Genomic DNA, 69,443 nt, shown 5'->3' with positions numbered 1-69,443 from the left:
AGCGATTCTGAGAAGCAATGTGAACAGGCACAGAGAAGGTGCTAGCAGGGATTTCTCTGCCTGCCTTTCCCCAGTGCTCTGCAAGCTCTCCAGGACAACATAAAATCTGGGGCTCTGTGCTTCCTTTCGTTCTGAACAAGTGTTACTGTTTTCTGCACAAAAGCGATTCTGAGAAGCAATGTGAACAGGCACAGAGAAGTTGCTAGCAGGGAATTCTCTGCCTGCCTTTCCAAAGTGCTCTGCAAGCTCTCCAGGACAACAGCAAATCTGGGGCTCTGTGCTTCCTTTCGTTCTGAACAAGTGTTACTGTTTTCTGCACAAAAGCGATTCTGCGAAGCAATGTGAACAGGCACAGAGAAGGTGCTAGCAGGGATTTCTCTGCCTGCCTTTCCCCAGTGCTCTGCAAGCTCTCCAGGACAACATAAAATCTGGGGCTCTGTGCTTCCTTTCGTTCTGAACAAGTGTTAGTGTTTTCTGCACAAAAGCGATTCTGCGAAGCAATGTGAATACTTCTGCTTCCCAGGCACAGAGAAGGTGCTAGCAGGGAATTCTCTGCCTGCCTTTCCCCAGTGCTCTGCAAGCTCTCCAGGACAACAGCAAATCTGGGGCTCTGTGCTTTCTTTCGTTCTGAACAAGTGTTACTGTTTTCTGCACAAAAGCGATTCTGCGAAGCAATGTGAACAGGCACAGAGAAGTTGCTAGCAGGGAATTCTCTGCCTGCCTTTCCCCAGTGCTCTGCAAGCTCTCCAGGACAACATAAAATCTGGGGCTCTGTGCTTCCTTTCGTTCTGAACAAGTGTTAGTGTTTTCTGCACAAAAGCGATTCTGCGAAGCAATGTGAACACTTCTCCTTCCCAGGGACAGAGAAGGTGCTAGCAGGGAATTCTCTGCCTGCCTTTCCCCAGTGCTCTGCAAGCTCTCCAGGACAACAGCAAATCTGGGGCTCTGTGCTTCCTTTCGTTCTGAACAAGTGTTAGTGTTTTCTGCACAAAAGCGATTCTGAGAAGCAATGTGAACAGGCACAGAGAAGTTGCTAGCAGGGAAATCTCTGCCTGCCTTTCCCCAGTGCTCTGCAAGCTCTCCAGGACAACAGCAAATCTGGGGCTCTGTGCTTCCTTTCGTTCTGAACAAGTCTTACTGTTTTCTGCACAAAAGCGATTCTGAGAAGCAATGTGAACAGGCACAGAGAAGTTGCTAGCAGGGAATTCTCTGCCTGCCTTTCCCCAGTGCTCTGCAAGCTCTCCAGGACAACATAAAATCTGGGGCTCTGTGCTTCCTTTCGTTCTGAACAGGTGTTAGTGCTTTCTGCACAAAAGCGATTCTGAGAAGCAATGTGAACACTTCTGCTTCCCAGGCACAGAGAAGGTGCTAGCAGGGAATTCTCTGCCTGCCTTTCCCCAGTGCTCTGCAAGCTCTCCAGGACAACATAAAATCTGGGGCTCTGTGCTTCCTTTCGTTCTGAACAAGTGTTAGTGTTTTCTGCACAAAAGCGATTCTGCGAAGCAATGTGAACACTGCTGCTACCCAGGCACAGAGAAGGTGCTAGCAGGGAATTCTCTGCCTGCCTTTCCCCAGTGCTCTGCAAGCTCTCCAGGACAACAGCAAATCTGGGGCTCTGTGCTTTCTTTCGTTCTGAACAAGTATTACTGTTTTCTGCACAAAAGCGATTCTGCGAAGCAATCTGAACAAGCACAGAGAAGTTGCTAGCAGGGAATTCTCTGCCTGCCTTTCCCCAGTGCTCTGCAAGCTCTCCAGGACAACAGCAAATCTGGGGCTCTGTGCTTCCTTTCGTTCTGAACAAGTCTTACTGTTTTCTGCACAAAAGCGATTCTGCGAAGCAATGTGAACAGGCACAGAGAAGGTGCTAGCAGGGAATTCTCTGCCTGCCTTTCCCCAGTGCTCTGCAAGCTCTCCAGGACAACATAAAATCTGGGGCTCTGTGCTTCCTTTCGTTCTGAACAAGTGTTAGTGCTTTCTGCACAAAAGCGATTCTGTGAAGCAATGTGAACACTTCTGCTTCCCAGGCACAGAGAAGGTGCTAGCAGGGAATTCTCTGCCTGCCTTTCCCCAGTGCTCTGCAAGCTCTCCAGGACAACAACAAATCTGGGGCTCTGTGCTTCCTTTCGTTCTGAACAAGTGTTAGTGTTTTCTGCACAAAAGCGATTCTGCCAAGCAATGTGAACAGGCACAGAGAAGTTGCTAGCAGGGAATTCTCTGCCTGCCTTTCCCCAGTGCTCTGCAAGCTCTCCAGGACAACATAAAATCTGGGGCTCTGTGCTTCCTTTCGTTCTGAACAAGTGTTAGTGTTTTCTGCACAAAAGCGATTCTGCGAAGCAATGTGAACAGGCACAGAGAAGGTGCTAGCAGGGAATTCTCTGCCTGCCTTTCCCCAGTGCTCTGCAAGCTCTCCAGGACAACATAAAATCTGGGGCTCTGTGCTTCCTTTCGTTCTGAACAAGTGTTACTGTTTTCTGCACAAAAGCGATTCTGCGAAGCAATGTGAACAGGCACAGAGAAGGTGCTAGCAGGGATTTCTCTGCCTGCCTTTCCCCAGTGCTCTGCAAGCTCTCCAGGACAACATAAAATCTGGGGCTCTGTGCTTCCTTTCGTTCTGAACAAGTGTTAGTGTTTTCTGCACAAAAGCGATTCTGCGAAGCAATGTGAACACTTCTGCTTCCCAGGCACAGAGAAGGTGCTAGCAGGGAATTCTCTGCCTGCCTTTCCCCAGTGCTCTGCAAGCTCTCCAGGACAACAGCAAATCTGGGGCTCTGTGCTTTCTTTCGTTCTGAACAAGTGTTAATGTTTTCTGCACAAAAGCGATTCTGCGAAGGAATGTGAACACTTCTGCTTCCCAGGCACAGAGAAGTTGCTAGCAGGGAATTCTCTGCCTGCCTTTCCCCAGTGCTCTGCAAGCTCTCCAGGACAACATAAAATCTGGGGCTCTGTGCTTCCTTTCGTTCTGAACAAGTGTTAGTGCTTTCTGCACAAAAGCGATTCTGCGAAGCAATGTGAACACTTCTGCTTCCCAGGCACAGAGAAGGTGCTAGCAGGGAATTCTCTGCCTGCCTTTCCCCAGTGCTCTGCAAGCTCTCCAGGACAACAGCAAATCTGGGGCTCTGTGCTTCCTTTCGTTCTGAACAAGTGTTACTGTTTTCTGCACAAAAGCGATTCTGCGAAGCAATGTGAACACTTCTCCTTCCCAGGCACAGAGAAGGTGCTAGCAGGGAATTCTCTGCCTGCCTTTCCCCAGTGCTCTGCAAGCTCTCCATGACAACAGCAAATCTGGGGCTCTGTGCTTCCTTTCGTTCTGAACAAGTCTTACTGTTTTCTGCACAAAAGCGATTCTGCGAAGCAATGTGAACACTTCTGCTTCCCAGGCACAGAGAAGGTGCTAGCAGGGAATTCTCTGCCTGCCTTTCCCCAGTGCTCTGCAAGCTCTCCAGGACAACATAAAATCTGGGGCTCTGTGCTTCCTTTCGTTCTGAACAAGTGTTAGTGTTTTCTGCACAAAAGCGATTCTGCGAAGCAATGTGAACACTTCTGCTTCCCAGGCACAGAGAAGGTGCTAGCAGGGAATTCTCTGCCTGCCTTTCCCCAGTGCTCTGCAAGCTCTCCAGGACAACATAAAATCTGGGGCTCTGTGCTTCCTTTCGTTCTGAACAAGTGTTACTGTTTTCTGCACAAAAGCGATTCTGCGAAGCAATGTGAACAGGCACAGAGAAGTTGCTAGCAGGGAATTCTCTGCCTGCCTTACCCAGTGCTCTGCAAGCTCTCCAGGACAACATAAAATCTGGGGCTCTGTGCTTCCTTTCGTTCTGAACAAGTGTTACTGTTTTCTGCACAAAAGCGATTCTGCGAAGCAATGTGAACAGGCACAGAGAAGGTGCTAGCAGGGATTTCTCTGCCTGCCTTTCCCCAGTGCTCTGCAAGCTCTCCAGGACAACATAAAATCTGGGGCTCTGTGCTTCCTTTCGTTCTGAACAAGTGTTAGTGTTTTCTGCACAAAAGCGATTCTGCGAAGCAATGTGAACACTTCTGCTTCCCAGGCACAGAGAAGGTGCTAGCAGGGAATTCTCTGCCTGCCTTTCCCCAGTGCTCTGCAAGCTCTCCAGGACAGCAGCAAATCTGGGGCTCTGTGCTTCCTTTCGTTCTGAACAAGTGTTAGTGTTTTCTGCACAAAAGCGATTCTGAGAAGCAATGTGAACAGGCACAGAGAAGGTGCTAGCAGGGAATTCTCTGCCTGCCTTTCCCCAGTGCTCTGCAAGCTCTCCAGGACAACAGCAAATCTGGGGCTCTGTGCTTTCTTTCGTTCTGAACAAGTGTTACTGTTTTCTGCACAAAAGCGATTCTGCGAAGCAATGTGAACACTTCTGCTTCCCAGGCACAGAGAAGGTGCTAGCAGGGAATTCTCTGCCTGCCTTTCCCCAGTGCTCTGCAAGCTCTCCAGGACAACATAAAATCTGGGGCTCTGTGCTTCCTTTCGTTCTGAACAAGTGTTACTGTTTTCTGCACAAAAGCGATTCTGAGAAGCAATGTGAACAGGCACAGAGAAGGTGCTAGCAGGGATTTCTCTGCCTGCCTTTCCCCAGTGCTCTGCAAGCTCTCCAGGACAACATAAAATCTGGGGCTCTGTGCTTCCTTTCGTTCTGAACAAGTGTTACTGTTTTCTGCACAAAAGCGATTCTGAGAAGCAATGTGAACAGGCACAGAGAAGTTGCTAGCAGGGAATTCTCTGCCTGCCTTTCCAAAGTGCTCTGCAAGCTCTCCAGGACAACAGCAAATCTGGGGCTCTGTGCTTTCTTTCGTTCTGAACAAGTATTATTGTTTTCTGCACAAAAGCGATTCTGCGAAGCAATGTGAACAAGCACAGAGAAGTTGCTAGCAGGGAATTCTCTGCCTGCCTTTCCCCAGTGCTCTGCAAGCTCTCCAGGACAACATAAAATCTGGGGCTCTGTGCTTCCTTTCGTTCTGAACAAGTGTTAGTGCTTTCTGCACAAAAGCGATTCTGCGAAGCAATGTGAACACTTCTGCTTCCCAGGCACAGAGAAGGTGCTAGCAGGGAATTCTCTGCCTGCCTTTCCCCAGTGCTCTGCAAGCTCTCCAGGACAACAGCAAATCTGGGGCTCTGTGCTTCCTTTCGTTCTGAACAAGTGTTAGTGTTTTCTGCACAAAAGCGATTCAGAGAAGCAATGTGAACAGGCACAGAGAAGGTGCTAGCAGGGATTTCTCTGCCTGCCTTTCCCCAGTGCTCTGCAAGCTCTCCAGGACAACATAAAATCTGGGGCTCTGTGCTTCCTTTCGTTCTGAACAAGTGTTAGTGTTTTCTGCACAAAAGCGATTCTGCGAAGCAATGTGAACATGCACAGAGAAGGTGCTAGCAGGGAATTCTCTGCCTGCCTTTCCCCAGTGCTCTGCAAGCTCTCCAGGACAACATAAAATCTGGGGCTCTGTGCTTCCTTTCGTTCTGAAAAAGTGTTACGGTTTTCTGCACAAAAGCGATTCTGCGAAGCAATGTGAACACTTCTCCTTCCCAGGCACAGAGAAGGTGCTAGCAGGGAATTCTCTGCCTGCCTTTCCCCAGTGCTCTGCAAGCTCTCCAGGACAACAGCAAATCTGGGGCTCTGTGCTTCCTTTCGTTCTGAACAAGTGTTACTGTTTTCTGCACAAAAGCGATTCTGAGAAGCAATGTGAACAGGCACAGAGAAGTTGCTAGCAGGGAATTCTCTGCCTGCCTTTCCCCAGTGCTCTGCAAGCTCTCCAGGACAACATAAAATCTGGGGCTCTGTGCTTCCTTTCGTTCTGAACAAGTGTTACTGTTTTCTGCACAAAAGCGATTCTGAGAAGCAATGTGAACAGGCTCAGAGAAGGTTCTAGAAGGGATTTCTCTGCCTGCCTTTCCCCAGTGCTCTGCAAGCTCTCCAGGACAACAGGAGATCTGGGGCTCTGTGCTTCCTTTCGTTCTGAACAAGTGTTACTGTTTTCTGCACAAAAGCGATTCAGAGAAGCAATGTGAACAGGCACAGAGAAGGTGCTAGCAGGGATTTCTCTGCCTGCCTTTCCCCAGTGCTCTGCAAGCTCTCCAGGACAACATAAAATCTGGGGCTCTGTGCTTCCTTTCGTTCTGAACAAGTGTTAGTGTTTTCTGCACAAAAGCGATTCTGCGAAGCAATGTGAACACTTCTCCTTCCCAGGCTCAGAGAAGGTGCTAGAAGGGATTTCTGTGCCTGCCTTTCCCCAGTGCTCTGCAAGCTCTCCAGGACAACAGCAAATGTGGGGCTCTGTGCTTCCTTTCGTTCTGAACAAGTGTTACTGTTTTCTGCACAAAAGCGATTCTGAGAAGCAATGTGAACAGGCACAGAGAAGTTGCTAGCAGGGAATTCTCTGCCTGCCTTTCCCCAGTGCTCTGCAAGCTCTCCAGGACAACATAAAATCTGGGGCTCTGTGCTTCCTTTCGTCATGAACAAGTGTTAGTGTTTTCTGCACAAAAGCGATTCTGAGAAGCAATGTGAACAGGCACAGAGAAGTTGCTAGCAGGGAATTCTCTGCCTGCCTTTCCCCAGTGCTCTGCAAGCTCTCCAGGACAACAGCAAATCTGGGGCTCTGTGCTTTCTTTCGTTCTGAACAAGTGTTACTGTTTTCTGCACAAAAGCGATTCTGCGAAGCAATGTGAACAGGCACAGAGAAGTTGCTAGCAGGGAATTCTCTGCCTGCCTTTCCCCAGTGCTCTGCAAGCTCTCCAGGACAACAGCAAATCTGGGGCTCTGTGCTTTCTTTCGTTCTGAACAAGTGTTACTGTTTTCTGCACAAAAGCGAATCAGCGAAGCAATGTGAACACTTCTGCTTCCCAGGCACAGAGAAGGTGCTAGCAGGGAATTCTCTGCCTGCCTTTCCCCAGTGCTCTGCAAGCTCTCCAGGACAACAACAAATCTGGGGCTCTGTGCTTCCTTTCGTTCTGAACAAGTGTTAGTGTTTTCTGCACAAAAGCGATTCTGAGAAGCAATGTGAACAGGCACAGAGAAGTTGCTAGCAGGGAATTCTCTGCCTGCCTTTCCCCAGTGCTCTGCAAGCTCTCCAGGACAACATAAAATCTGGGGCTCTGTGCTTCCTTTCGTTCTGAACAAGTGTTAGTGCTTTCTGCACAAAAGCGATTCTGTGAAGCAATGTGAACACTTCTGCTTCCCAGGCACAGAGAAGGTGCTAGCAGGGAATTCTCTGCCTGCCTTTCCCCAGTGCTCTGCAAGCTCTCCAGGACAACAACAAATCTGGGGCTCTGTGCTTCCTTTCGTTCTGAACAAGTGTTAGTGTTTTCTGCACAAAAGCGATTCTGCCAAGCAATGTGAACAGGCACAGAGAAGGTGCTAGCAGGGAATTCTCTGCCTGCCTTTCCCCAGTGCTCTGCAAGCTCTCCAGGACAACATAAAATCTGGGGCTCTGTGCTTCCTTTCGTTCTGAACAAGTGTTAGTGTTTTCTGCACAAAAGCGATTCTGCGAAGCAATGTGAACAGGCACAGAGAAGGTGCTAGCAGGGAATTCTCTGCCTGCCTTTCCCCAGTGCTCTGCAAGCTCTCCAGGACAACAGCAAATCTGGGGCTCTGTGCTTCCTTTCGTTCTGAACAAGTGTTAGTGTTTTCTGCACAAAAGCGATTCTGAGAAGCAATGTGAACAGGCACAGAGAAGGTGCTAGCAGGGAATTCTCTGCCTGCCTTTCCCCAGTGCTCTGCAAGCTCTCCAGGACAGCAGCAAATCTGGGGCTCTGTGCTTTCTTTCGTTCTGTACAAGTTTTAGTGTTTTCTGCACAAAAGCGATTCTGAGAAGCAATGTGAACAGGCACAGAGAAGGTGCTAGCAGGGAATTCTCTGCCTGCCTTTCCCCAGTGCTCTGCAAGCTCTCCAGGACAACAGCAAATGTGGGGCTCTGTGCTTTCTTTAGTTCTGAACAAGTGTTACTGTTTTCTGCACAAAAGCGATTCTGCGAAGCAATGTGAACAGGCACAGAGAAGGTGCTAGCAGGGAATTCTCTGCCTGCCTTTCCCCAGTGCTCTGCAAGCTCTCCAGGACAACAGCAAATCTGGGGCTCTGTGCTTCCTTTCGTTCTGAACAAGTGTTAGTGTTTTCTGCACAAAAGCGATTCAGAGAAGCAATGTGAACAGGCACAGAGAAGGTGCTAGCAGGGAATTCTCTGCCTGCCTTTCCCCAGCGCTCTGCAAGCTCTCCAGGACAACATAAAATCTGGGGCTCTGTGCTTCCTTTCGTTCTGAACAAGTGTTACTGTTTTCTGCACAAAAGCGATTCTGAGAAGCAATGTGAACAGGCACAGAGAAGGTGGTAGCAGGGATTTCTCTGCCTGCCTTTCCCCAGTGCTCTGCAAGCTCTCCAGGACAACATAAAATCTGGGGCTCTGTGCTTCCTTTCGTTCTGAACAAGTGTTAGTGTTTTCTGCACAAAAGCGATTCTGAGAAGCAATGTGAACAGGCACAGAGAAGTTGCTAGCAGGGAATTCTCTGCCTGCCTTTCCCCAGTGCTCTGCAAGCTCTCCAGGAGAACAGCAACTCTGGGGCCCTGTGCTTTCTTTCGTTCTGAACAAGTGTTAGTGTTTTCTGCACAAAAGCGATTCTGCCAAGCAATGTGAACAGGCACAGAGAAGGTGCTAGCAGGGAATTCTCTGCCTGCCTTTCCCCAGTGCTCTGCAAGCTCTCCAGGACAACAGCAAATCTGGGGCTCTGTGCTTCCTTTCGTTCTGAACAAGTGTTAGTGTTTTCTGCACAAAAGCGATTCTGAGAAGCAATGTGAACAGGCACAGAGAAGGTGCTAGCAGGGATTTCTCTGCCTGCCTTTCCCCAGTGCTCTGCAAGCTCTCCAGGACAACATAAAATCTGGGGCTCTGTGCTTCCTTTCGTTCTGAACAAGTGTTAGTGTTTTCTGCACAAAAGCGATTCTGCGAAGCAATGTGAACACTTCTCCTTCCCAGGCACAGAGAAGGTGCTAGCAGGGAATTCTCTGCCTGCCTTTCCCCAGTGCTCTGCAAGCTCTCCAGGACAACAACAAATCTGGGGCCCTGTGCTTCCTTTCGTTCTGAACAAGTGTTAGTGTTTTCTGCACAAAAGCGATTCTGAGAAGCAATGTGAACAGGCACAGAGAAGGTGCTAGCAGGGAATTCTCTGCCTGCCTTTCCCCAGTGCTCTGCAAGCTCTCCAGGACAGCAGCAAATCTGGGGCTCTGTGCTTTCTTTCGTTCTGAACAAGTGTTAGTGTTTTCTGCACAAAAGCGATTCTGAGAAGCAATGTGAACAGGCACAGAGAAGGTGCTAGCAGGGAATTCTCTGCCTGCCTTTCCCCAGTGCTCTGCAAGCTCTCCAGGACAACAGCAAATCTGGGGCTCTGTGCTTCCTTTCGTTCTGAACAAGTGTTACTGTTTTCTGCACAAAAGCGATTCTGCGAAGCAATGTGAACACTTCTGCTTCCCAGGCACAGAGAAGGTGCTAGCAGGGAATTCTCTGCCTGCCTTTCCCCAGTGCTCTGCAAGCTCTCCAGGACAACATAAAATCTGGGGCTCTGTGCTTCCTTTCGTTCTGAACAAGTGTTAGTGCTTTCTGCACAAAAGCGATTCTGCGAAGCAATGTGAACAGGCACAGAGAAGTTGCTAGCAGGGAATTCTCTGCCTGCCTTTCCCCAGTGCTCTGCAAGCTCTCCAGGACAACAACAAATCTGGGGCCCTGTGCTTCCTTTCGTTCTGAACAAGTGTTAGTGTTTTCTGCACAAAAGCGATTCTGAGAAGCAATGTGAACATGCACAGAGAAGGTGCTAGCAGGGAATTCTCTGCCTGCCTTTCCCCAGTGCTCTGCAAGCTCTCCAGGACAACATAAAATCTGGGGCTCTGTGCTTCCTTTCGTTCTGAACAAGTGTTAGTGTTTTCTGCACAAAAGCGATTCTGCGAAGCAATGTGAACAGGCACAGAGAAGGTGCTAGCAGGGAATTCTCTGCCTGCCTTTCCCCAGTGCTCTGCAAGCTCTCCAGGACAACATAAAATCTGGGGCTCTGTGCTTCCATTCGTTCTGAACAAGTGTTACTGTTTTCTGCACAAAAGCGATTCTGCGAAGCAATGTGAACACTTCTCCTTCCCAGGCACAGAGAAGGTGCTAGCAGGGAATTCTCTGCCTGCCTTTCCCCAGTGCTCTGCAAGCTCTCCAGGACAACATAAAATCTGGGGCTCTGTGCTTCCATTCGTTCTGAACAAGTGTTACTGTTTTCTGCACAAAAGCGATTCTGAGAAGCAATGTGAACAGGCACAGAGAAGTTGCTAGCAGGGATTTCTCTGCCTGCCTTTCCCCAGTGCTCTGCAAGCTCTCCAGGACAACATAAAATCTGGGGCTCTGTGCTTCCTTTCGTTCTGAACAAGTGTTACTGTTTTCTGCACAAAAGCGATTCTGCCAAGCAATGTGAACATGCACAGAGAAGGTGCTAGCAGGGAATTCTCTGCCTGCCTTTCCCCAGTGCTCTGCAAGCTCTCCAGGACAACAGGAAATCTGGGGCTCTGTGCTTCCTTTCGTTCTGAACAAGTGTTACTGTTTTCTGCACAAAAGCGATTCTGCGAAGCAATGTGAACAGGCACAGAGAAGTTGCTAGCAGGGAATTCTCTGCCTGCCTTTCCCCAGTGCTCTGCAAGCTCTCCAGGACAACAGGAGATCTGGGGCTCTGTGCTTCCTTTCGTTCTGAACAAGTGTTACTGTTTTCTGCACAAAAGCGATTCTGCGAAGCAATGTGAACAGGCTCAGAGAAGGTGCTAGAAGGGATTTCTCTGCCTGCCTTTCCCCAGTGCTCTGCAAGCTCTCCAGGACAACAGCAAATCTGGGGCTCTGTGCTTCCTTTCGTTCTGAACAAGTGTTAGTGTTTTCTGCACAAAAGCGATTCTGAGAAGCAATGTGAACAGGCACAGAGAAGGTGCTAGCAGGGATTTCTCTGCCTGCCTTTCCCCAGTGCTCTGCAAGCTCTCCAGGACAACATAAAATCTGGGGCTCTGTGCTTTCTTTCGTTCTGAACAAGTGTTACTGTTTTCTGCACAAAAGCGATTCTGCGAAGCAATGTGAACACTTCTCCTTCCCAGGCACAGAGAAGGTGCTAGCAGGGAATTCTCTGCCTGCCTTTCCCCAGTGCTCTGCAAGCTCTCCAGGACAACAGCAAATCTGGGGCTCTGTGCTTCCTTTCGTTCTGAACAAGTGTTACTGTTTTCTGCACAAAAGCGATTCTGAGAAGCAATGTGAACAGGCACAGAGAAGGTGCTAGCAGGGATTTCTCTGCCTGCCTTTCCCCAGTGCTCTGCAAGCTCTCCAGGACAACAGCAAATCTGGGGCTCTGTGCTTCCTTTCGTTCTGAACAAGTGTTAGTGTTTTCTGCACAAAAGCGATTCTGAGAAGCAATGTGAACAGGCACAGAGAAGGTGCTAGCAGGGAATTCTCTGCCTGCCTTTCCCCAGTGCTCTGCAAGCTCTCCAGGACAACATAAAATCTGGGGCTCTGTGCTTCCTTTCGTTCTGAACAAGTGTTAGTGTTTTCTGCACAAAAGCGATTCTGCGAAGCAATGTGAACATGCACAGAGAAGGTGCTAGCAGGGAATTCTCTGCCTGCCTTTCCCCAGTGCTCTGCAAGCTCTCCAGGACAACAGCAAATCTGGGGCTCTGTGCTTCCTTTCGTTCTGAACAAGTGTTACGGTTTTCTGCACAAAAGCGATTCTGCGAAGCAATGTGAACAGGCACAGAGAAGTTGCTAGCAGGGAATTCTCTGCCTGCCTTTCCCCAGTGCTCTGCAAGCTCTCCAGGACAACATAAAATCTGGGGCTCTGTGCTTCCTTTCGTTCTGAACAAGTGTTACTGTTTTCTGCACAAAAGCGATTCTGAGAAGCAATGTGAACAGGCACAGAGAAGGTGGTAGCAGGGATTTCTCTGCCTGCCTTTCCCCAGTGCTCTGCAAGCTCTCCAGGACAACATAAAATCTGGGGCTCTGTGCTTCCTTTCGTTCTGAACAAGTGTTACTGTTTTCTGCACAAAAGCGATTCTGCGAAGCAATGTGAACACTTCTGCTTCCCAGGCACAGAGAAGGTGCTAGCAGGGAATTCTCTGCCTGCCTTTCCCCAGTGCTCTGCAAGCTCTCCAGGACAACAGCAAATCTGGGGCTCTGTGCTTCCTTTCGTTCTGAACAAGTGTTAGTGTTTTCTGCACAAAAGCGATTCTGAGAAGCAATGTGAACAGGCACAGAGAAGTTGCTAGCAGGGAATTCTCTGCCTGCCTTTCCCCAGTGCTCTGCAAGCTCTCCAGGACAACATAAAATCTGGGGCTCTGTGCTTCCTTTCGTTCTGAACAAGTGTTACTGTTTTCTGCACAAAAGCGATTCTGCGAAGCAATGTGAACAGTTCTGCTTCCCAGGCACAGAGAAGGTGCTAGCAGGGAATTCTCTGCCTGCCTTTCCCCAGTGCTCTGCAAGCTCTCCAGGACAACAACAAATCTGGGGCCCTGTGCTTCCTTTCGTTCTGAACAAGTGTTAGTGTTTTCTGCACAAAAGCGATTCTGAGAAGCAATGTGAACAGGCACAGAGAAGTTGCTAGCAGGGAATTCTCTGCCTGCCTTTCCCCAGTGCTCTGCAAGCTCTCCAGGACAGCAGCAAATCTGGGGCTCTGTGCTTTCTTTCGTTCTGAACAAGTGTTAGTGTTTTCTGCACAAAATCGATTCTGAGAAGCAATGTGAACAGGCACAGAGAAGGTGCTAGCAGGGAATTCTCTGCCTGCCTTTCCCCAGTGCTCTGCAAGCTCTCCAGGACAACATAAAATCTGGGGCTCTGTGCTTCCTTTCGTTCTGAACAAGTGTTAGTGCTTTCTGCACAAAAGCGATTCTGCGAAGCAATGTGAACAGGCACAGAGAAGTTGCTAGCAGGGAATTCTCTGCCTGCCTTTCCCCAGTGCTCTGCAAGCTCTCCAGGACAACAACAAATCTGGGGCCCTGTGCTTCCTTTCGTTCTGAACAAGTGTTAGTGTTTTCTGCACAAAAGCGATTCTGAGAAGCAATGTGAACATGCACAGAGAAGGTGCTAGCAGGGAATTCTCTGCCTGCCTTTCCCCAGTGCTCTGCAAGCTCTCCAGGACAACATAAAATCTGGGGCTCTGTGCTTCCTTTCGTTCTGAACAAGTGTTAGTGTTTTCTGCACAAAAGCGATTCTGCGAAGCAATGTGAACAGGCACAGAGAAGGTGCTAGCAGGGAATTCTCTGCCTGCCTTTCCCCAGTGCTCTGCAAGCTCTCCAGGACAACATAAAATCTGGGGCTCTGTGCTTCCATTCGTTCTGAACAAGTGTTACTGTTTTCTGCACAAAAGCGATTCTGCGAAGCAATGTGAACACTTCTGCTTCCCAGGCACAGAGAAGGTGCTAGCAGGGAATTCTCTGCCTGCCTTTCCCCAGTGCTCTGCAAGCTCTCCAGGACAACATAAAATCTGGGGCTCTGTGCTTCCTTTCGTTCTGAACAAGTGTTACTGTTTTCTGCACAAAAGCGATTCTGCGAAGCAATGTGAACAGGCACAGAGAAGTGGCTAGCAGGGAATTCTCTGCCTGCCTTTCCCCAGTGCTCTGCAAGCTCTCCAGGACAACAGGAGATCTGGGGCTCTGTGCTTCCTTTCGTTCTGAACAAGTGTTACTGTTTTCTGCACAAAAGCGATTCTGCGAAGCAATGTGAACAGGCTCAGAGAAGGTGCTAGAAGGGATTTCTCTGCCTGCCTTTCCCCAGTGCTCTGCAAGCTCTCCAGGACAACAGCAAATCTGGGGCTCTGTGCTTCCTTTCGTTCTGAACAAGTGTTAGTGTTTTCTGCACAAAAGCGATTCTGAGAAGCAATGTGAACAGGCACAGAGAAGGTGCTAGCAGGGATTTCTCTGCCTGCCTTTCCCCAGTGCTCTGCAAGCTCTCCAGGACAACATAAAATCTGGGGCTCTGTGCTTTCTTTCGTTCTGAACAAGTGTTACTGTTTTCTGCACAAAAGCGATTCTGCGAAGCAATGTGAACACTTCTCCTTCCCAGGCACAGAGAAGGTGCTAGCAGGGAATTCTCTGCCTGCCTTTCCCCAGTGCTCTGCAAGCTCTCCAGGACAACAGCAAATCTGGGGCTCTGTGCTTCCTTTCGTTCTGAACAAGTGTTACTGTTTTCTGCACAAAAGCGATTCTGAGAAGCAATGTGAACAGGCACAGAGAAGGTGCTAGCAGGGATTTCTCTGCCTGCCTTTCCCCAGTGCTCTGCAAGCTCTCCAGGACAACAGGAAATCTGGGGCTCTGTGCTTCCTTTCGTTCTGAACAAGTGTTAGTGTTTTCTGCACAAAAGCGATTCTGAGAAGCAATGTGAACAGGCACAGAGAAGGTGCTAGCAGGGAATTCTCTGCCTGCCTTTCCCCAGTGCTCTGCAAGCTCTCCAGGACAACATAAAATCTGGGGCTCTGTGCTTTCTTTCGTTCTGGACAAGTGTTACTGTTTTCTGCACAAAAGCGATTCTGCGAAGCAATGTGAACAGGCACAGAGAAGTTGCTAGCAGGGAATTCTCTGCCTGCCTTTCCCCAGTGCTCTGCAAGCTCTCCAGGACAACATAAAATCTGGGGCTCTGTGCTTCCTTTCGTTCTGAACAAGTGTTAGTGTTTTCTGCACAAAAGCGATTCTGCGAAGCAATGTGAACATGCACAGAGAAGGTGCTAGCAGGGAATTCTCTGCCTGCCTTTCCCCAGTGCTCTGCAAGCTCTCCAGGACAACAGCAAATCTGGGGCTCTGTGCTTCCTTTCGTTCTGAACAAGTGTTAGTGTTTTCTGCACAAAAGCGATTCTGCGAAGCAATGTGAACAGGCACAGAGAAGTTGCTAGCAGGGAATTCTCTGCCTGCCTTTCCCCAGTGCTCTGCAAGCTCTCCAGGACAACATAAAATCTGGGGCTCTGTGCTTCCTTTCGTTCTGAACAAGTGTTACTGTTTTCTGCACAAAAGCGATTCTGAGAAGCAATGTGAACAGGCACAGAGAAGGTGGTAGCAGGGATTTCTCTGCCTGCCTTTCCCCAGTGCTCTGCAAGCTCTCCAGGACAACAGGAGATCTGGGGCTCTGTGCTTTCTTTCGTTCTGAACAAGTGTTACTGTTTTCTGCACAAAAGCGATTCTGCGAAGCAATGTGAACACTTCTGCTTCCCAGGCACAGAGAAGGTGCTAGCAGGGAATTCTCTGCCTGCCTTTCCCCAGTGCTCTGCAAGCTCTCCAGGACAACATAAAATCTGGGGCTCTGTGCTTCCTTTCGTTCTGAACAAGTGTTAGTGTTTTCTGCACAAAAGCGATTCTGCGAAGCAATGTGAACAGGCACAGAGAAGTTGCTAGCAGGGAATTCTCTGCCTGCCTTTCCCCAGTGCTCTGCAAGCTCTCCAGGACAACAACAAATCTGGGGCCCTGTGCTTCCTTTCGTTCTGAACAAGTGTTACTGTTTTCTGCACAAAAGCGATTCTGCGAAGCAATGTGAACAGGCACAGAGAAGTTGCTAGCAGGGAATTCTCTGCCTGCCTTTCCCCAGTGCTCTGCAAGCTCTCCAGGACAACATAAAATCTGGGGCTCTGTGCTTCCTTTCGTTCTGAACAAGTGTTACTGTTTTCTGCACAAAAGCGATTCTGCGAAGCAATGGGAACACTTCTGCTTCCCAGGCACAGAGAAGGTGCTAGCAGGGAATTCTCTGCCTGCCTTTCCCCAGTGCTCTGCAAGCTCTCCAGGACAACATAAAATCTGGGGCTCTGTGCTTTCTTTCGTTCTGAACAAGTGTTACTGTTTTCTGCACAAAAGCGATTCTGCCAAGCAATGTGAACAGTTCTGCTTCCCAGGCACAGAGAAGGTGCTAGCAGGGAATTCTCTGCCTGCCTTTCCCCAGTGCTCTGCAAGCTCTCCAGGACAACATAAAATCTGGGGCTCTGTGCTTCCTTTCGTTCTGAACAAGTGTTACTGTTTTCTGCACAAAAGCGATTCTGCCAAGCAATGTGAACATGCACAGAGAAGGTGCTAGCAGGGAATTCTCTGCCTGCCTTTCCCCAGTGCTCTGCAAGCTCTCCAGGACAACAGGAAATCTGGGGCTCTGTGCTTCCTTTCGTTCTGAACAAGTGTTACTGTTTTCTGCACAAAAGCGATTCTGCGAAGCAATGTGAACAGGCACAGAGAAGTTGCTAGCAGGGAATTCTCTGCCTGCCTTTCCCCAGTGCTCTGCAAGCTCTCCAGGACAACAGGAGATCTGGGGCTCTGTGCTTCCTTTCGTTCTGAACAAGTGTTACTGTTTTCTGCACAAAAGCGATTCTGCGAAGCAATGTGAACAGGCTCAGAGAAGGTGCTAGAAGGGATTTCTCTGCCTGCCTTTCCCCAGTGCTCTGCAAGCTCTCCAGGACAACAGCAAATCTGGGGCTCTGTGCTTCCTTTCGTTCTGAACAAGTGTTAGTGTTTTCTGCACAAAAGCGATTCTGCGAAGCAATGTGAACAGGCACAGAGAAGGTGCTAGCAGGGATTTCTCTGCCTGCCTTTCCCCAGTGCTCTGCAAGCTCTCCAGGACAACATAAAATCTGGGGCTCTGTGCTTTCTTTCGTTCTGAACAAGTGTTACTGTTTTCTGCACAAAAGCGATTCTGCGAAGCAATGTGAACACTTCTCCTTCCCAGGCACAGAGAAGGTGCTAGCAGGGAATTCTCTGCCTGCCTTTCCCCAGTGCTCTGCAAGCTCTCCAGGACAACAGCAAATCTGGGGCTCTGTGCTTCCTTTCGTTCTGAACAAGTGTTAGTGTTTTCTGCACAAAAGCGATTCTGAGAAGCAATGTGAACAGGCACAGAGAAGGTGCTAGCAGGGAATTCTCTGCCTGCCTTTCCCCAGTGCTCTGCAAGCTCTCCAGGACAACATAAAATCTGGGGCTCTGTGCTTCCTTTCGTTCTGAACAAGTGTTACTGTTTTCTGCACAAAAGCGATTCTGAGAAGCAATGTGAACAGGCACAGAGAAGGTGGTAGCAGGGATTTCTCTGCCTGCCTTTCCCCAGTGCTCTGCAAGCTCTCCAGGACAACATAAAATCTGGGGCTCTGTGCTTCCTTTCGTTCTGAACAAGTGTTACTGTTTTCTGCACAAAAGCGATTCTGCGAAGCAATGTGAACAGGCACAGAGAAGTTGCTAGCAGGGAATTCTCTGCTTGCCTTTCCCCAGTGCTCTGCAAGCTCTCCAGGACAACAGCAAATCTGGGGCTCTGTGCTTTCTTTCGTTCTGAACAAGTGTTACTGTTTTCTGCACAAAAGCGATTCTGCGAAGCAATGTGAACACTTCTGCTTCCCAGGCACAGAGAAGGTGCTAGCAGGGAATTCTCTGCCTGCCTTTCCCCAGTGCTCTGCAAGCTCTCCAGGACAACATAAAATCTGGGGCTCTGTGCTTCCTTTCGTTCTGAACAAGTGTTACTGTTTTCTGCACAAAAGCGATTCTGCGAAGCAATGTGAACAGGCTCAGAGAAGGTGCTAGAAGGGATTTCTCTGCCTGCCTTTCCCCAGTGCTCTGCAAGCTCTCCAGGACAACATAAAATCTGGGGCTCTGTGCTTCCTTTCGTTCTGAACAAGTGTTACTGTTTTCTGCACAAAAGCGATTCTGAGAAGCAATGTGAACAGGCACAGAGAAGGTGCTAGCAGGGAATTCTCTGCCTGCCTTTCCCCAGTGCTCTGCAAGCTCTCCAGGACAACAGCAAATCTGGGGCTCTGTGCTTTCTTTCGTTCTGAACAAGTGTTACTGTTTTCTGCACAAAAGCGATTCTGCGAAGCAATGTGAACACTTCTGCTTCCCAGGCACAGAGAAGGTGCTAGCAGGGAATTCTCTGCCTGCCTTTCCCCAGTGCTCTGCAAGCTCTCCAGGACAACATAAAATCTGGGGCTCTGTGCTTCCTTTCGTTCTGAACAAGTGTTAGTGTTTTCTGCACAAAAGCGATTCTGCGAAGCAATGTGAACAGGCACAGAGAAGGTGCTAGCAGGGAATTCTCTGCCTGCCTTTCCCCAGTGCTCTGCAAGCTCTCCAGGACAACAACAAATCTGGGGCCCTGTGCTTCCTTTCGTTCTGAACAAGTGTTACTGTTTTCTGCACAAAAGCGATTCTGCGAAGCAATGTGAACAGGCACAGAGAAGTTGCTAGCAGGGAATTCTCTGCCTGCCTTTCCCCAGTGCTCTGCAAGCTCTCCAGGACAACATAAAATCTGGGGCTCTGTGCTTCCTTTCGTTCTGAACAAGTGTTACTGTTTTCTGCACAAAAGCGATTCTGCGAAGCAATGGGAACACTTCTGCTTCCCAGGCACAGAGAATGTGCTAGCAGGGAATTCTCTGCCTGCCTTTCCCCAGTGCTCTGCAAGCTCTCCAGGACAACATAAAATCTGGGGCTCTGTGCTTTCTTTCGTTCTGAACAAGTGTTACTGTTTTCTGCACAAAAGCGATTCTGAGAAGCAATGTGAACAGGCACAGAGAAGGTGCTAGCAGGGATTTCTCTGCCTGCCTTTCCCCAGTGCTCTGCAAGCTCTCCAGGACAACAGCAAATCTGGGGCTCTGTGCTTCCTTTCGTTCTGAACAAGTGTTAGTGTTTTCTGCACAAAAGCGATTCTGAGAAGCAATGTGAACAGGCACAGAGAAGGTGCTAGCAGGGAATTCTCTGCCTGCCTTTCCCCAGTGCTCTGCAAGCTCTCCAGGACAACATAAAATCTGGGGCTCTGTGCTTCCTTTCGTTCTGAACAAGTGTTACTGTTTTCTGCACAAAAGCGATTCTGAGAAGCAATGTGAACAGGCACAGAGAAGGTGGTAGCAGGGATTTCTCTGCCTGCCTTTCCCCAGTGCTCTGCAAGCTCTCCAGGACAACATAAAATCTGGGGCTCTGTGCTTCCTTTCGTTCTGAACAAGTGTTACTGTTTTCTGCACAAAAGCGATTCTGCGAAGCAATGTGAACAGGCACAGAGAAGTTGCTAGCAGGGAATTCTCTGCTTGCCTTTCCCCAGTGCTCTGCAAGCTCTCCAGGACAACAGCAAATCTGGGGCTCTGTGCTTTCTTTCGTTCTGAACAAGTGTTACTGTTTTCTGCACAAAAGCGATTCTGCGAAGCAATGTGAACACTTCTGCTTCCCAGGCACAGAGAAGGTGCTAGCAGGGAATTCTCTGCCTGCCTTTCCCCAGTGCTCTGCAAGCTCTCCAGGACAACATAAAATCTGGGGCTCTGTGCTTCCTTTCGTTCTGAACAAGTGTTACTGTTTTCTGCACAAAAGCGATTCTGAGAAGCAATGTGAACAGGCACAGAGAAGGTGCTAGCAGGGAATTCTCTGCCTGCCTTTCCCCAGTGCTCTGCAAGCTCTCCAGGACAACATAAAATCTGGGGCTCTGTGCTTCCTTTCGTTCTGAACAAGTGTTACTGTTTTCTGCACAAAAGCGATTCTGAGAAGCAATGTGAACAGGCACAGAGAAGGTGCTAGCAGGGAATTCTCTGCCTGCCTTTCCCCAGTGCTCTGCAAGCTCTCCAGGACAACAGCAAATCTGGGGCTCTGTGCTTTCTTTCGTTCTGAACAAGTGTTACTGTTTTCTGCACAAAAGCGATTCTGCGAAGCAATGTGAACACTTCTGCTTCCCAGGCACAGAGAAGGTGCTAGCAGGGAATTCTCTGCCTGCCTTTCCCCAGTGCTCTGCAAGCTCTCCAGGACAACATAAAATCTGGGGCTCTGTGCTTCCTTTCGTTCTGAACAAGTGTTAGTGTTTTCTGCACAAAAGCGATTCTGCGAAGCAATGTGAACAGGCACAGAGAAGTTGCTAGCAGGGAATTCTCTGCCTGCCTTTCCCCAGTGCTCTGCAAGCTCTCCAGGACAACAACAAATCTGGGGCCCTGTGCTTTCTTTCGTTCTGAACAAGTGTTACTGTTTTCTGCACAAAAGCGATTCTGCGAAGCAATGTGAACAGGCACAGAGAAGTTGCTAGCAGGGAATTCTCTGCCTGCCTTTCCCCAGTGCTCTGCAAGCTCTCCAGGACAACATAAAATCTGGGGCTCTGTGCTTCCTTTCGTTCTGAACAAGTGTTACTGTTTTCTGCACAAAAGCGATTCTGCGAAGCAATGGGAACACTTCTGCTTCCCAGGCACAGAGAATGTGCTAGCAGGGAATTCTCTGCCTGCCTTTCCCCAGTGCTCTGCAAGCTCTCCAGGACAACATAAAATCTGGGGCTCTGTGCTTTCTTTCGTTCTGAACAAGTGTTACTGTTTTCTGCACAAAAGCGATTCTGAGAAGCAATGTGAACAGGCACAGAGAAGGTGCTAGCAGGGAATTCTCTGCCTGCCTTTCCCCAGTGCTCTGCAAGCTCTCCAGGACAACAGCAAATCTGGGGCTCTGTGCTTTCTTTCGTTCTGAACAAGTGTTACTGTTTTCTGCACAAAAGCGATTCTGCGAAGCAATGTGAACACTTCTGCTTCCCAGGCACAGAGAAGGTGCTAGCAGGGAATTCTCTGCCTGCCTTTCCCCAGTGCTCTGCAAGCTCTCCAGGACAACAACAAATCTGGGGCCCTGTGCTTCCTTTCGTTCTGAACAAGTGTTACTGTTTTCTGCACAAAAGCGATTCTGCGAAGCAATGTGAACAGGCACAGAGAAGGTGCTAGCAGGGAATTCTCTGCCTGCCTTTCCCCAGTGCTCTGCAAGCTCTCCAGGACAACATAAAATCTGGGGCTCTGTGCTTCCTTTCGTTCTGAACAAGTGTTACTGTTTTCTGCACAAAAGCGATTCTGCGAAGCAATGGGAACACTTCTGCTTCCCAGGCACAGAGAAGGTGCTAGCAGGGAATTCTCTGCCTGCCTTTCCCCAGTGCTCTGCAAGCTCTCCAGGACAACAGCAAATCTGGGGCTCTGTGCTTTCTTTCGTTCTGAACAAGTGTTACTGTTTTCTGCACAAAAGCGATTCTGCGAAGCAATGTGAACAGGCACAGAGAAGGTGCTAGCAGGGAATTCTCTGCCTGCTTTTCCCCAGTGCTCTGCAAGCTCTCCAGGACAACATAAAATCTGGGGCTCTGTGCTTTCTTTCGTTCTGAACAAGTGTTACTGTTTTCTGCACAAAAGCGATTCTGCGAAGCAATGTGAACACTTCTGCTTCCCAGGCACAGAGAAGGTGCTAGCAGGGAATTCTCTGCCTGCCTTTCCCCAGTGCTCTGCAAGCTCTCCAGGACAACATAAAATCTGGGGCTCTGTGCTTTCTTTCGTTCTGAACAAGTGTTACTGTTTTCTGCACAAAAGCGATTCTGCCAAGCAATGTGAACAGTTCTGCTTCCCAGGCACAGAGAAGGTGCTAGCAGGGAATTCTCTGCCTGCCTTTCCCCAGTGCTCTGCAAGCTCTCCAGGACAACATAAAATCTGGGGCTCTGTGCTTCCTTTCGTTCTGAACAAGTGTTACTGTTTTCTGCACAAAAGCGATTCTGCCAAGCAATGTGAACATGCACAGAGAAGGTGCTAGCAGGGAATTCTCTGCCTGCCTTTCCCCAGTGCTCTGCAAGCTCTCCAGGACAACAGGAAATCTGGGGCTCTGTGCTTCCTTTCGTTCTGAACAAGTGTTACTGTTTTCTGCACAAAAGCGATTCTGCGAAGCAATGTGAACAGGCACAGAGAAGTTGCTAGCAGGGAATTCTCTGCCTGCCTTTCCCCAGTGCTCTGCAAGCTCTCCAGGACAACAGGAGATCTGGGGCTCTGTGCTTCCTTTCGTTCTGAACAAGTGTTACTGTTTTCTGCACAAAAGCGATTCTGCGAAGCAATGTGAACAGGCTCAGAGAAGGTGCTAGAAGGGATTTCTCTGCCTGCCTTTCCCCAGTGCTCTGCAAGCTCTCCAGGACAACAGCAAATCTGGGGCTCTGTGCTTCCTTTCGTTCTGAACAAGTGTTAGTGTTTTCTGCACAAAAGCGATTCTGCGAAGCAATGTGAACAGGCACAGAGAAGGTGCTAGCAGGGATTTCTCTGCCTGCCTTTCCCCAGTGCTCTGCAAGCTCTCCAGGACAACATAAAATCTGGGGCTCTGTGCTTTCTTTCGTTCTGAACAAGTGTTACTGTTTTCTGCACAAAAGCGATTCTGCGAAGCAATGTGAACACTTCTCCTTCCCAGGCACAGAGAAGGTGCTAGCAGGGAATTCTCTGCCTGCCTTTCCCCAGTGCTCTGCAAGCTCTCCAGGACAACAGCAAATCTGGGGCTCTGTGCTTCCTTTCGTTCTGAACAAGTGTTAGTGTTTTCTGCACAAAAGCGATTCTGAGAAGCAATGTGAACAGGCACAGAGAAGGTGCTAGCAGGGAATTCTCTGCCTGCCTTTCCCCAGTGCTCTGCAAGCTCTCCAGGACAACATAAAATCTGGGGCTCTGTGCTTCCTTTCGTTCTGAACAAGTGTTACTGTTTTCTGCACAAAAGCGATTCTGAGAAGCAATGTGAACAGGCACAGAGAAGGTGGTAGCAGGGATTTCTCTGCCTGCCTTTCCCCAGTGCTCTGCAAGCTCTCCAGGACAACATAAAATCTGGGGCTCTGTGCTTCCTTTCGTTCTGAACAAGTGTTACTGTTTTCTGCACAAAAGCGATTCTGCGAAGCAATGTGAACAGGCACAGAGAAGTTGCTAGCAGGGAATTCTCTGCTTGCCTTTCCCCAGTGCTCTGCAAGCTCTCCAGGACAACAGCAAATCTGGGGCTCTGTGCTTTCTTTCGTTCTGAACAAGTGTTACTGTTTTCTGCACAAAAGCGATTCTGCGAAGCAATGTGAACACTTCTGCTTCCCAGGCACAGAGAAGGTGCTAGCAGGGAATTCTCTGCCTGCCTTTCCCCAGTGCTCTGCAAGCTCTCCAGGACAACATAAAATCTGGGGCTCTGTGCTTCCTTTCGTTCTGAACAAGTGTTACTGTTTTCTGCACAAAAGCGATTCTGCGAAGCAATGTGAACAGGCTCAGAGAAGGTGCTAGAAGGGATTTCTCTGCCTGCCTTTCCCCAGTGCTCTGCAAGCTCTCCAGGACAACATAAAATCTGGGGCTCTGTGCTTCCTTTCGTTCTGAACAAGTGTTACTGTTTTCTGCACAAAAGCGATTCTGAGAAGCAATGTGAACAGGCACAGAGAAGGTGCTAGCAGGGAATTCTCTGCCTGCCTTTCCCCAGTGCTCTGCAAGCTCTCCAGGACAACAGCAAATCTGGGGCTCTGTGCTTTCTTTCGTTCTGAACAAGTGTTACTGTTTTCTGCACAAAAGCGATTCTGCGAAGCAATGTGAACACTTCTGCTTCCCAGGCACAGAGAAGGTGCTAGCAGGGAATTCTCTGCCTGCCTTTCCCCAGTGCTCTGCAAGCTCTCCAGGACAACATAAAATCTGGGGCTCTGTGCTTCCTTTCGTTCTGAACAAGTGTTAGTGTTTTCTGCACAAAAGCGATTCTGCGAAGCAATGTGAACAGGCACAGAGAAGGTGCTAGCAGGGAATTCTCTGCCTGCCTTTCCCCAGTGCTCTGCAAGCTCTCCAGGACAACAACAAATCTGGGGCCCTGTGCTTCCTTTCGTTCTGAACAAGTGTTACTGTTTTCTGCACAAAAGCGATTCTGCGAAGCAATGTGAACAGGCACAGAGAAGTTGCTAGCAGGGAATTCTCTGCCTGCCTTTCCCCAGTGCTCTGCAAGCTCTCCAGGACAACATAAAATCTGGGGCTCTGTGCTTCCTTTCGTTCTGAACAAGTGTTACTGTTTTCTGCACAAAAGCGATTCTGCGAAGCAATGGGAACACTTCTGCTTCCCAGGCACAGAGAATGTGCTAGCAGGGAATTCTCTGCCTGCCTTTCCCCAGTGCTCTGCAAGCTCTCCAGGACAACATAAAATCTGGGGCTCTGTGCTTTCTTTCGTTCTGAACAAGTGTTACTGTTTTCTGCACAAAAGCGATTCTGAGAAGCAATGTGAACAGGCACAGAGAAGGTGCTAGCAGGGATTTCTCTGCCTGCCTTTCCCCAGTGCTCTGCAAGCTCTCCAGGACAACAGCAAATCTGGGGCTCTGTGCTTCCTTTCGTTCTGAACAAGTGTTAGTGTTTTCTGCACAAAAGCGATTCTGAGAAGCAATGTGAACAGGCACAGAGAAGGTGCTAGCAGGGAATTCTCTGCCTGCCTTTCCCCAGTGCTCTGCAAGCTCTCCAGGACAACATAAAATCTGGGGCTCTGTGCTTCCTTTCGTTCTGAACAAGTGTTACTGTTTTCTGCACAAAAGCGATTCTGAGAAGCAATGTGAACAGGCACAGAGAAGGTGGTAGCAGGGATTTCTCTGCCTGCCTTTCCCCAGTGCTCTGCAAGCTCTCCAGGACAACATAAAATCTGGGGCTCTGTGCTTCCTTTCGTTCTGAACAAGTGTTACTGTTTTCTGCACAAAAGCGATTCTGCGAAGCAATGTGAACAGGCACAGAGAAGTTGCTAGCAGGGAATTCTCTGCTTGCCTTTCCCCAGTGCTCTGCAAGCTCTCCAGGACAACAGCAAATCTGGGGCTCTGTGCTTTCTTTCGTTCTGAACAAGTGTTACTGTTTTCTGCACAAAAGCGATTCTGCGAAGCAATGTGAACACTTCTGCTTCCCAGGCACAGAGAAGGTGCTAGCAGGGAATTCTCTGCCTGCCTTTCCCCAGTGCTCTGCAAGCTCTCCAGGACAACATAAAATCTGGGGCTCTGTGCTTCCTTTCGTTCTGAACAAGTGTTACTGTTTTCTGCACAAAAGCGATTCTGAGAAGCAATGTGAACAGGCACAGAGAAGGTGCTAGCAGGGAATTCTCTGCCTGCCTTTCCCCAGTGCTCTGCAAGCTCTCCAGGACAACATAAAATCTGGGGCTCTGTGCTTCCTTTCGTTCTGAACAAGTGTTACTGTTTTCTGCACAAAAGCGATTCTGAGAAGCAATGTGAACAGGCACAGAGAAGGTGCTAGCAGGGAATTCTCTGCCTGCCTTTCCCCAGTGCTCTGCAAGCTCTCCAGGACAACAGCAAATCTGGGGCTCTGTGCTTTCTTTCGTTCTGAACAAGTGTTACTGTTTTCTGCACAAAAGCGATTCTGCGAAGCAATGTGAACACTTCTGCTTCCCAGGCACAGAGAAGGTGCTAGCAGGGAATTCTCTGCCTGCCTTTCCCCAGTGCTCTGCAAGCTCTCCAGGACAACATAAAATCTGGGGCTCTGTGCTTCCTTTCGTTCTGAACAAGTGTTAGTGTTTTCTGCACAAAAGCGATTCTGCGAAGCAATGTGAACAGGCACAGAGAAGTTGCTAGCAGGGAATTCTCTGCCTGCCTTTCCCCAGTGCTCTGCAAGCTCTCCAGGACAACATAAAATCTGGGGCTCTGTGCTTCCTTTCGTTCTGAACAAGTGTTACTGTTTTCTGCACAAAAGCGATTCTGCGAAGCAATGGGAACACTTCTGCTTCCCAGGCACAGAGAATGTGCTAGCAGGGAATTCTCTGCCTGCCTTTCCCCAGTGCTCTGCAAGCTCTCCAGGACAACATAAAATCTGGGGCTCTGTGCTTTCTTTCGTTCTGAACAAGTGTTACTGTTTTCTGCACAAAAGCGATTCTGAGAAGCAATGTGAACAGGCACAGAGAAGGTGCTAGCAGGGAATTCTCTGCCTGCCTTTCCCCAGTGCTCTGCAAGCTCTCCAGGACAACAGCAAATCTGGGGCTCTGTGCTTTCTTTCGTTCTGAACAAGTGTTACTGTTTTCTGCACAAAAGCGATTCTGCGAAGCAATGTGAACACTTCTGCTTCCCAGGCACAGAGAAGGTGCTAGCAGGGAATTCTCTGCCTGCCTTTCCCCAGTGCTCTGCAAGCTCTCCAGGACAACAACAAATCTGGGGCCCTGTGCTTCCTTTCGTTCTGAACAAGTGTTACTGTTTTCTGCACAAAAGCGATTCTGCGAAGCAATGTGAACAGGCACAGAGAAGGTGCTAGCAGGGAATTCTCTGCCTGCCTTTCCCCAGTGCTCTGCAAGCTCTCCAGGACAACATAAAATCTGGGGCTCTGTGCTTCCTTTCGTTCTGAACAAGTGTTACTGTTTTCTGCACAAAAGCGATTCTGCGAAGCAATGGGAACACTTCTGCTTCCCAGGCACAGAGAAGGTGCTAGCAGGGAATTCTCTGCCTGCCTTTCCCCAGTGCTCTGCAAGCTCTCCAGGACAACAGCAAATCTGGGGCTCTGTGCTTTCTTTCGTTCTGAACAAGTGTTACTGTTTTCTGCACAAAAGCGATTCTGCGAAGCAATGTGAACAGGCACAGAGAAGGTGCTAGCAGGGAATTCTCTGCCTGCTTTTCCCCAGTGCTCTGCAAGCTCTCCAGGACAACATAAAATCTGGGGCTCTGTGCTTTCTTTCGTTCTGAACAAGTGTTACTGTTTTCTGCACAAAAGCGATTCTGCGAAGCAATGTGAACACTTCTGCTTCCCAGGCACAGAGAAGGTGCTAGCAGGGAATTCTCTGCCTGCCTTTCCCCAGTGCTCTGCAAGCTCTCCTGGACAACAGCAAATCTGGGGCTCTGTGCTTTCTTTCGTTCTGAACAAGTGTTACTGTTTTCTGCACAAAAGCGATTCTGCGAAGCAATGTGAACAGGCACAGAGAAGGTGCTAGCAGGGAATTCTCTGCCTGCTTTTCCCCAGTGCTCTGCAAGCTCTCCAGGACAACATAAAATCTGGGGCTCTGTGCTTTCTTTCGTTCTGAACAAGTGTTACTGTTTTCTGCACAAAAGCGATTCTGCCAAGCAATGAGAACACTTCTGCCTCCCAGGCACAGAGAAGTTGCTAGCAGGGAATTCTCTGCCTGCCTTTCCCCAGTGCTCTGCAAGCTCTCCAGGACAACATAAAATCTGGGGCTCTGTGCTTTCTTTCGTTCTGAACAAGTGTTACTGTTTTCTGCACAAAAGCGATTCTGCGAAGCAATGTGAACACTTCTCCTTCCCAGGCACAGAGAAGGTGCTAGCAGGGAATTCTCTGCCTGCCTTTCCCCAGTGCTCTGCAAGCTCTCCAGGACAACATAAAATCTGGGGCTCTGTGCTTCCTTTCGTTCTGAACAAGTGTTACTGTTTTCTGCACAAAAGCGATTCTGCGAAGCAATGTGAACAGGCTCAGAGAAGGTGCTAGCAGGGATTTCTCTGCCTGCCTTTCCCCAGTGCTCTGCAAGCTCTCCAGGACAACAGCAAATCTGGGGCTCTGTGCTTCCTTTCGTTCTGAACAAGTGTTACTGTTTTATGCACAAAAGCGATTCTGAGAAGCAATGTGAACAGGCACAGAGAAGTTGCTAGCAGGGAATTCTCTGCCTGCCTTTCCCCAGTGCTCTGCAAGCTCTCCAGGACAACATAAAATCAGGGGCTCTGTGCTTCCTTTCGTTCTGAACAAGTGTTAGTGTTTTCTGCACAAAAGCGATTCTGCGAAGAAATGTGAACAGGCACAGAGAAGTTGCTAGCAGGGAATTCTCTGCCTGCCTTTCCCCAGTGCTCTGCAAGCTCTCCAGGACAACAACAAATCTGGGGCCCTGTGCTTCCTTTCGTTCTGAACAAGTGTTACTGTTTTCTGCACAAAAGCGATTCTGCGAAGCAATGTCAACAGGCACAGAGAAGTTGCTAGCAGGGAATTCTCTGCCTGCCTTTCCCCAGTGCTCTGCAAGCTCTCCAGGACAACATAAAATCTGGGGCTCTGTGCTTCCTTTCGTTCTGAACAAGTGTTACTGTTTTCTGCACAAAAGCGATTCTGCGAAGCAATGTGAACACTTCTGCTTCCTAGGCACAGAGAAGGTGCTAGCAGGGAATTCTCTGCCTGCCTTTCCCCAGTGCTCTGCAAGCTCTCCAGGACAACATAAAATCTGGGGCTCTGTGCTTCCTTTCGTTCTGAACAAGTGTTACGGTTTTCTGCACAAAAGCGATTCTGCCAAGCAATGTGAACAGTTCTGCTTCCCAGGCACAGAGAAGGTGCTAGCAGGGAATTCTCTGCCTGCCTTTCCCCAGTGCTCTGCAAGCTCTCCAGGACAACATAAAATCTGGGGCTCTGTGCTTTCTTTCGTTCTGAACAAGTGTTACTGTTTTCTGCACAAAAGCGATTCTGCCAAGCAATGAGAACACTTCTGCCTCCCAGGCACAGAGAAGGTGCTAGCAGGGAATTCTCTGCCTGCCTTTCCCCAGTGCTCTGCAAGCTCTCCAGGACAACATAAAATCTGGGGCTCTGTGCTTTCTTTCGTTCTGAACAAGTGTTACTGTTTTCTGCACAAAAGCGATTCTGCCAAGCAATGTGAACACTTCTGCTTCCCAGGCACAGAGAAGGTGCTAGCAGGGAATTCTCTGCCTGCCTTTCCCCAGTGCTCTGCAAGCTCTCCAGGACAACATAAAATCTGGGGCTCTGTGCTTTCTTTCGTTCTGAACAAGTGTTACTGTTTTCTGCACAAAAGCGATTCTGCCAAGCAATGTGAACACTTCTGCTTCCCAGGCACAGAGAAGGTGCTAGCAGGGAATTCTCTGCCTGCCTTTCCCCAGTGCTCTGCAAGCTCTCCAGGACAACATAAAATCTGGGGCTCTGTGCTTTCTTTCGTTCTGAACAAGTGTTACTGTTTTCTGCACAAAAGCGATTCTGCCAAGCAATGTAAACAGGCACAGAGAAGGTGCTAGCAGGGAATTCTCTGCCTGCTTTTCCCCAGTGCTCTGCAAGCTCTCCGGGACAACATAAAATCTGGGGCTCTGTGCTTTCTTTCGTTCTGAACAAGTGTTACTGTTTTCTGCACAAAAGCGATTCTGCCAAGCAATGTGAACAGTTCTGCTTCCTAGTCACAGAGAAGGTGCTACCAGGGAATTCTCTGCCTGCCTTTCCCCAGTGCTCTGCAAGCTCTCCAGGACAACATAAAATCTGGGGCTCTGTGCTTTCTTTCGTTCTGAACAAGTGTTACTATTTTCTGCACAAAAGCGATTATGCGAAGCAATGTGAACAGGCACAGAGAAGGTGCTATCAGGGAATTCTCTGCCTGCTTTTCCCCAGTGTTCTGCAAGCTCTCCAGGACAACAGCAAATCTGGGGCTCTGTGCTTTCTTTCGTTCTGAACAAGTGTTACTGTTTTCTGCACAAAAGCGATTCTGCGAAGCAATGTGAACTCTTCTGCTTCGCAGGCACAGAGAAGGTGCTAGCAGGGAATTCTCTGCCTGCCTTTCCCCAGTGCTCTGCAAGCTCTCCGGGACAACATAAAATCTGGGGCTCTGTGCTTTCTTTCGTTCTGAACAAGTGTTACTGTTTTCTGCACAAAAGCGATTCTGCGAAGCAATGTGAACACTTCTGCTTCCCAGGCACAGAGAAGGTGCTAGCAGGGAATTCTCTGCCTGCCTTTCCCCAGTGCTCTGCAAGCTCTCCAGGACAACATAAAATCTGGGGCTCTGTGCTTTCTTTCGTTCTGAACAAGTGTTACTGTTTTCTGCACAAAAGCGATTCTGCCAAGCAATGTGAACAGGCACAGAGAAGGTGCTAGCAGGGAATTCTCTGCCTGCTTTTCCCCAGTGCTCTGCAAGCTCTCCGGGACAACATAAAATCTGGGGCTCTGTGCTTCCTTTCGTTCTGAACAAGTGTTACTGTTTTCTGCACAAAAGCGATTCTGAGAAGCAATGTGAACAGGCACAGAGAAGTTGCTAGCAGGGAATTCTCTGCCTGCCTTTCCCCAGTGCTCTGCAAGCTCTCCAGGACAACAGCAAATCTGGGGCTCTGTGCTTCCTTTCGTTCTGAACAAGTGTTACTGTTTTCTGCACAAAAGCGATTCTGCGAAGCAATGTGAACAGGCACAGAGAAGTTGCTAGCAGGGAATTCTCTGCCTGCCTTTCCCCAGTGCTCTGCAAGCTCTCCAGGACAACATAAAATCTGGGGCTCTGTGCTTTCTTTCGTTCTGAACAAGTGTTACTGTTTTCTGCACAAAAGCGATTCTGCGAAGCAATGTGAACACTTCTCCTTCCCAGGCACAGAGAAGGTGCTAGCAGGGAATTCTCTGCCTGCCTTTCCCCAGTGCTCTGCAAGCTCTCCAGGACAACATAAAATCTGGGGCTCTGTGCTTCCTTTCGTTCTGAACAAGTGTTACTGTTTTCTGCACAAAAGCGATTCTGCGAAGCAATGTGAACAGGCTCAGAGAAGGTGCTAGAAGGGATTTCTCTGCCTGCCTTTCCCCAGTGCTCTGCAAGCTCTCCAGGACAACAGCAAATCTGGGGCTCTGTGCTTCCTTTCGTTCTGAACAAGTGTTACTGTTTTATGCACAAAAGCGATTCTGAGAAGCAATGTGAACAGGCACAGAGAAGTTGCTAGCAGGGAATTCTCTGCCTGCCTTTCCCCAGTGCTCTGCAAGCTCTCCAGGACAACATAAAATCAGGGGCTCTGTGCTTCCTTTCGTTCTGAACAAGTGTTAGTGTTTTCTGCACAAAAGCGATTCTGCGAAGAAATGTGAACAGGCACAGAGAAGTTGCTAGCAGGGAATTCTCTGCCTGCCTTTCCCCAGTGCTCTGCAAGCTCTCCAGGACAACAACAAATCTGGGGCCCTGTGCTTCCTTTCGTTCTGAACAAGTGTTACTGTTTTCTGCACAAAAGCGATTCTGCGAAGCAATGTGAACAGGCACAGAGAAGTTGCTAGCAGGGAATTCTCTGCCTGCCTTTCCCCAGTGCTCTGCAAGCTCTCCAGGACAACATAAAATCTGGGGCTCTGTGCTTCCTTTCGTTCTGAACAAGTGTTATTGTTTTCTGCACAAAAGCGATTCTGCGAAGCAATGTGAACACTTCTGCTTCCCAGGCACAGAGAAGGTGCTAGCAGGGAATTCTCTGCCTGCCTTTCCCCAGTGCTCTGCAAGCTCTCCAGGACAACATAAAATCTGGGGCTCTGTGCTTCCTTTCGTTCTGAACAAGTGTTACGGTTTTCTGCACAAAAGCGATTCTGCCAAGCAATGTGAACAGTTCTGCTTCCCAGGCACAGAGAAGGTGCTAGCAGGGAATTCTCTGCCTGCCTTTCCCCAGTGCTCTGCAAGCTCTCCAGGACAACATAAAATCTGGGGCTCTGTGCTTTCTTTCGTTCTGAACAAGTGTTACGGTTTTCTGCACAAAAGCGATTCTGCCAAGCAATGTGAACACTTCTGCTTCCCAGGCACAGAGAAGGTGCTAGCAGGGAATTCTCTGCCTGCCTTTCCCCAGTGCTCTGCAAGCTCTCCAGGACAACATAAAATCTGGGGCTCTGTGCTTTCTTTCGTTCTGAACAAGTGTTACTGTTTTCTGCACAAAAGCGATTCTGCGAAGCAATGTGAACACTTCTGCTTCGCAGGCACAGAGAAGGTGCTAACAGGGAATTCTCTGCCTGCCTTTCCCCAGTGCTCTGCAAGCTCTCCAGGACAACATAAAATCTGGGGCTCTGTGCTTTCTTTCGTTCTGAACAAGTGTTACTGTTTTCTGCACAAAAGCGATTCTGCGAAGCAATGTGAACAGGCACAGAGAAGGTGCTAGCAGGGAATTCTCTGCCTGCCTTTCCCCAGTGCTCTGCAAGCTCTCCAGGACAACATAAAATCTGGGGCTCTGTGCTTTCTTTCGTTCTGAACAAGTGTTACTGTTTTCTGAACAAAAGCGATTCTGCCAAGCAATGTGAACAGTTCTGCTTCCCAGGCACAGAGAAGGTGCTAGCAGGGAATTCTCTGCCTGCCTTTCCCCAGTGCTCTGCAAGCTCTCCAGGACAACATAAAATCTGGGGCTCTGTGCTTTCTTTCGTTCTGAACAAGTGTTACTGTTTTCTGCACAAAAGCGATTCTGCGAAGCAATGTGAACACTTCTGCTTCCCAGGCACAGAGAAGGTGCTAGCAGGGAATTCTCTGCCTGCCTTTCCCCAGTGCTCTGCAAGCTCTCCAGGACAACAGCAAATCTGGGGCTCTGTGCTTTCTTTCGTTCTGAACAAGTGTTACTGTTTTCTGCACAAAAGCGATTCTGCGAAGCAATGTGAACAGGCACAGAGAAGGTGCTAGCAGGGAATTCTCTGCCTGCCTTTCCCCAGTGCTCTGCAAGCTCTCCAGGATAACATAAAATCTGGGGCTCTGTGCTTTCTTTCGTTCTGAACAAGTGTTACTGTTTTCTGCACAAAAGCGATTCTGCGAAGCAATGTGAACAGGCACAGAGAAGGTGCTAGCAGGGAATTCTCTGCCTGCCTTTCCCCAGTGCTCTGCAAGCTCTCCAGGACAACATAAAATCTGGGGCTCTGTGCTTCCTTTCGTTCTGAACAAGTGTTACTGTTTTCTGCACAAAAGCGATTCTGCGAAGCAATGTGAACACTTCTGCTTCCCAGGCACAGAGAAGGTGCTAGCAGGGAATTCTCTGCCTGCCTTTCCCCAGTGCTCTGCAAGCTCTCCAGGACAACATAAAATCTGGGGCTCTGTGCTTCCTTTCGTTCTGAACAAGTGTTACGGTTTTCTGCACAAAAGCGATTCTGCCAAGCAATGTGAACAGTTCTGCTTCCCAGGCACAGAGAAGGTGCTAGCAGGGAATTCTCTGCCTGCCTTTCCCCAGTGCTCTGCAAGCTCTCCAGGACAACATAAAATCTGGGGCTCTGTGCTTTCTTTCGTTCTGAACAAGTGTTACGGTTTTCTGCACAAAAGCGATTCTGCCAAGCAATGTGAACACTTCTGCTTCCCAGGCACAGAGAAGGTGCTAGCAGGGAATTCTCTGCCTGCCTTTCCCCAGTGCTCTGCAAGCTCTCCAGGACAACATAAAATCTGGGGCTCTGTGCTTTCTTTCGTTCTGAACAAGTGTTACTGTTTTCTGCACAAAAGCGATTCTGCCAAGCAATGTGAACAGTTCTGCTTCCCAGGCACAGAGAAGGTGCTAGCAGGGAATTCTCTGCCTGCCTTTCCCCAGTGCTCTGCAAGCTCTCCAGGACAACATAAAATCTGGGGCTCTGTGCTTTCTTTCGTTCTGAACAAGTGTTACTGTTTTCTGCACAAAAGCGATTATGCGAAGCAATGTGAACAGGCACAGAAAAGGTGCTAGCAGGGAATTCTCTGCGTGCTTTTCCCCAGTGTTCTGCAAGCTCTCCAGGACAACATAAAATCTGGGGCTCTGTGCTTTCTTTCGTTCTGAACAAGTGTTACTGTTTTCTGCACAAAAGCGATTCTGCCAAGCAATGTAAACAGGCACAGAGAAGGTGCTAGCAGGGAATTCTCTGCCTGCTTTTCCCCAGTGCTCTGCAAGCTCTCCGGGACAACATAAAATCTGGGGCTCTGTGCTTTCTTTCGTTCTGAACAAGTGTTACTGTTTTCTGCACAAAAGCGATTCTGCCAAGCAATGTGAACAGTTCTGCTTCCCAGGCACAGAGAAGGTGCTAGCAGGGAATTCTCTGCCTGCCTTTCCCCAGTGCTCTGCAAGCTCTCCAGGACAACATAAAATCTGGGGCTCTGTGCTTTCTTTCGTTCTGAACAAGTGTTACTGTTTTCTGCACAAAAGCGATTCTGCCAAGCAATGTGAACACTTCTGCTTCCCAGGCACAGAGAAGGTGCTAGCAGGGAATTCTCTGCCTGCCTTTCCCCAGTGCTCTGCAAGCTCTCCAGGACAACATAAAATCTGGGGCTCTGTGCTTTCTTTCGTTCTGAACAAGTGTTACTGTTTTCTGCACAAAAGCGATTCTGCGAAGCAATGTGAACAGGCACAGAAAAGGTGCTATCAGGGAATTCTCTGCCTGCCTTTCCCCAGTGCTCTGCAATCTCTCCAGGACAAGATAAAATCTGGGGCTCTGTGCTTTCTTTCGTTCTGAACAAGTGTTACTGTTTTCTGCACAAAAGCGATTATGCGAAGCAATGTGAACAGGCACAGAGAAGGTGCTAGCAGGGAATTCTCTGCCTGCCTTTCCCCAGTGCTCTGCAAGCTCTCCAGGACAACATAAAATCTGGGGCTCTGTGCTTTCTTTCGTTCTGAACAAGTGTTACTGTTTTCTGCACAAAAGCGATTCTGCCAAGCAATGTGAACAGGCACAGAAAAGGTGCTATCAGGGAATTCTCTGCCTGCTTTTCCCCAGTGCTCTGCAATCTCTCCAGGACAACATAAAATCTGGGGCTCTGTGCTTTCTTTCGTTCTGAACAAGTGTTACTGTTTTCTGCACAAAAGCGATTATGCGAAGCAATGTGAACTCTTCTGCTTCGCAGGCACAGAGAAGGTGCTAGCAGGGAATTCTCTGCCTGCCTTTCCCCAGTGCTCTGCAAGCTCTCCAGGACAACATAAAATCTGGGGCTCTGTGCTTTCTTTCGTTCTGAACAAGTGTTACTGTTTTCTGCACAAAAGCGATTCTGCGAAGCAATGTGAACAGGCACAGAGAAGGTGCTAGCAGGGAATTCTCTGCCTGCCTTTCCCCAGTGCTCTGCAAGCTCTCCAGGACAACATAAAATCTGGGGCTCTGTGCTTTCTTTCGTTCTGAACAAGTGTTACTGTTTTCTGCACAAAAGCGATTCTGCCAAGCAATGTGAACAGGCACAGAGAAGGTGCTAGCAGGGAATTCTCTGCCTGCTTTTCCCCAGTGCTCTGCAAGCTCTCCGGGACAACATAAAATCTGGGGCTCTGTGCTTTCTTTCGTTCTGAACAAGTGTTACTGTTTTCTGCACAAAAGCGATTCTGCCAAGCAATGTGAACAGGCACAGAGAAGGTGCTAGCAGGGAATTCTCTGCCTGCTTTTCCCCAGTGCTCTGCAAGCTCTCCGGGACAACATAAAATCTGGGGCTCTGTGCTTTCTTTCGTTCTGAACAAGTGTTACTGTTTTCTGCACAAAAGCGATTCTGCGAAGCAATGTGAACAGGCACAGAGAAGGTGCTAGCAGGGAATTCTCTGCCTGCTTTTCCCCAGTGCTCTGCAAGCTCTCCAGGACAACATAAAATCTGGGGCTCTGTGCTTTCTTTCGTTCTGAACAAGTGTTACTGTTTTCTGCACAAAAGCGATTCTGCCAAGCAATGTGAACACTTCTGCTTCCCAGGCACAGAGAAGGTGCTAGCAGGGAATTCTCTGCCTGCCTTTCCCCAGTGCTCTGCAAGCTCTCCAGGACAACATAAAATCTGGGGCTCTGTGCTTTCTTTCGTTCTGAACAAGTGTTACTGTTTTCTGCACAAAAGCGATTCTGCCAAGCAATGTGAACAGGCACAGAGAAGGTGCTAGCAGGGAATTCTCTGCCTGCTTTTCCCCAGTGCTCTGCAAGCTCTCCGGGACAACATAAAATCTGGGGCTCTGTGCTTTCTTTCGTTCTGAACAAGTGTTACTGTTTTCTGCACAAAAGCGATTCTGCGAAGCAATGTGAACAGGCACAGAGAAGGTGCTAGCAGGGAATTCTCTGCCTGCTTTTCCCCAGTGCTCTGCAAGCTCTCCGGGACAACATAAAATCTGGGGCTCTGTGCTTTCTTTCGTTCTGAACAAGTGTTACTGTTTTCTGCACAAAAGCGATTCTGAGAAGCAATGTGAACAGGCACAGAAAAGGTGCTATCAGGGAATTCTCTGCCTGCCTTTCCCCAGTGCTCTGCAAGCTCTCCAGGACAACATAAAATCTGGGGCTCTGTGCTTTCTTTCGTTCTGAACAAGTGTTACTGTTTTCTGCACAAAAGCGATTCTGCCAAGCAATGTGAACACTTCTGCTTCCCAGGCACAGAGAAGGTGCTAGCAGGGAATTCTCTGCCTGCCTTTCCCCAGTGCTCTGCAAGCTCTCCAGGACAACATAAAATCTGGGGCTCTGTGCTTTCTTTCGTTCTGAACAAGTGTTACTGTTTTCTGCACAAAAGCGATTATGCGAAGCAATGTGAACAGGCACAGAAAAGGTGCTAGCAGGGAATTCTCTGCCTGCTTTTCCCCAGTGTTCTGCAAGCTCTCCAGGACAACAGCAAATCTGGGGCTCTGTGCTTTCTTTCGTTCTGAACAAGTGTTACTGTTTTCTGCACAAAAGCGATTATGCGAAGCAATGTGAACAGGCACAGAAAAGGTGCTATCAGGGAATTCTCTGCCTGCTTTTCCCCAGTGCTCTGCAATCTCTCCAGGACAACATAAAATCTGGGGCTCTGTGCTTTCTTTCGTTCTGAACAAGTGTTACTGTTTTCTGCACAAAAGCGATTCTGCGAAGCAATGTGAACTCTTCTGCTTCGCAGGCACAGAGAAGGTGCTAGCAGGGAATTCTCTGCCTGCCTTTCCCCAGTGCTCTGCAAGCTCTCCAGGACAACATAAAATCTGGGGCTCTGTGCTTTCTTTCGTTCTGAACAAGTGTTACTGTTTTCTGCACAAAAGCGATTCTGCGAAGCAATGTGAACAGGCACAGAGAAGGTGCTAGCAGGGAATTCTCTGCCTGCCTTTCCCCAGTGCTCTGCAAGCTCTCCAGGACAACATAAAATCTGGGGCTCTGTGCTTTCTTTCGTTCTGAACAAGTGTTACTGTTTTCTGCACAAAAGCGATTCTGCCAAGCAATGTGAACAGTTCTGCTTCCCAGGCACAGAGAAGGTGCTAGCAGGGAATTCTCTGCCTGCCTTTCCCCAGTGCTCTGCAAGCTCTCCAGGACAACATAAAATCTGGGGCTCTGTGCTTTCTTTCGTTCTGAACAAGTGTTACTGTTTTCTGCACAAAAGCGATTCTGCCAAGCAATGTGAACAGGCACAGAGAAGGTGCTAGCAGGGAATTCTCTGCCTGCCTTTCCCCAGTGCTCTGCAAGCTCTCCGGGACAACATAAAATCTGGGGCTCTGTGCTTTCTTTCGTTCTGAACAAGTGTTACTGTTTTCTGCACAAAAGCGATTCTGAGAAGCAATGTGAACAGGCACAGAGAAGGTGCTAGCAGGGAATTCTCTGCCTGCTTTTCCCCAGTGCTCTGCAAGCTCTCCAGGACAACATAAAATCTGGGGCTCTGTGCTTTCTTTCGTTCTGAACAAGTGTTACTGTTTTCTGCACAAAAGCGATTCTGCGAAGCAATGTGAACAGGCACAGAGAAGGTGCTAGCAGGGAATTCTCTGCCTGCCTTTCCCCAGTGCTCTGCAAGCTCTCCAGGACAACATAAAATCTGGGGCTCTGTGCTTTCTTTCGTTCTGAACAAGTGTTACTGTTTTCTGCACAAAAGCGATTCTGCGAAGCAATGTGAACACTTCTGCTTCCCAGGCACAGAGAAGGTGCTAGCAGGGAATTCTCTGCCTGCCTTTCCCCAGTGCGCTGCAAGCTCTCCAGGACAACATAAAATCTGGGGCTCTGTGCTTTCTTTCGTTCTGAACAAGTGTTACTGTTTTCTGCACAAAAGCGATTCTGCGAAGCAATGTGAACAGGCACAGAGAAGGTGCTAGCAGGGAATTCTCTGCCTGCCTTTCCCCAGTGCTCTGCAAGCTCTCCAGGACAGCAGCAAATCTGGGGCTCTGTGCTTCCTTTCGTTCTGAACAAGTGTTACGGTTTTCTGCACAAAAGCGATTCAGAGAAGCAATGTGAACAGGCACAGAGAAGGTGCTAGCAGGGAATTCTCTGCCTGCCTTTCCCCAGTGCTCTGCAAGCTCTCCAGGACAACATAAAATCTGGGGCTCTGTGCTTTCTTTCGTTCTGAACAAGTGTTACTGTTTTCTGCACAAAAGCGATTCTGCGAAGCAATGTGAACAGGCACAGAGAAGTTGCTAGCAGGGAATTCTCTGCCTGCCTTTCCCCAGTGCTCTGCAAGCTCTCCAGGACAACATAAAATCTGGGGCTCTGTGCTTCCTTTCGTTCTGAACAAGTGTTACTGTTTTCTGCACAAAAGCGATTCTGCGAAGCAATGTGAACACTTCTGCTTCCCAGGCACAGAGAAGGTGCTAGCAGGGAATTCTCTGCCTGCCTTTCCCCAGTGCTCTGCAAGCTCTCCAGGACAACATAAAATCTGGGGCTCTGTGCTTCCTTTCGTTCTGAACAAGTGTTACGGTTTTCTGCACAAAAGCGATTCTGCGAAGCAATGTGAACAGGCACAGAGAAGGTGCTAGCAGGGAATTCTCTGCCTGCCTTTCCCCAGTGCTCTGCAAGCTCTCCAGGACAACATAAAATCTGGGGCTCTGTGCTTTCTTTCGTTCTGAACAAGTGTTACGGTTTTCTGCACAAAAGCGATTCTGCCAAGCAATGTGAACAGGCACAGAGAAGTTGCTAGCAGGGAATTCTCTGCCTGCCTTTCCCCAGTGCTCTGCAAGCTCTCCAGGACAACATAAAATCTGGGGCTCTGTGCTTTCTTTCGTTCTGAACAAGTGTTAGTGTTTTCTGCACAAAAGCGATTCTGCCAAGCAATGTGAACACTTCTGCTTCCCAGGCACAGAGAAGGTGCTAGCAGGGAATTCTCTGCCTGCCTTTCCCCAGTGCTCTGCAAGCTCTCCAGGACAACATAAAATCTGGGGCTCTGTGCTTTCTTTCGTTCTGAACAAGTGTTAGTGTTTTCTGCACAAAAGCGATTCTGCCAAGCAATGTGAACACTTCTGCTTCCCAGGCACAGAGAAGGTGCTAGCAGGGAATTCTCTGCCTGCCTTTCCCCAGTGCTCTGCAAGCTCTCCAGGACAACATAAAATCTGGGGCTCTGTGCTTTCTTTCGTTCTGAACAAGTGTTACTGTTTTCTGCACAAAAGCGATTCTGCGAAGCAATGTGAACAGGCACAGAGAAGGTGCTAGCAGGGAATTCTCTGCCTGCCTTTCCCCAGTGCTCTGCAAGCTCTCCAGGACAACATAAAATCTGGGGCTCTGTGCTTTCTTTCGTTCTGAACAAGTGTTACTGTTTTCTGAACAAAAGCGATTCTGCCAAGCAATGTGAACAGTTCTGCTTCCCAGGCACAGAGAAGGTGCTAGCAGGGAATTCTCTGCCTGCCTTTCCCCAGTGCTCTGCAAGCTCTCCAGGACAACATAAAATCTGGGGCTCTGTGCTTTCTTTCGTTCTGAACAAGTGTTACTGTTTTCTGCACAAAAGCGATTCTGCGAAGCAATGTGAACACTTCTGCTTCCCAGGCACAGAGAAGGTGCTAGCAGGGAATTCTCTGCCTGCCTTTCCCCAGTGCTCTGCAAGCTCTCCAGGACAACATAAAATCTGGGGCTCTGTGCTTTCTTTCGTTCTGAACAAGTGTTACTGTTTTCTGCACAAAAGCGATTCTGCGAAGCAATGTGAACACTTCTGCTTCCCAGGCACAGAGAAGGTGCTAGCAGGGAATTCTCTGCCTGCCTTTCCCCAGTGCTCTGCAAGCTCTCCAGGACAACAGCAAATCTGGGGCTCTGTGCTTTCTTTCGTTCTGAACAAGTGTTACTGTTTTCTGCACAAAAGCGATTCTGCGATGGAATGTGAACAGGCACAGAGAAGGTGCTAGCAGGGAATTCTCTGCCTGCCTTTCCCCAGTGCTCTGCAAGCTCTCCAGGACAACATACAATCTGGGGCTCTGTGCTTTCTTTCGTTCTGAACAAGTGTTACTGTTTTCTGCACAAAAGCGATTATGCGAAGCAATGTGAACAGGCACAGAAAAGGTGCTAGCAGGGAATTCTCTGCCTGCTTTTCCCCAGTGCTCTGCAAGCTCTCCAGGACAACAGCAAATCTGGGGCTCTGTGCTTTCCTTCGTTCTGAACAAGTGTTACTGTTTTCTGCACAAAAGCGATTCTGCGACGGAATGTGAACACTTCTGCTTCGCAGGCACAGAGAAGGTGCTAGCAGGGAATTCTCTGCCTGCCTTTCCCCAGTGCTCTGCAAGCTCTCCAGGACAACATAAAATCTGGGGCTCTGTGCTTTCTTTCGTTCTGAACAAGTGTTACTGTTTTCTGCACAAAAGCGATTCTGCCAAGCAATGTAAACAGGCACAGAGAAGGTGCTAGCAGGGAATTCTCTGCCTGCTTTTCCCCAGTGCTCTGCAAGCTCTCCGGGACAACATAAAATCTGGGGCTCTGTGCTTTCTTTCGTTCTGAACAAGTGTTACTGTTTTCTGCACAAAAGCGATTCTGCCAAGCAATGTGAACAGTTCTGCTTCCCAGGCACAGAGAAGGTGCTAGCAGGGAATTCTCTGCCTGCCTTTCCCCAGTGCTCTGCAAGCTCTCCAGGACAACATAAAATCTGGGGCTCTGTGCTTTCTTTCGTTCTGAACAAGTGTTACTGTTTTCTGCACAAAAGCGATTCTGCCAAGCAATGTGAACACTTCTGCTTCCCAGGCACAGAGAAGGTGCTAGCAGGGAATTCTCTGCCTGCCTTTCCCCAGTGCTCTGCAAGCTCTCCAGGACAACATAAAATCTGGGGCTCTGTGCTTTCTTTCGTTCTGAACAAGTGTTACTGTTTTCTGCACAAAAGCGATTCTGCGAAGCAATGTGAACACTTCTGCTTCCCAGGCACAGAGAAGGTGCTAGCAGGGAATTCTCTGCCTGCCTTTCCCCAGTGCTCTGCAAGCTCTCCAGGACAACATAAAATCTGGGGCTCTGTGCTTTCTTTCGTTCTGAACAAGTGTTACTGTTTTCTGCACAAAAGCGATTCTGCGAAGCAATGTGAACAGGCACAGAAAAGGTGCTATCAGGGAATTCTCTGCCTGCCTTTCCCCAGTGCTCTGCAATCTCTCCAGGACAACATAAAATCTGGGGCTCTGTGCTTTCTTTCGTTCTGAACAAGTGTTACTGTTTTCTGCACAAAAGCGATTCTGCCAAGCAATGTGAACACTTCTGCTTCCCAGGCACAGAGAAGGTGCTAGCAGGGAATTCTCTGCCTGCCTTTCCCCAGTGCTCTGCAAGCTCTCCAGGACAACATAAAATCTGGGGCTCTGTGCTTTCTTTCGTTCTGAACAAGTGTTACTGTTTTCTGCACAAAAGCGATTATGCGAAGCAATGTGAACAGGCACAGAAAAGGTGCTAGCAGGGAATTCTCTGCCTGCTTTTCCCCAGTGTTCTGCAAGCTCTCCAGGACAACAGCAAATCTGGGGCTCTGTGCTTTCTTTCGTTCTGAACAAGTGTTACTGTTTTCTGCACAAAAGCGATTATGCGAAGCAATGTGAACAGGCACAGAAAAGGTGCTATCAGGGAATTCTCTGCCTGCTTTTCCCCAGTGCTCTGCAATCTCTCCAGGACAACATAAAATCTGGGGCTCTGTGCTTTCTTTCGTTCTGAACAAGTGTTACTGTTTTCTGCACAAAAGCGATTATGCGAAGCAATGTGAACTCTTCTGCTTCGCAGGCACAGAGAAGGTGCTAGCAGGGAATTCTCTGCCTGCCTTTCCCCAGTGCTCTGCAAGCTCTCCAGGACAACATAAAATCTGGGGCTCTGTGCTTTCTTTCGTTCTGAACAAGTGTTACTGTTTTCTGCACAAAAGCGATTCTGCGAAGCAATGTGAACAGGCACAGAGAAGGTGCTAGCAGGGAATTCTCTGCCTGCCTTTCCCCAGTGCTCTGCAAGCTCTCCAGGACAACATAAAATCTGGGGCTCTGTGCTTTCTTTCGTTCTGAACAAGTGTTACTGTTTTCTGCACAAAAGCGATTCTGCGATGGAATGTGAACACTTCTGCTTCCCAGGCACAGAGAAGGTGCTAGCAGGGAATTCTCTGCCTGCCTTTCCCCAGTGCTCTGCAAGCTCTCCAGGACAACATAAAATCTGGGGCTCTGTGCTTTCTTTCGTTCTGAACAAGTGTTACTGTTTTCTGCACAAAAGCGATTCTGCCAAGCAATGTGAACAGGCACAGAGAAGGTGCTAGCAGGGAATTCTCTGCCTGCTTTTCCCCAGTGCTCTGCAAGCTCTCCGGGACAACATAAAATCTGGGGCTCTGTGCTTTCTTTCGTTCTGAACAAGTGTTACTGTTTTCTGCACAAAAGCGATTCTGCCAAGCAATGTGAACAGGCACAGAGAAGGTGCTAGCAGGGAATTCTCTGCCTGCTTTTCCCCAGTGCTCTGCAAGCTCTCCGGGACAACATAAAATCTGGGGCTCTGTGCTTTCTTTCGTTCTGAACAAGTGTTACTGTTTTCTGCACAAAAGCGATTCTGCGAAGCAATGTGAACAGGCACAGAGAAGGTGCTAGCAGGGAATTCTCTGCCTGCTTTTCCCCAGTGCTCTGCAAGCTCTCCAGGACAACATAAAATCTGGGGCTCTGTGCTTTCTTTCGTTCTGAACAAGTGTTACTGTTTTCTGCACAAAAGCGATTCTGCCAAGCAATGTGAACACTTCTGCTTCCCAGGCACAGAGAAGGTGCTAGCAGGGAATTCTCTGCCTGCCTTTCCCCAGTGCTCTGCAAGCTCTCCAGGACAACATAAAATCTGGGGCTCTGTGCTTTCTTTCGTTCTGAACAAGTGTTACTGTTTTCTGCACAAAAGCGATTCTGCCAAGCAATGTGAACAGGCACAGAGAAGGTGCTAGCAGGGAATTCTCTGCCTGCTTTTCCCCAGTGCTCTGCAAGCTCTCTGGGACAACATAAAATCTGGGGCTCTGTGCTTTCTTTCGTTCTGAACAAGTGTTACTGTTTTCTGCACAAAAGCGATTCTGCCAAGCAATGTGAACAGGCACAGAGAAGGTGCTAGCAGGGAATTCTCTGCCTGCTTTTCCCCAGTGCTCTGCAAGCTCTCCGGGACAACATAAAATCTGGGGCTCTGTGCTTTCTTTCGTTCTGAACAAGTGTTACTGTTTTCTGCACAAAAGCGATTCTGAGAAGCAATGTGAACAGGCACAGAGAAGGTGCTAGCAGGGAATTCTCTGCCTGCCTTTCCCCAGTGCTCTGCAAGCTCTCCAGGACAACATAAAATCTGGGGCTCTGTGCTTTCTTTCGTTCTGAACAAGTGTTACTGTTTTCTGCACAAAAGCGATTCTGCGAAGCAATGTGAACAGGCACAGAAAAGGTGCTATCAGGGAATTCTCTGCCTGCCTTTCCCCAGTGCTCTGCAAGCTCTCCAGGACAACATAAAATCTGGGGCTCTGTGCTTTCTTTCGTTCTGAACAAGTGTTACTGTTTTCTGCACAAAAGCGATTCTGCCAAGCAATGTGAACACTTCTGCTTCCCAGGCACAGAGAAGGTGCTAGCAGGGAATTCTCTGCCTGCCTTTCCCCAGTGCTCTGCAAGCTCTCCAGGACAACATAAAATCTGGGGCTCTGTGCTTTCTTTCGTTCTGAACAAGTGTTACTGTTTTCTGCACAAAAGCGATTATGCGAAGCAATGTGAACAGGCACAGAAAAGGTGCTAGCAGGGAATTCTCTGCCTGCTTTTCCCCAGTGTTCTGCAAGCTCTCCAGGACAACAGCAAATCTGGGGCTCTGTGCTTTCTTTCGTTCTGAACAAGTGTTACTGTTTTCTGCACAAAAGCGATTATGCGAAGCAATGTGAACAGGCACAGAAAAGGTGCTATCAGGGAATTCTCTGCCTGCTTTTCCCCAGTGCTCTGCAAGCTCTCCAGGACAACATAAAATCTGGGGCTCTGTGCTTTCTTTCGTTCTGAACAAGTGTTACTGTTTTCTGCACAAAAGCGATTCTGCGAAGCAATGTGAACTCTTCTGCTTCGCAGGCACAGAGAAGGTGCTAGCAGGGAATTCTCTGCCTGCCTTTCCCCAGTGCTCTGCAAGCTCTCCGGGACAACATAAAATCTGGGGCTCTGTGCTTTCTTTCGTTCTGAACAAGTGTTACTGTTTTCTGCACAAAAGCGATTCTGAGAAGCAATGTGAACAGGCACAGAGAAGGTGCTAGCAGGGAATTCTCTGCCTGCTTTTCCCCAGTGCTCTGCAAGCTCTCCAGGACAACATAAAATCTGGGGCTCTGTGCTTTCTTTCGTTCTGAACAAGTGTTACTGTTTTCTGCACAAAAGCGATTCTGCGAAGCAATGTGAACAGGCACAGAGAAGGTGCTAGCAGGGAATTCTCTGCCTGCCTTTCCCCAGTGCTCTGCAAGCTCTCCAGGACAACATAAAATCTGGGGCTCTGTGCTTTCTTTCGTTCTGAACAAGTGTTACTGTTTTCTGCACAAAAGCGATTCTGCGAAGCAATGTGAACACTTCTGCTTCCCAGGCACAGAGAAGGTGCTAGCAGGGAATTCTCTGCCTGCCTTTCCCCAGTGCGCTGCAAGCTCTCCAGGACAACATAAAATCTGGGGCTCTGTGCTTTCTTTCGTTCTGAACAAGTGTTACTGTTTTCTGCACAAAAGCGATTCTGCCAAGCAATGTGAACAGGCACATAGAAGGTGCTAGCAGGGAATTCTCTGCCTGCCTTTCCCCAGTGCTCTGCAAGCTCTCCAGGACAGCAGCAAATCTGGGGCTCTGTGCTTCCTTTCGTTCTGAACAAGTGTTACGGTTTTCTGCACAAAAGCGATTCAGAGAAGCAATGTGAACAGGCACAGAGAAGGTGCTAGCAGGGAATTCTCTGCCTGCCTTTCCCCAGTGCTCTGCAAGCTCTCCAGGACAACATAAAATCTGGGGCTCTGTGCTTTCTTTCGTTCTGAACAAGTGTTACTGTTTTCTGCACAAAAGCGATTCTGCGAAGCAATGTGAACAGGCACAGAGAAGTTGCTAGCAGGGAATTCTCTGCCTGCCTTTCCCCAGTGCTCTGCAAGCTCTCCAGGACAACATAAAATCTGGGGCTCTGTGCTTCCTTTCGTTCTGAACAAGTGTTACTGTTTTCTGCACAAAAGCGATTCTGCGAAGCAATGTGAACACTTCTGCTTCCCAGGCACAGAGAAGGTGCTAGCAGGGAATTCTCTGCCTGCCTTTCCCCAGTGCTCTGCAAGCTCTCCAGGACAACATAAAATCTGGGGCTCTGTGCTTTCTTTCGTTCTGAACAAGTGTTACGGTTTTCTGCACAAAAGCGATTCTGCCAAGCAATGTGAACAGGCACAGAGAAGTTGCTAGCAGGGAATTCTCTGCCTGCCTTTCCCCAGTGCTCTGCAAGCTCTCCAGGACAACAACAAATCTGGGGCTCTGTGCTTTCTTTCGTTCTGAACAAGTGTTACTGTTTTCTGCACAAAAGCGATTCTGCGAAGGAATGTGAACACTTCTGCTTCGCAGGCACAGAGAAGGTGCTAACAGGGAATTCTCTGCCTGCCTTTCCCCAGTGCTCTGCAAGCTCTCCAGGACAACATAAAATCTGGGGCTCTGTGCTTTCTTTCGTTCTGAACAAGTGTTAGTGTTTTCTGCACAAAAGCGATTCTGCCAAGCAATGTGAACACTTCTGCTTCCCAGGCACAGAGAAGGTGCTAGCAGGGAATTCTCTGCCTGCCTTTCCCCAGTGCTCTGCAAGCTCTCCAGGACAACATAAAATCTGGGGCTCTGTGCTTTCTTTCGTTCTGAACAAGTGTTACTGTTTTCTGCACAAAAGCGATTCTGCGAAGCAATGTGAACAGGCACAGAGAAGGTGCTAGCAGGGAATTCTCTGCCTGCCTTTCCCCAGTGCTCTGCAAGCTCTCCAGGACAACATAAAATCTGGGGCTCTGTGCTTTCTTTCGTTCTGAACAAGTGTTACTGTTTTCTGCACAAAAGCGATTCTGCGAAGCAATGTGAACACTTCTGCTTCCCAGGCACAGAGAAGGTGCTAGCAGGGAATTCTCTGCCTGCCTTTCCCCAGTGCTCTGCAAGCTCTCCAGGACAACAGCAAATCTGGGGCTCTGTGCTTTCTTTCGTTCTGAACAAGTGTTACTGTTTTCTGCACAAAAGCGATTCTGCCAAGCAATGAGAACACATCTGCCTCCCAGGCACAGAGAAGGTGCTAGCAGGGAATTCTCAGCCTGCCTTTCCCCAGTGCTCTGCAAGCTCTCCAGGATAACATAAAATCTGGGGCTCTGTGCTTTCTTTCGTTCTGAACAAGTGTTACTGTTTTCTGCACAAAAGCGATTCTGCGAAGCAATGTGAACAGGCACAGAGAAGGTGCTAGCAGGGAATTCTCTGCCTGCCTTTCCCCAGTGCTCTGCAAGCTCTCCAGGACAACATAAAATCTGGGGCTCTGTGCTTTCTTTCGTTCTGAACAAGTGTTACTGTTTTCTGCACAAAAGCGATTCTGCGAAGCAATGTGAACAGGCACAGAGAAGGTGCTAGCAGGGAATTCTCTGCCTGCTTTTCCCCAGTGCTCTGCAAGCTCTCCAGGACAACATAAAATCTGGGGCTCTGTGCTTTCTTTCGTTCTGAACAAGTGTTACTGTTTTCTGAACAAAAGCGATTCTGCCAAGCAATGTGAACAGTTCTGCTTCCCAGGCACAGAGAAGGTGCTAGCAGGGAATTCTCTGCCTGCCTTTCCCCAGTGCTCTGCAAGCTCTCCAGGACAACATAAAATCTGGGGCTCTGTGCTTTCTTTCGTTCTGAACAAGTGTTACTGTTTTCTGCACAAAAGCGATTATGCGAAGCAATGTGAACAGGCACAGAAAAGGTGCTAGCAGGGAATTCTCTGCCTGCTTTTCCCCAGTGCTCTGCAAGCTCTCCAGGACAACAGCAAATCTGGGGCTCTGTGCTTTCTTTCGTTCTGAACAAGTGTTACTGTTTTCTGCACAAAAGCGATTCTGAGAAGGAATGTGAACACTTCTGCTTCGCAGGCACAGAGAAGGTGCTAACAGGGAATTCTCTGCCTGCCTTTCCCCAGTGCTCTGCAAGCTCTCCAGGACAACATAAAATCTGGGGCTCTGTGCTTTCTTTCGTTCTGAACAAGTGTTACTGTTTTCTGCACAAAAGCGATTCTGCCAAGAAATGTAAACAGGCACAGAGAAGGTGCTAGCAGGGAATTCTCTGCCTGCTTTTCCCCAGTGCTCTGCAAGCTCTCCGGGACAACATAAAATCTGGGGCTCTGTGCTTTCTTTCGTTCTGAACAAGTGTTACTGTTTTCTGCACAAAAGCGATTCTGCCAAGCAATGTGAACAGTTCTGCTTCCCAGGCACAGAGAAGGTGCTAGCAGGGAATTCTCTGCCTGCCTTTCCCCAGTGCTCTGCAAGCTCTCCAGGACAACATAAAATCTGGGGCTCTGTGCTTTCTTTCGTTCTGAACAAGTGTTACTGTTTTCTGCACAAAAGCGATTCTGCGAAGCAATGTGAACAGGCACAGAGAAGGTGCTAGCAGGGAATTCTCTGCCTGCCTTTCCCCAGTGCTCTGCAAGCTCTCCAGGACAACATAAAATCTGGGGCTCTGTGCTTTCTTTCGTTCTGAACAAGTGTTACTGTTTTCTGCACAAAAGCGATTCTGCGAAGCAATGTGAACACTTCTGCTTCCCAGGCACAGAGAAGGTGCTAGCAGGGAATTCTCTGCCTGCCTTTCCCCAGTGCTCTGCAAGCTCTCCAGGACAACAGCAAATCTGGGGCTCTGTGCTTTCTTTCGTTCTGAACAAGTGTTACTGTTTTCTGCACAAAAGCGATTCTGCCAAGCAATGAGAACACATCTGCCTCCCAGGCACAGAGAAGGTGCTAGCAGGGAATTCTCAGCCTGCCTTTCCCCAGTGCTCTGCAAGCTCTCCAGGATAACATAAAATCTGGGGCTCTGTGCTTTCTTTCGTTCTGAACAAGTGTTACTGTTTTCTGCACAAAAGCGATTCTGCGAAGCAATGTGAACAGGCACAGAGAAGGTGCTAGCAGGGAATTCTCTGCCTGCTTTTCCCCAGTGCTCTGCAAGCTCTCCAGGACAACATAAAATCTGGGGCTCTGTGCTTTCTTTCGTTCTGAACAAGTGTTACTGTTTTCTGAACAAAAGCGATTCTGCCAAGCAATGTGAACAGTTCTGCTTCCCAGGCACAGAGAAGGTGCTAGCAGGGAATTCTCTGCCTGCCTTTCCCCAGTGCTCTGCAAGCTCTCCAGGACAACATAAAATCTGGGGCTCTGTGCTTTCTTTCGTTCTGAACAAGTGTTACTGTTTTCTGCACAAAAGCGATTATGCGAAGCAATGTGAACAGGCACAGAAAAGGTGCTAGCAGGGAATTCTCTGCCTGCTTTTCCCCAGTGCTCTGCAAGCTCTCCAGGACAACAGCAAATCTGGGGCTCTGTGCTTTCTTTCGTTCTGAACAAGTGTTACTGTTTTCTGCACAAAAGCGATTCTGAGAAGGAATGTGAACACTTCTGCTTCGCAGGCACAGAGAAGGTGCTAACAGGGAATTCTCTGCCTGCCTTTCCCCAGTGCTCTGCAAGCTCTCCAGGACAACATAAAATCTGGGGCTCTGTGCTTTCTTTCGTTCTGAACAAGTGTTACTGTTTTCTGCACAAAAGCGATTCTGCCAAGAAATGTAAACAGGCACAGAGAAGGTGCTAGCAGGGAATTCTCTGCCTGCTTTTCCCCAGTGCTCTGCAAGCTCTCCGGGACAACATAAAATCTGGGGCTCTGTGCTTTCTTTCGTTCTGAACAAGTGTTACTGTTTTCTGCACAAAAGCGATTCTGCCAAGCAATGTGAACAGTTCTGCTTCCCAGGCACAGAGAAGGTGCTAGCAGGGAATTCTCTGCCTGCCTTTCCCCAGTGCTCTGCAAGCTCTCCAGGACAACATAAAATCTGGGGCTCTGTGCTTTCTTTCGTTCTGAACAAGTGTTACTGTTTTCTGAACAAAAGCGATTATGCGAAGCAATGTGAACAGGCACAGAAAAGGTGCTATCAGGGAATTCTCTGCCTGCTTTTCCCCAGTGCTCTGCAATCTCTCCAGGACAACATAAAATCTGGGGCTCTGTGCTTTCTTTCATTCTGAACAAGTGTTAGTGTTTTCTGCACAAAAGCGATTCTGCGAAGCAATGTGAACAGGCACAGAGAAGGTGCTAGCAGGGAATTCTCTGCCTGCCTTTCCCCAGTGCTCTGCAAGCTCTCCAGGACAACATAAAATGTGGGGCTCTGTGCTTTCTTTCGTTCTGAACAAGTGTTACTGTTTTCTGCACAAAAGCGATTCTGCGAAGCAATGTGAACACTTCTGCTTCCCAGGCACAGAGAAGGTGCTAGCAGGGAATTCTCTGCCTGCCTTTCCCCAGTGCTCTGCAAGCTCTCCAGGACAACATAAAATCTGGGGCTCTGTGCTTTCTTTCGTTCTGAACAAGTGTTACTGTTTTCTGCACAAAAGCGATTATGCGAAGCAATGTGAACAGGCACAGAAAAGGTGCTAGCAGGGAATTCTCTGCCTGCTTTTCCCCAGTGTTCTGCAAGCTCTCCAGGACAACAGCAAATCTGGGGCTCTGTGCTTTCTTTCGTTCTGAACAAGTGTTACTGTTTTCTGCACAAAAGCTATTCTGCGAAGCAATGTGAACTCTTCTGCTTCGCAGGCACAGAGAAGGTGCTAGCAGGGAATTCTCTGCCTGCCTTTCCCCAGTGCTCTGCAAGCTCTCCAGGACAACATAAAATCTGGGGCTCTGTGCTTTCTTTCGTTCTGAACAAGTGTTACTGTTTTCTGCACAAAAGCGATTCTGCGAAGCAATGGGAACAGGCACAGAGAAGGTGCTAGCAGGGAATTCTCTGCCTGCCTTTCCCCAGTGCTCTGCAAGCTCTCCAGGACAACATAAAATCTGGGGCTCTGTGCTTTCTTTCGTTCTGAACAAGTGTTAGTGTTTTCTGCACAAAAGCGATTCTGCCAAGCAATGTGAACACTTCTGCTTCCCAGGCACAGAGAAGGTGCTAGCAGGGAATTCTCTGCCTGCCTTTCCCCAGTGCTCTGCAAGCTCTCCAGGACAACATAAAATCTGGGGCTCTGTGCTTTCTTTCGTTCTGAACAAGTGTTACTGTTTTCTGCACAAAAGCGATTCTGCCAAGCAATGTGAACAGTTCTGCTTCCCAGGCACAGAGAAGGTGCTAGCAGGGAATTCTCTGCCTGCCTTTCCCCAGTGCTCTGCAAGCTCTCCAGGACAACAGCAAATCTGGGGCTCTGTGCTTTCTTTCGTTCTGAACAAGTGTTACTGTTTTCTGCACAAAAGCGATTCTGCGAAGCAATGTGAACAGGCACAGAGAAGGTGCTAGCAGGGAATTCTCTGCCTGCCTTTCCCCAGTGCTCTGCAAGCTCTCCAGGACAACATAAAATCTGGGGCTCTGTGCTTCCTTTCGTTCTGAACAAGTGTTACGGTTTTCTGCACAAAAGCGATTCTGCGAAGCAATGTGAACAGGCACAGAGAAGGTGCTAGCAGGGAATTCTCTGCCTGCCTTTCCCCAGTGCTCTGCAAGCTCTCCAGGACAGCAGCAAATCTGGGGCTCTGTGCTTCCTTTCGTTCTGAACAAGTGTTACTGTTTTCTGCACAAAAGCGATTCAGAGAAGCAATGTGAACAGGCACAGAGAAGGTGCTAGCAGGGAATTCTCTGCCTGCCTTTCCCCAGTGCTCTGCAAGCTCTCCAGGACAACATAAAATCTGGGGCTCTGTGCTTTCTTTCGTTCTGAACAAGTGTTACGGTTTTCTGCACAAAAGCGATTCTGCCAAGCAATGTGAACAGGCACAGAGAAGTTGCTAGCAGGGAATTCTCTGCCTGCCTTTCCCCAGTGCTCTGCAAGCTCTCCAGGACAACATAAAATCTGGGGCTCTGTGCTTTCTTTCGTTCTGAACAAGTGTTAGTGTTTTCTGCACAAAAGCGATTCTGCCAAGCAATGTGAACACTTCTGCTTCCCAGGCACAGAGAAGGTGCTAGCAGGGAATTCTCTGCCTGCCTTTCCCCAGTGCTCTGCAAGCTCTCCAGGACAACATAAAATCTGGGGCTCTGTGCTTTCTTTCGTTCTGAACAAGTGTTAGTGTTTTCTGCACAAAAGCGATTCTGCCAAGCAATGTGAACACTTCTGCTTCCCAGGCACAGAGAAGGTGCTAGCAGGGAATTCTCTGCCTGCCTTTCCCCAGTGCTCTGCAAGCTCTCCAGGACAACATAAAATCTGGGGCTCTGTGCTTTCTTTCGTTCTGAACAAGTGTTACTGTTTTCTGCACAAAAGCGATTCTGCGAAGCAATGTGAACAGGCACAGAGAAGGTGCTAGCAGGGAATTCTCTGCCTGCCTTTCCCCAGTGCTCTGCAAGCTCTCCAGGACAACATAAAATCTGGGGCTCTGTGCTTTCTTTCGTTCTGAACAAGTGTTACTGTTTTCTGCACAAAAGCGATTCTGCGAAGCAATGTGAACAGGCACAGAGAAGGTGCTAGCAGGGAATTCTCTGCCTGCCTTTCCCCAGTGCTCTGCAAGCTCTCCAGGACAACATAAAATCTGGGGCTCTGTGCTTTCTTTCGTTCTGAACAAGTGTTACTGTTTTCTGAACAAAAGCGATTCTGCCAAGCAATGTGAACAGTTCTGCTTCCCAGGCACAGAGAAGGTGCTAGCAGGGAATTCTCTGCCTGCCTTTCCCCAGTGCTCTGCAAGCTCTCCAGGACAACATAAAATCTGGGGCTCTGTGCTTTCTTTCGTTCTGAACAAGTGTTACTGTTTTCTGAACAAAAGCGATTCTGCCAAGCAATGTGAACAGTTCTGCTTCCCAGGCACAGAGAAGGGACTAGCAGGGAATTCTCTGCCTGCCTTTCCCCAGTGCTCTGCAAGCTCTCCAGGACAACATAAAATCTGGGGCTCTGTGCTTTCTTTCGTTCTGAACAAGTGTTACTGTTTTCTGCACAAAAGCGATTATGCGAAGCAATGTGAACAGGCACAGAAAAGGTGCTAGCAGGGAATTCTCTGCCTGCTTTTCCCCAGTGCTCTGCAAGCTCTCCAGGACAACAGCAAATCTGGGGCTCTGTGCTTTCTTTCGTTCTGAACAAGTGTTACTGTTTTCTGCACAAAAGCGATTCTGAGAAGGAATGTGAACACTTCTGCTTCGCAGGCACAGAGAAGGTGCTAACAGGGAATTCTCTGCCTGCCTTTCCCCAGTGCTCTGCAAGCTCTCCAGGACAACATAAAATCTGGGGCTCTGTGCTTTCTTTCGTTCTGAACAAGTGTTACTGTTTTCTGCACAAAAGCGATTCTGCCAAGAAATGTAAACAGGCACAGAGAAGGTGCTAGCAGGGAATTCTCTGCCTGCTTTTCCCCAGTGCTCTGCAAGCTCTCCGGGACAACATAAAATCTGGGGCTCTGTGCTTTCTTTCGTTCTGAACAAGTGTTACTGTTTTCTGCACAAAAGCGATTCTGCCAAGCAATGTGAACACTTCTGCTTCCCAGGCACAGAGAAGGTGCTAGCAGGGAATTCTCTGCCTGCCTTTCCCCAGTGCTCTGCAAGCTCTCCAGGACAACATAAAATCTGGGGCTCTGTGCTTTCTTTCGTTCTGAACAAGTGTTACTGTTTTCTGAACAAAAGCGATTATGCGAAGCAATGTGAACAGGCACAGAAAAGGTGCTATCAGGGAATTCTCTGCCTGCTTTTCCCCAGTGCTCTGCAATCTCTCCAGGACAACATAAAATCTGGGGCTCTGTGCTTTCTTTCATTCTGAACAAGTGTTAGTGTTTTCTGCACAAAAGCGATTCTGCGAAGCAATGTGAACAGGCACAGAGAAGGTGCTAGCAGGGAATTCTCTGCCTACTTTTCCCCAGTGTTCTGCAAGCTCTCCAGGACAACAGCAAATCTGGGGCTCTGTGCTTTCTTTCGTTCTGAACAAGTGTTACTGTTTTCTGCACAAAAGCTATTCTGCGAAGCAATGTGAACTCTTCTGCTTCGCAGGCACAGAGAAGGTGCTAGCAGGGAATTCTCTGCCTGCCTTTCCCCAGTGCTCTGCAAGCTCTCCAGGACAACATAAAATCTGGGGCTCTGTGCTTTCTTTCGTTCTGAACAAGTGTTACTGTTTTCTGCACAAAAGCGATTCTGCGAAGCAATGTGAACAGGCACAGAGAAGGTGCTAGCAGGGAATTCTCTGCCTGCTTTTCCCCAGTGCTCTGCAAGCTCTCCAGGACAACATAAAATCTGGGGCTCTGTGCTTTCTTTCGTTCTGAACAAGTGTTACTGTTTTCTGCACAAAAGCGATTCTGCCAAGCAATGTGAACAGTTCTGCTTCCCAGGCACAGAGAAGGTGCTAGCAGGGAATTCTCTGCCTGCCTTTCCCCAGTGCTCTGCAAGCTCTCCAGGACAACAGCAAATCTGGGGCTCTGTGCTTTCTTTCGTTCTGAACAAGTGTTACTGTTTTCTGCACAAAAGCGATTCTGCGAAGCAATGTGAACAGGCACAGAGAAGGTGCTAGCAGGGAATTCTCTGCCTGCTTTTCCGCAGTGCTCTGCAAGCTCTCCAGGACAACATAAAATCTGGGGCTCTGTGCTTTCTTTCGTTCTGAACAAGTGTTACTGTTTTCTGAACAAAAGCGATTCTGCGAAGCAATGTGAACAGGCACAGAGAAGGTGCTAGCAGGGAATTCTCTGCCTGCCTTTCCCCAGTGCTCTGCAAGCTCTCCAGGACAGCAGCAAATCTGGGGCTCTGTGCTTCCTTTCGTTCTGAAAAAGTGTTACTGTTTTCTGCACAAAAGCGATTCAGAGAAGCAATGTGAACAGGCACAGAGAAGGTGCTAGCAGGGAATTCTCTGCCTGCCTTTCCCCAGTGCTCTGCAAGCTCTCCAGGACTACATAGAATCTGGGGCTCTGTGCTTTCTTTCGTTCTGAACAAGTGTTACGGTTTTCTGCACAAAAGCGATTCTGCCAAGCAATGTGAACAGGCACAGAGAAGTTGCTAGCAGGGAATTCTCTGCCTGCTTTTCCGCAGTGCTCTGCAAGCTCTCCAGGACAACATAAAATCTGGGGCTCTGTGCTTTCTTTCGTTCTGAACAAGTGTTAGTGTTTTCTGCACAAAAGCGATTCTGCCAAGCAATGTGAACAGTTCTGCTTCCCAGGCACAGAGAAGGTGCTAGCAGGGAATTCTCTGCCTGCTTTTCCCCAGTGTTCTGCAAGCTCTCCAGGACAACAGCAAATCTGGGGCTCTGTGCTTTCTTTCGTTCTGAACAAGTGTTACTGTTTTCTGCACAAAAGCGATTCTGCGAAGCAATGTGAACACTTCTGCTTCCCAGGCACAGAGAAGGTGCTAGCAGGGAATTCTCTGCCTGCCTTTCCCCAGTGCTCTGCAAGCTCTCCAGGACAACAGCAAATCTGGGGCTCTGTGCTTTCTTTCGTTCTGAACAAGTGTTACTGTTTTCTGCACAAAAGCGATTCTGCGAAGCAATGTGAACAGGCACAGAGAAGGTGCTAGCAGGGAATTCTCTGCCTGCCTTTCCCCAGTGCTCTGCAAGCTCTCCAGGACAACATAAAATCTGGGGCTCTGTGCTTTCTTTCGTTCTGAACAAGTGTTACTGTTTTCTGCACAAAAGCGATTCTGCCAAGCAATGTGAACACTTCTGCCTCCCAGGCACAGAGAAGGTGCTAGCAGGGAATTCTCAGCCTGCCTTTCCCCAGTGCTCTGCAAGCTCTCCAGGACAACATAAAATCTGGGGCTCTGTGCTTTCTTTCATTCTGAACAAGTGTTACTGTTTTCTGAACAAAAGCGATTCTGCCAAGCAATGTGAACAGTTCTGCTTCCCAGGCACAGAGAAGGTGCTAGCAGGGAATTCTCTGCCTGCCTTTCCCCAGTGCTCTGCAAGCTCTCCAGGACAACATAAAATCTGGGGCTCTGTGCTTTCTTTCGTTCTGAACAAGTGTTACTGTTTCCTGAACAAAAGCGATTCTGCCAAGCAATGTGAACAGTTCTGCTTCCCAGGCACAGAGAAGGTGCTAGCAGGGAATTCTCTGCCTGCCTTTCCCCAGTGCTCTGCAAGCTCTCCAGGACAACATAAAATCTGGGGCTCTGTGCTTTCTTTCGTTCTGAACAAGTGTTACTGTTTTCTGCACAAAAGCGATTCTGCGAAGCAATGTGAACACTTCTGCTTCCCAGGCACAGAGAAGGTGCTAGCAGGGAATTCTCTGCCTGCCTTTCCCCAGTGCTCTGCAAGCTCTCCAGGACAACATAAAATCTGGGGCTCTGTGCTTTCTTTCGTTCTGAACAAGTGTTACTGTTTTCTGCACAAAAGCGATTATGCGAAGCAATGTGAACAGGCACAGAAAAGGTGCTAGCAGGGAATTCTCTGCCTGCTTTTCCCCAGTGCTCTGCAAGCTCTCCAGGACAACAGCAAATCTGGGGCTCTGTGCTTTCTTTCGTTCTGAACAAGTGTTACTGTTTTCTGCACAAAAGCGATTCTGCGAAGCAATGTCAACAGGCACAGAGAAGGTGCTAGCAGGGAATTCTCTGCCTGCTTTTCCCCAGTGCTCTGCAAGCTCTCCGGGACAACATAAAATCTGGGGCTCTGTGCTTTCTTTCGTTCTGAACAAGTGTTACTGTTTTCTGCACAAAAGCGATTCTGCCAAGCAATGTGAACACTTCTGCTTCCTAGGCACAGAGAAGGTGCTAGCAGGGAATTCTCTGCCTGCCTTTCCCCAGTGCTCTGCAAGCTCTCCAGGACAACATAAAATCTGGGGCTCTGTGCTTTCTTTCGTTCTGAACAAGTGTTACTGTTTTCTGCACAAAAGCGATTCTGCGAAGCAATGTGAACACTTCTGCTTCCCAGGCACAGAGAAGGTGCTAGCAGGGAATTCTCTGCCTGCCTTTCCCCAGTGCTCTGCAAGCTCTCCAGGACAACATAAAATCTGGGGCTCTGTGCTTTCTTTCGTTCTGAACAAGTGTTACTGTTTTCTGCACAAAAGCGATTCAGAGAAGCAATGTGAACAGGCACAGAAAAGGTGCTATCAGGGAATTCTCTGCCTGCTTTTCCCCAGTGCTCTGCAATCTCTCCAGGACAACATAAAATCTGGGGCTCTGTGCTTTCTTTCGTTCTGAACAAGTGTTAGTGTTTTCTGCACAAAAGCGATTCTGCGAAGCAATGTGAACAGGCACAGAGAAGGTGCTAGCAGGGAATTCTCTGCCTGCCTTTCCCCAGTGCTCTGCAAGCTCTCCAGGACAACATAAAATGTGGGGCTCTGTGCTTTCTTTCGTTCTGAACAAGTGTTACTGTTTTCTGCACAAAAGCGATTCTGCGAAGCAATGTGAACACTTCTGCTTCCCAGGCACAGAGAAGGTGCTAGCAGGGAATTCTCTGCCTGCCTTTCCCCAGTGCTCTGCAAGCTCTCCAGGACAACAGCAAATCTGGGGCTCTGTGCTTTCTTTCGTTCTGAACAAGTGTTACTGTTTTCTGCACAAAAGCTATTCTGCGAAGCAATGTGAACTCTTCTGCTTCGCAGGCACAGAGAAGGTGCTAGCAGGGAATTCTCTGCCTGCCTTTCCCCAGTGCTCTGCAAGCTCTCCAGGACAACATAAAATCTGGGGCTCTGTGCTTTCTTTCGTTCTGAACAAGTGTTACTGTTTTCTGCACAAAAGCGATTCTGCGATGGAATGTGAACACTTCTGCTTCCCAGGCACAGAGAAGGTGCTAGCAGGGAATTCTCTGCCTGCCTTTCCCCAGTGCTCTGCAAGCTCTCCAGGACAACATAAAATCTGGGGCTCTGTGCTTTCTTTCGTTCTGAACAAGTGTTACTGTTTTCTGCACAAAAGCGATTCTGCGAAGCAATGTGAACAGGCACAGAGAAGGTGCTAGCAGGGAATTCTCTGCCTGCTTTTCCCCAGTGCTCTGCAAGCTCTCCAGGACAACATAAAATCTGGGGCTCTGTGCTTTCTTTCGTTCTGAACAAGTGTTACTGTTTTCTGCACAAAAGCGATTCTGCGAAGCAATGTGAACACTTCTGCTTCCCAGGCACAGAGAAGGTGCTAGCAGGGAATTCTCTGCCTGCCTTTCCCCAGTGCTCTGCAAGCTCTCCAGGACAACAGCAAATCTGGGGCTCTGTGCTTTCTTTCGTTCTGAACAAGTGTTACTGTTTTCTGCACAAAAGCGATTCTGCGAAGCAATGTGAACAGGCACAGAGAAGGTGCTAGCAGGGAATTCTCTGCCTGCCTTTCCCCAGTGCTCTGCAAGCTCTCCAGGACAACATAAAATCTGGGGCTCTGTGCTTTCTTTCGTTCTGAACAAGTGTTACTGTTTTCTGCACAAAAGCGATTCTGCGAAGCAATGTGAACAGGCACAGAGAAGGTGCTAGCAGGGAATTCTCTGCCTGCTTTTCCCCAGTGCTCTGCAAGCTCTCCAGGACAACATAAAATCTGGGGCTCTGTGCTTTCTTTCGTTCTGAACAAGTGTTACTGTTTTCTGCACAAAAGCGATTCTGCGAAGCAATGTGAACAGGCACAGAGAAGGTGCTAGCAGGGAATTCTCTGCCTGCTTTTCCGCAGTGCTCTGCAAGCTCTCCAGGACAACATAAAATCTGGGGCTCTGTGCTTTCTTTCGTTCTGAACAAGTGTTACTGTTTTCTGCACAAAAGCGATTCTGCCAAGCAATGAGAACACATCTGCCTCCCAGGCACAGAGAAGGTGCTAGCAGGGAATTCTCAGCCTGCCTATCCCCAGTGCTCTGCAAGCTCTCCAGGATAACATAAAATCTGGGGCTCTGTGCTTTCTTTCGTTCTGAACAAGTGTTACTGTTTTCTGCACAAAAGCGATTCTGCGAAGCAATGTGAACACTTCTGCTTCCCAGGCACAGAGAAGGTGCTAGCAGGGAATTCTCTGCCTGCATTTCCCCAGTGCTCTGCAAGCTCTCCAGGACAACAGCAAATCTGGGGCTCTGTGCTTTCTTTCGTTCTGAACAAGTGTTACTGTTTTCTGCACAAAAGCGATTCTGCGAAGCAATGTGAACAGGCACAGAGAAGGTGCTAGCAGGGAATTCTCTGCCTGCCTTTCCCCAGTGCTCTGCAAGCTCTCCAGGACAACATAAAATCTGGGGCTCTGTGCTTTCTTTCGTTCTGAACAAGTGTTAGTGTTTTCTGCACAAAAGCGATTCTGCGAAGCAATGTGAACAGGCACAGAGAAGGTGCTAGCAGGGAATTCTCTGCCTGCTTTTCCCCAGTGCTCTGCAAGCTCTCCAGGACAACATAAAATCTGGGGCTCTGTGCTTTCTTTCGTTCTGAACAAGTGTTACTGTTTTCTGAACAAAAGCGATTCTGCCAAGCAATGTGAACAGTTCTGCTTCCCAGGCACAGAGAAGGTGCTAGCAGGGAATTCTCTGCCTGCCTTTCCCCAGTGCTCTGCAAGCTCTCCAGGACAACATAAAATCTGGGGCTCTGTGCTTTCTTTCGTTCTGAACAAGTGTTACTGTTTTCTGAACAAAAGCGATTCTGCCAAGCAATGTGAACAGTTCTGCTTCCCAGGCACAGAGAAGGTGCTAGCAGGGAATTCTCTGCCTGCCTTTCCCCAGTGCTCTGCAAGCTCTCCAGGACAACATAAAATCTGGGGCTCTGTGCTTTCTTTCGTTCTGAACAAGTGTTACTGTTTTCTGCACAAAAGCGATTCTGCGAAGCAATGTGAACACTTCTGCTTCCCAGGCACAGAGAAGGTGCTAGCAGGGAATTCTCTGCCTGCCTTTCCCCAGTGCTCTGCAAGCTCTCCAGGACAACATAAAATCTGGGGCTCTGTGCTTTCTTTCGTTCTGAACAAGTGTTACTGTTTTCTGCACAAAAGCGATTATGCGAAGCAATGTGAACAGGCACAGAAAAGGTGCTAGCAGGGAATTCTCTGCCTGCTTTTCCCCAGTGTTCTGCAAGCTCTCCAGGACAACAGCAAATCTGGGGCTCTGTGCTTTCTTTCGTTCTGAACAAGTGTTACTGTTTTCTGCACAAAAGCTATTCTGCGAAGCAATGTGAACTCTTCTGCTTCGCAGGCACAGAGAAGGTGCTAGCAGGGAATTCTCTGCCTGCCTTTCCCCAGTGCTCTGCAAGCTCTCCAGGACAACATAAAATCTGGGGCTCTGTGCTTTCTTTCGTTCTGAACAAGTGTTACGGTTTTCTGCACAAAAGCGATTCTGCCAAGCAATGTGAACAGGCACAGAGAAGTTGCTAGCAGGGAATTCTCTGCCTGCTTTTCCGCAGTGCTCTGCAAGCTCTCCAGGACAACATAAAATCTGGGGCTCTGTGCTTTCTTTCGTTCTGAACAAGTGTTACTGTTTTCTGCACAAAAGCGATTCTGCCAAGCAATGTGAACAGGTCTGCTTCCCAGGCACAGAGAAGGTGCTAGCAGGAAATTCTCTGCCTGCCTTTCCCCAGTGCTCTGCAAGCTCTCCAGGACAACATAAAATCTGGGGCTCTGTGCTTTCTTTCGTTCTGAACAAGTGTTAGTGTTTTCTGCACAAAAGCGATTCTGCCAAGCAATGTGAACACTTCTGCTTCCCAGGCACAGAGAAGGTGCTAGCAGGGAATTCTCTGCCTGCCTTTCCCCAGTGCTCTGCAAGCTCTCCAGGACAACATAAAATCTGGGGCTCTGTGCTTTCTTTCGTTCTGAACAAGTGTTAGTGTTTTCTGCACAAAAGCGATTCTGCCAAGCAATGTGAACACTTCTGCTTCCCAGGCACAGAGAAGGTGCTAGCAGGGAATTCTCTGCCTGCCTTTCCCCAGTGCTCTGCAAGCTCTCCAGGACAACATAAAATCTGGGGCTCTGTGCTTTCTTTCGTTCTGAACAAGTGTTACTGTTTTCTGCACAAAAGCGATTCTGAGAAGCAATGTGAACAGGCACAGAGAAGTTGCTAGCAGGGAATTCTCTGCCTGCCTTTCCCCAGTGCTCTGCAAGCTCTCCAGGACAACATAAAATCTGGGGCTCTGTGCTTTCTTTCGTTCTGAACAAGTGTTAGTGTTTTCTGCACAAAAGCGATTCTGCCAAGCAATGTGAACACTTCTGCTTCCCAGGCACAGAGAAGGTGCTAGCAGGGAATTCTCTGCCTGCCTTTCCCCAGTGCTCTGCAAGCTCTCCAGGACAACATAAAATCTGGGGCTCTGTGCTTTCTTTCGTTCTGAACAAGTGTTACTGTTTTCTGCACAAAAGCGATTCTGCGAAGCAATGTGAACAGGCACAGAGAAGGTGCTAGCAGGGAATTCTCTGCCTGCCTTTCCCCAGTGCTCTGCAAGCTCTCCAGGACAACATAAAATCTGGGGCTCTGTGCTTTCTTTCGTTCTGAACAAGTGTTACTGTTTTCTGCACAAAAGCGATTCTGCCAAGCAATGTGAACAGTTCTGCTTCCCAGGCACAGAGAAGGTGCTAGCAGGAAATTCTCTGCCTGCCTTTCCCCAGTGCTCTGCAAGCTCTCCAGGACAACATAAAATCTGGGGCTCTGTGCTTTCTTTCGTTCTGAACAAGTGTTAGTGTTTTCTGCACAAAAGCGATTCTGCCAAGCAATGTGAACAGTTCTGCTTCCCAGGCACAGAGAAGGTGCTAGCAGGGAATTCTCTGCCTGCCTTTCCCCAGTGCTCTGCAAGCTCTCCAGGACAACAGCAAATCTGGGGCTCTGTGCTTTCTTTCGTTCTGAACAAGTGTTACTGTTTTCTGCACAAAAGCGATTCTGCGAAGCAATGTGAACAGGCACAGAGAAGGTGCTAGCAGGGAATTCTCTGCCTGCTTTTCCGCAGTGCTCTGCAAGCTCTCCAGGACAACATAAAATCTGGGGCTCTGTGCTTTCTTTCGTTCTGAACAAGTGTTACTGTTTTCTGCACAAAAGCGATTCTGCGAAGCAATGTGAACACTTCTGCTTCCCAGGCACAGAGAAGGTGCTAGCAGGGAATTCTCTGCCTGCCTTTCCCCAGTGCTCTGCAAGCTCTCCAGGACAACAGCAAATCTGGGGCTCTGTGCTTTCTTTCGTTCTGAACAAGTGTTACTGTTTTCTGCACAAAAGCGATTCTGCCAAGCAATGTGAACAGGCACAGAGAAGGTGCTAGCAGGGAATTCTCTGCCTGCCTTTCCCCAGTGCTCTGCAAGCTCTCCAGGACAACATAAAATCTGGGGCTCTGTGCTTTCTTTCGTTCTGAACAAGTGTTACTGTTTTCTGCACAAAAGCGATTCTGCCAAGCAATGTGAACACTTCTGCTTCCCAGGCGCAGAGAAGGTGCTAGCAGGGAATTCTCTGCCTGCCTTTCCCCAGTGCTCTGCAAGCTCTCCAGGACAACATAAAATCTGGGGCTCTGTGCTTTCTTTCGTTCTGAACAAGTGTTACTGTTTTCTGCACAAAAGCGATTCTGCCAAGCAATGTGAACAGTTCTGCTTCCCAGGCACAGAGAAGGTGCTAGCAGGGAATTCTCTGCCTGCCTTTCCCCAGTGCTCTGCAAGCTCTCCAGGACAACATAAAATCTGGGGCTCTGTGCTTTCTTTCGTTCTGAACAAGTGTTAGTGTTTTCTGCACAAAAGCGATTCTGCCAAGCAATGTGAACAGTTCTGCTTCCCAGGCACAGAGAAGGTGCTAGCAGGGAATTCTCTGCCTGCCTTTCCCCAGTGCTCTGCAAGCTCTCCAGGACAACAGCAAATCTGGGGCTCTGTGCTTTCTTTCGTTCTGAACAAGTGTTACTGTTTTCTGCACAAAAGCGATTCTGCGAAGCAATGTGAACAGGCACAGAGAAGGTGCTAGCAGGGAATTCTCTGCCTGCTTTTCCGCAGTGCTCTGCAAGCTCTCCAGGACAACATAAAATCTGGGGCTCTGTGCTTTCTTTCGTTCTGAACAAGTGTTACTGTTTTCTGCACAAAAGCGATTCTGCGAAGCAATGTGAACACTTCTGCTTCCCAGGCACAGAGAAGGTGCTAGCAGGGAATTCTCTGCCTGCCTTTCCCCAGTGCTCTGCAAGCTCTCCAGGACAACAGCAAATCTGGGGCTCTGTGCTTTCTTTCGTTCTGAACAAGTGTTACTGTTTTCTGCACAAAAGCGATTCTGCGAAGCAATGTGAACAGGCACAGAGAAGGTGCTAGCAGGGAATTCTCTGCCTGCCTTTCCCCAGTGCTCTGCAAGCTCTCCAGGACAACATAAAATCTGGGGCTCTGTGCTTTCTTTCGTTCTGAACAAGTGTTACTGTTTTCTGCACAAAAGCGATTCTGCGAAGCAATGTGAACAGGCACAGAGAAGGTGCTAGCAGGGAATTCTCTGCCTGCTTTTCCCCAGTGCTCTGCAAGCTCTCCAGGACAACATAAAATCTGGGGCTCTGTGCTTTCTTTCGTTCTGAACAAGTGTTACTGTTTTCTGCACAAAAGCGATTCTGCCAAGCAATGAGAACACATCTGCCTCCCAGGCACAGAGAAGGTGCTAGCAGGGAATTCTCAGCCTGCCTTTCCCCAGTGCTCTGCAAGCTCTCCAGGACAACATAAAATCTGGGGCTCTGTGCTTTCTTTCGTTCTGAACAAGTGTTACTGTTTTCTGCACAAAAGCGATTCTGCCAAGCAATGAGAACACATCTGCCTCCCAGGCACAGAGAAGGTGCTAGCAGGGAATTCTCAGCCTGCCTTTCCCCAGTGCTCTGCAAGCTCTCCAGGACAACATAAAATCTGGGGCTCTGTGCTTTCTTTCGTTCTGAACAAGTGTTACTGTTTTCTGCACAAAAGCGATTCTGCCAAGCAATGTGAACACTTCTGCTTCCCAGGCACAGAGAAGGTGCTAGCAGGGAATTCTCTGCCTGCCTTTCCCCAGTGCTCTGCAAGCTCTCCAGGACAACATAAAATCTGGGGCTCTGTGCTTTCTTTCGTTCTGAACAAGTGTTAGTGTTTTCTGCACAAAAGCGATTCTGCCAAGCAATGTGAACACTTCTGCTTCCCAGGCACAGAGAAGGTGCTAGCAGGGAATTCTCTGCCTGCCTTTCCGCAGTGCTCTGCAAGCTCTCCAGGACAACATAAAATCTGGGGCTCTGTGCTTTCTTTCGTTCTGAACAAGTGTTACTGTTTTCTGCACAAAAGCGATTCTGCGAAGCAATGTGAACAGGCACAGAGAAGGTGCTAGCAGGGAATTCTCTGCCTGCCTTTCCCCAGTGCTCTGCAAGCTCTCCAGGACAACATAAAATCTGGGGCTCTGTGCTTTCTTTCGTTCTGAACAAGTGTTACTGTTTTCTGCACAAAAGCGATTCTGCCAAGCAATGTGAACAGGCACAGAGAAGGTGCTAGCAGGGAATTCTCTGCCTGCTTTTCCCCAGTGCTCTGCAAGCTCTCCAGGACAACATAAAATCTGGGGCTCTGTGCTTTCTTTCGTTCTGAACAAGTGTTACTGTTTTCTGCACAAAAGCGATTCTGCCAAGCAATGTGAACAGTTCTGCTTCCCAGGCACAGAGAAGGTGCTAGCAGGGAATTCTCTGCCTGCCTTTCCCCAGTGCTCTGCAAGCTCTCCAGGACAACAGCAAATCTGGGGCTCTGTGCTTTCTTTCGTTCTGAACAAGTGTTACTGTTTTCTGCACAAAAGCGATTCTGCGAAGCAATGTGAACAGGCACAGAGAAGGTGCTAGCAGGGAATTCTCTGCCTGCTTTTCCGCAGTGCTCTGCAAGCTCTCCAGGACAACATAAAATCTGGGGCTCTGTGCTTTCTTTCGTTCTGAACAAGTGTTACTGTTTTCTGCACAAAAGCGATTCTGCGAAGCAATGTGAACAGGCACAGAGAAGGTGCTAGCAGGGAATTCTCTGCCTGCCTTTCCCCAGTGCTCTGCAAGCTCTCCAGGACAACAGCAAATCTGGGGCTCTGTGCTTTCTTTCGTTCTGAACAAGTGTTACTGTTTTCTGCACAAAAGCGATTCTGCGAAGCAATGTGAACAGGCACAGAGAAGGTGCTAGCAGGGAATTCTCTGCCTGCCTTTCCCCAGTGCTCTGCAAGCTCTCCAGGACAACATAAAATCTGGGGCTCTGTGCTTTCTTTCGTTCTGAACAAGTGTTACTGTTTTCTGCACAAAAGCGATTCTGCGAAGCAATGTGAACAGGCACAGAGAAGGTGCTAGCAGGGAATTCTCTGCCTGCTTTTCCCCAGTGCTCTGCAAGCTCTCCAGGACAACATAAAATCTGGGGCTCTGTGCTTTCTTTCGTTCTGAACAAGTGTTACTGTTTTCTGCACAAAAGCGATTCTGCCAAGCAATGAGAACACATCTGCCTCCCAGGCACAGAGAAGGTGCTAGCAGGGAATTCTCAGCCTGCCTTTCCCCAGTGCTCTGCAAGCTCTCCAGGACAACATAAAATCTGGGGCTCTGTGCTTTCTTTCGTTCTGAACAAGTGTTACTGTTTTCTGCACAAAAGCGATTCTGCCAAGCAATGAGAACACATCTGCCTCCCAGGCACAGAGAAGGTGCTAGCAGGGAATTCTCAGCCTGCCTTTCCCCAGTGCTCTGCAAGCTCTCCAGGACAACATAAAATCTGGGGCTCTGTGCTTTCTTTCGTTCTGAACAAGTGTTACTGTTTTCTGCACAAAAGCGATTCTGCCAAGCAATGTGAACACTTCTGCTTCCCAGGCACAGAGAAGGTGCTAGCAGGGAATTCTCTGCCTGCCTTTCCCCAGTGCTCTGCAAGCTCTCCAGGACAACATAAAATCTGGGGCTCTGTGCTTTCTTTCGTTCTGAACAAGTGTTAGTGTTTTCTGCACAAAAGCGATTCTGCCAAGCAATGTGAACACTTCTGCTTCCCAGGCACAGAGAAGGTGCTAGCAGGGAATTCTCTGCCTGCCTTTCCGCAGTGCTCTGCAAGCTCTCCAGGACAACATAAAATCTGGGGCTCTGTGCTTTCTTTCGTTCTGAACAAGTGTTACTGTTTTCTGCACAAAAGCGATTCTGCGAAGCAATGTGAACAGGCACAGAGAAGGTGCTAGCAGGGAATTCTCTGCCTGCCTTTCCCCAGTGCTCTGCAAGCTCTCCAGGACAACATAAAATCTGGGGCTCTGTGCTTTCTTTCGTTCTGAACAAGTGTTACTGTTTTCTGCACAAAAGCGATTCTGCCAAGCAATGTGAACAGGCACAGAGAAGGTGCTAGCAGGGAATTCTCTGCCTGCTTTTCCCCAGTGCTCTGCAAGCTCTCCAGGACAACATAAAATCTGGGGCTCTGTGCTTTCTTTCGTTCTGAACAAGTGTTACTGTTTTCTGCACAAAAGCGATTCTGCGAAGCAATGTGAACAGGCACAGAGAAAGTGCTAGCAGGGAATTCTCTGCCTGCCTTTCCCCAGTGCTCTGCAAGCTCTCCAGGACAGCAGCAAATCTGGGGCTCTGTGCTTCCTTTCGTTCTGAACAAGTGTTACTGTTTTCTGCACAAAAGCGATTCAGAGAAGCAATGTGAACAGGCACAGAGAAGGTGCTAGCAGGGAATTCTCTGCCTGCCTTTCCTTAGTGCTCTGCAAGCTCTCCAGGACAACATAGAATCTGGGGCTCTGTGCTTTCTTTCGTTCTGAACAAGTGTTACGGTTTTCTGCACAAAAGCGATTCTGCCAAGCAATGTGAACAGGCACAGAGAAGTTGCTAGCAGGGAATTCTCTGCCTGCTTTTCCGCAGTGCTCTGCAAGCTCTCCAGGACAACATAAAATCTGGGGCTCTGTGCTTTCTTTCGTTCTGAACAAGTGTTACTGTTTTCTGAACAAAAGCGATTCTGCCAAGCAATGTGAACAGGTCTGCTTCCCAGGCACAGAGAAGGTGCTAGCAGGAAATTCTCTGCCTGCCTTTCCCCAGTGCTCTGCAAGCTCTCCAGGACAACATAAAATCTGGGGCTCTGTGCTTTCTTTCGTTCTGAACAAGTGTTAGTGTTTTCTGCACAAAAGCGATTCTGCCAAGCAATGTGAACACTTCTGCTTCCCAGGCACAGAGAAGGTGCTAGCAGGGAATTCTCTGCCTGCCTTTCCCCAGTGCTCTGCAAGCTCTCCAGGACAACATAAAATCTGGGGCTCTGTGCTTTCTTTCGTTCTGAACAAGTGTTACTGTTTTCTGCACAAAAGCGATTCTGCCAAGCAATGTGAACAGTTCTGCTTCCCAGGCACAGAGAAGGTGCTAGCAGGGAATTCTCTGCCTGCCTTTCCCCAGTGCTCTGCAAGCTCTCCAGGACAACAGCAAATCTGGGGCTCTGTGCTTTCTTTCGTTCTGAACAAGTGTTACTGTTTTCTGCACAAAAGCGATTCTGCGAAGCAATGTGAACAGGCACAGAGAAGGTGCTAGCAGGGAATTCTCTGCCTGCTTTTCCGCAGTGCTCTGCAAGCTCTCCAGGACAACATAAAATCTGGGGCTCTGTGCTTTCTTTCGTTCTGAACAAGTGTTACTGTTTTCTGCACAAAAGCGATTCTGCCAAGCAATGTGAACAGGCACAGAGAAGGTGCTAGCAGGGAATTCTCTGCCTGCCTTTCCCCAGTGCTCTGCAAGCTCTCCAGGACAACATAAAATCTGGGGCTCTGTGCTTTCTTTCGTTCTGAACAAGTGTTACTGTTTTCTGCACAAAAGCGATTCTGCCAAGCAATGTGAACAGTTCTGCTTCCCAGGCACAGAGAAGGTGCTAGCAGGGAATTCTCTGCCTGCCTTTCCCCAGTGCTCTGCAAGCTCTCCAGGACAACAAAAAATCTGGGGCTCTGTGCTTTCTTTCGTTCTGAACAAGTGTTAGTGTTTTCTGCACAAAAGCGATTCTGCCAAGCAATGTGAACAGTTCTGCTTCCCAGGCACAGAGAAGGTGCTAGCAGGGAATTCTCTGCCTGAATTTCCCCAGTGCTCTGCAAGCTCTCTAGAACAACAGCAAATCTGGGGCTCTGTGCTTTCTTTCGTTCTGAACAAGTGTTACTGTTTTCTGCACAAAAGCGATTCTGCGAAGCAATGTGAACAGGCACAGAGAAGGTGCTAGCAGGGAATTCTCTGCCTGCTTTTCCCCAGTGCTCTGCAAGCTCTCCAGGACAACATAAAATCTGGGGCTCTGTGCTTTCTTTCGTTCTGAACAAGTGTTACTGTTTTCTGCACAGAAGCGATTCTGCGAAGCAATGTGAACACTTCTGCCTCCCAGGCACAGAGAAGGTGCTAGCAGGGAATTCTCTGCCTGCCTTTCCCCAGTGCTCTGCAAGCTCTCCAGGACAACAGCAAATCTGGGGCTCTGTGCTTTCTTTCGTTCTGAACAAGTGTTACTGTTTTCTGCACAAAAGCGATTCTGCGAAGCAATGTGAACAGGCACAGAGAAGGTGCTAGCAGGGAATTCTCTGCCTGCCTTTCCCCAGTGCTCTGCAAGCTCTCCAGGACAACAGCAAATCTGGGGCTCTGTGCTTTCTTTCGTTCTGAACAAGTGTTACTGTTTTCTGCACAAAAGCGATTCTGCGAAGCAATGTGAACAGGCACAGAGAAGGTGCTAGCAGGGAATTCTCTGCCTGCTTTTCCGCAGTGCTCTGCAAGCTCTCCAGGACAACATAAAATCTGGGGCTCTGTGCTTTCTTTCGTTCTGAACAAGTGTTACTGTTTTCTGCACAAAAGCGATTCTGCCAAGCAATGTGAACAGGCACAGAGAAGGTGCTAGCAGGGAATTCTCTGCCTGCCTTTCCCCAGTGCTCTGCAAGCTCTCCAGGACAACATAAAATCTGGGGCTCTGTGCTTTCTTTCGTTCTGAACAAGTGTTACTGTTTTCTGCACAAAAGCGATTCTGCCAAGCAATGTGAACAGTTCTGCTTCCCAGGCACAGAGAAGGTGCTAGCAGGGAATTCTCTGCCTGCCTTTCCCCAGTGCTCTGCAAGCTCTCCAGGACAACATAAAATCTGGGGCTCTGTGCTTTCTTTCGTTCTGAACAAGTGTTAGTGTTTTCTGCACAAAAGCGATTCTGCCAAGCAATGTGAACACTTCTGCTTCCCAGGCACAGAGAAGGTGCTAGCAGGGAATTCTCTGCCTGCCTTTCCCCAGTGCTCTGCAAGCTCTCCAGGACAACAGCAAATCTGGGGCTCTGTGCTTTCTTTCGTTCTGAACAAGTGTTACTGTTTTCTGCACAAAAGCGATTCTGCCAAGCAATGTGAACAGGCACAGAGAAGGTGCTAGCAGGGAATTCTCTGCCTGCTTTTCCCCAGTGCTCTGCAAGCTCTCCAGGACAACATAAAATCTGGGGCTCTGTGCTTTCTTTCGTTCTGAACAAGTGTTACTGTTTTCTGCACAGAAGCGATTCTGCGAAGCAATGTGAACACTTCTGCCTCCCAGGCACAGAGAAGGTGCTAGCAGGGAATTCTCTGCCTGCCTTTCCCCAGTGCTCTGCAAGCTCTCCAGGACAACAGCAAATCTGGGGCTCTGTGCTTTCTTTCGTTCTGAACAAGTGTTACTGTTTTCTGCACAAAAGCGATTCTGCGAAGCAATGTGAACAGGCACAGAGAAGGTGCTAGCAGGGAATTCTCTGCCTGCCTTTCCCCAGTGCTCTGCAAGCTCTCCAGGACAACAGCAAATCTGGGGCTCTGTGCTTTCTTTCGTTCTGAACAAGTGTTACTGTTTTCTGCACAAAAGCGATTCTGCGAAGCAATGTGAACAGGCACAGAGAAGGTGCTAGCAGGGAATTCTCTGCCTGCTTTTCCGCAGTGCTCTGCAAGCTCTCCAGGACAACATAAAATCTGGGGCTCTGTGCTTTCTTTCGTTCTGAACAAGTGTTACTGTTTTCTGAACAAAAGCGATTCTGCCAAGCAATGTGAACAGTTCTGCTTCCCAGGCACAGAGAAGGTGCTAGCAGGGAATTCTCTGCCTGCCTTTCCCCAGTGCTCTGCAAGCTCTCCAGGACAACATAAAATCTGGGGCTCTGTGCTTTCTTTCGTTCTGAACAAGTGTTACTGTTTTCTGCACAAAAGCGATTCTGCGATGGAATGTGAACACTTCTGCTTCCCAGGCACAGAGAAGGTGCTAGCAGGGAATTCTCTGCCTGCCTTTCCCCAGTGCTCTGCAAGCTCTCCAGGACAACATAAAATCTGGGGCTCTGTGCTTTCTTTCGTTCTGAACAAGTGTTACTGTTTTCTGCACAAAAGCGATTCTGCGAAGCAATGTGAACACTTCTGCTTCCCAGGCACAGAGAAGGTGCTAGCAGGGAATTCTCTGCCTGCCTTTCCCCAGTGCTCTGCAAGCTCTCCAGGACAACATAAAATCTGGGGCTCTGTGCTTTCTTTCGTTCTGAACAAGTGTTACTGTTTTCTGCACAAAAGCTATTCTGCGAAGCAATGTGAACTCTTCTGCTTCGCAGGCACAGAGAAGGTGCTAGCAGGGAATTCTCTGCCTGCCTTTCCCCAGTGCTCTGCAAGCTCTCCAGGACAACATAAAATCTGGGGCTCTGTGCTTTCTTTCGTTCTGAACAAGTGTTACTGTTTTCTGCACAAAAGCGATTCTGCCAAGCAATGTGAACAGGCACAGAGAAGGTGCTAGCAGGGAATTCTCTGCCTGCCTTTCCCCAGTGCTCTGCAAGCTCTCCAGGACAACATAAAATCTGGGGCTCTGTGCTTTCTTTCGTTCTGAACAAGTGTTACTGTTTTCTGCACAAAAGCGATTCTGCGATGGAATGTGAACACTTCTGCTTCCCAGGCACAGAGAAGGTGCTAGCAGGGAATTCTCTGCCTGCCTTTCCCCAGTGCTCTGCAAGCTCTCCAGGACAACATAAAATCTGGGGCTCTGTGCTTTCTTTCGTTCTGAACAAGTGTTACTGTTTTCTGCACAAAAGCGATTCTGCGAAGCAATGTGAACAGGCACAGAAAAGGTGCTAGCAGGGAATTCTCTGCCTGCTTTTCCCCAGTGTTCTGCAAGCTCTCCAGGACAACAGCAAATCTGGGGCTCTGTGCTTTCTTTCGTTCTGAACAAGTGTTACTGTTTTCTGCACAAAAGCGATTCTGCGAAGGAATGTGAACACTTCTGCTTCGCAGGCACAGAGAAGGTGCTAA

The sequence above is a fragment of the Strix uralensis genome, chromosome 27 (assembly GCF_047716275.1).
Source record: "Strix uralensis isolate ZFMK-TIS-50842 chromosome 27, bStrUra1, whole genome shotgun sequence".
Classification (NCBI taxonomy): domain Eukaryota; kingdom Metazoa; phylum Chordata; class Aves; order Strigiformes; family Strigidae; genus Strix; species Strix uralensis.
The sequence above is the reverse complement of the archived record's forward strand: the minus strand, read 5'-3'. Positions refer to the sequence as shown.